Source organism: Schistocerca piceifrons, chromosome 2 (assembly GCF_021461385.2).
Source record: "Schistocerca piceifrons isolate TAMUIC-IGC-003096 chromosome 2, iqSchPice1.1, whole genome shotgun sequence".
Lineage (NCBI taxonomy): Eukaryota > Metazoa > Arthropoda > Insecta > Orthoptera > Acrididae > Schistocerca > Schistocerca piceifrons.
Genome location: NC_060139.1, coordinates 502,136,345 through 502,208,433, shown reverse-complemented (window position 1 = coordinate 502,208,433; position 72,089 = coordinate 502,136,345).

Sequence of the window (72,089 nt, the reverse complement as noted above, 5' to 3'; positions counted from 1 at the left end):
TTGTCGACCGATTTTCGTTTAAAAAGAATATCATTGCGAACTAAATAATATTGTCTAATCGCTACGCTTTCCTTTCTCCTCCACTTCTCCTTAATGTCCTTCCAGATTGGATCCTTATTTTGCTCCTTAGCGATGTCCTGGAGCGAAGACGAAATTAAATTCTCAAACGCAACACCTTGAATATACATCAAACAATAATTGTTTTCTTTGCAGTCCTCTTCAGCATTTTGTTTCAAACCCATATGTGCACGTGATAAAGCATCAGCGATAATATTTGAAGAACCCTGTATGTAAACAATACTAAAATCAAATTCCTGTAGATACAGCGCCCATCGTGACAATCTTCCATGTGTTAATTTTGTTGACATAAGAAATTCCAGAGCTCGGTGATCGGTGTAAACCTTAGTAAGTCTGCCATACAAAAATATGCGAAATTTTGTGAAAGCCCATACAACAGCCAAAGCTTCAAGTTCCGTAATCGAATAATTCTTTTCTGATTTAGGGAGAACACGACTTCCAAATGCAATAGTTTTCTGTACTACAACGCCATCTTCTTCTATCTCTTGAAATAAGTGTGCACCTAGGCCTTTGTATGATGAGTCCGTCGCCAAACAAAAATCTTTATACAAATCCGGGTGTGAAAGAAGTGGAGCAGCAACTAAAGCATCACGAAGTTGTTCAAATTCTGATTGAGCTTCCTCATCCCAACACCAATTAGAATTCTTTCCAGATAGTTCACATAAACGAGGTGTGGTCAAATCGTCCAATTTAACAAAGCGTCTAAGAAAATTACAGACACCAAGGAAACTATGTACGTCACGTTTTGTGGTAGGGACAGCATAATTACGAACAGCATCTAGTTTCTTTGGATCAGGAAGAATACCTTCTGTAGAAATAATATGACCAAGAAATTTCACCTGAAAACGACCAAATTCAGATTTTTTCAAGTTCACTGTAATCCCAACTCTTGCAAAAATACGTAATAATGAATCTAAAATTTGATTGTGCTCACTCCAAGAACGTTTAGCAATAAGAATGTCGTCAACATATGAAGTAATATTGTCACGAAGATGAACAGGTAAAATTTCGTTTAAATTACGAATGAATGATGCTGAAGATACAGTAAGTCCAAACGGTAATTTCCGAAATCACTTTTGGGTAAAATGGTCATATCCGGTTATTCTTTACCGACTCTCTAGATAGATTGACAGTCGAAGAGTTGTTTTGATAGATACAAAGAATAGTAAAAGAGTAGGCAGCAGTGCAGAAAACTAAAAGGGAAATAGCACTACTACAGCTCGGGACCCTGTGCACGCTACGGCACATATTCACTTAGTGTAGTGAATCCCCTGAGAACTTAAATAGCTGCACATAAATTCCAGTTTGTGACTTAGTGGCCAGTTTGGTGGAAGTGCGTACATAAATTGATCTAACCATGAACAAGGATGTATGTCATTCTTAAAATTGCAAAAGATCTTAATTTTCCGAACAGTTAAGAAGTGTTTATAGTCAAAATTTTGTCCTAGTGGCGACAAAGACCTACCGCGTCTGTCCCAGTCCCAATGTCGATTATTGTCAAGTTCGCGCGCCTGGCGCTGTCTTGTTGCATCTCGTAAATGAAACAAATTATTTTCTTCAATCCCCTCTGTTATCTGTGATTCTAAATTTCTTCTACTGTCTTTTTCTGAGATTTCACCTTCAATTTGTTTGACTTGCTTTCGTAATGCCTCAAGTTCCCTTTTAACGCGTTCATTAAATTTTCCCTGATTTTCAACATGCTTATCTATGTTCTGGTACTCTTCTGTTTCTGCAAATGGCAATGGAGCTGTATCATCTGAATCTCTGTCCCCATCTAAACTAAGACTTGTCAATTTATCTGCAATCTCCTCAACTCTTTCCGATAAGTCACCTATTTGTTCTTTCTTTTATTTACGTCTTCCGTAAGAGTCGCGACTCGGGTTTCAGTAGTTAACTGTTCATACTGTTATGTTAGGTTATTTATTCTGTCATTTGGTACGGGTTCCTCGATTCTTTCAAATATTTCTTCCTTATCGTGTGCACATTGTAAATTTAACTCTGAAAATTTTTGTACTATCACGCGACCTCTTTCTTCCTGTTCTCTATACTGTTCCTTTTGTCTGATTTCTATTGAAATTAATCTATTATTGTGAGCATTCAAGATCGGTTGCACTTCTTCTCTAATTTCTTTCTTTAATTCATCTTTCATGTTTTTGAAACATGTCCCTATTTGTGAGTCTAACTGTGTTTCCATTGTTCCCATATCAGTTTCTAACCGTGTTGCCAAAGTTCCCATCTGTGATCCCAGTGAGCCTAACCGTGTTTCCATTGTTCCCATATCTGTTTTAATTGTTCCTATTTGTGAGTCTAACCGAGATCCCAAATTTAATATTGCACTCATCAACTGCTCCATGTTAACTTGTTCGAAATTCTTTTCCCCCCTAACATTTCCCATAAAACTAACTTCCTTCGACATAGCCATAAAGCTATCTGTGTTCGATACTATTCCAGAATCTTCTGTCCTTAATCTCGAATTCTGAAAATTTTTTGATTGTGAAAAATTTTGAACTGGTATCGGACTATTTTCCCGACTCACTAAATTGCTTTCTACTTCATTATTCATCATACTATTCTCCTGTGTTGGCGAGTTCGCCATGTTAACAATTTCGTCATTCTGACTATCCATCATTTTTGCCTTTTTCATCGATCGCGTAATCATTTACAAAACATACAAAACTCGTCACTATACGAAAATTACACACAATATGGCACTTTATCACCAACAATACCATTCACACGAAATGCTTCCCTCAAACACGGTTAGCGAACGATTGAAATCTTCATAATTGCACAAAATTGTCAAACGCGTATACAAGACATCAAAAATTAAATTTTGCAAAAATACCATTAGAAGAATGATAAGACAACTACAAATGTTCAATTACCAAACCTACATATGCAATATAGACTACAATTACTAAACTACAAATTACTTCAACAATACTACTGTCTGCTATTTTTACTATCAGAAGATTCCAAGGGACGATCCGAAGCAGCGGTCGCCATATGCATGGGGGCTTAATTAAATTGAATGCAAATAATTTTTAATTTTAGTCGCTGTCTGTCCGGTTACGCAGTCTCGTAACCGATTGGTCCTGACTAGTATTAGTACGCAATCTGACTGCATAAAATAACAACAAAGAATGAAAGGAAATTTCCGTTAACACAATTAGTTAATTAAGTCCCCAGCAACTATAAAGCCTACGAAACAACAAAACACAAGTGTAACTGTTCTGTGTGTGGAAGTGTGATTCAACGTACACATCTAGCACGGTTCTTCCTCAAAAAGACAAGATATTTTAAATACCATTTACACTGAATTAATTAAATAAAACTGAAATACTATAATTGCACATAGAAACCAGAATTACACTCTAATACATGAACACAAGCCAGATGCTTTGTTGACTGAACCTGTGACCAAGAGGCATTATTGTTTAAGACATTTGAAATAAAAATAAAAAAAATTATTACCTTCATATGTATATTGACAAAACATACACTCTGATCATTACAACATCCGCAATCGAACAGCATCGGCTGTCTCGCCCATCAGAACAACTGCATACAACATGCTCACAACTAGTCACGGCTACATTGGAACTCCTACTGCCCACTTCTCAATATGCACTCTCCACGACGGCTTCTCGACAAGCACTCTCCACTACGACTTCTCAACAAGCACTGCCAGTGGAGGCGGCTGAATAATACTCTTTGGCGCAATCTCTGGCGCTGTGACTCAGTGTAGCCACCCTTCATACTCCATACATAGTACAGAAATGTTTAGTAACTAGGAAATGAGTGCCAACAATTACTCAAATCGGTTGATAGACTAGTGTAATTCTCGATGATGACTAGCATAAGACTTAATGTCCTTCACCTTCTGACCTAATTACCAGAAATTACTGCAATATCCGTTTGTCCTGTCCATCCTCATGATCATGGAGCACTATATTTGATTTTTGCATTAAATCTACGTTGGTGAAAGAATATGGATTCTACGAGAATGTGGTGTTGACACATCATGCTGTCCACCACCTTGAACGATGGGAATGTTATTACGGTCCTACTGTTTGGTGTACCTAATGTACTACCAAAATGATGAGATTGAGTATTAATACGACATTTCAGTGTCTTGGCTAAACTGATTAATACTTCAGGGAAGACAACTTCAGATTGTCTCACTTGGTGTTGTGCTTCTGTAGAAAGATATGGACTTTCAGTGCAGCTATGCGCAACCTATTGTGCTACAACCACGATGCAATCCTTCCCTTTCCTTTCCAAGTTCTTGTAAAATGGTAAAAATATATACAGTGCATGTGCACTTTATGTCATTTGTTAATATGTTTTGTACTCATTGCGTATACATTTTATCATTTCTTGATATTTTCTGTACTCAGTGCATGTGCACTCCATTTCATGTTCTGCTCTTATATATATGTATATACTCTGTGACTGTAGACTTAGTTAATTAAGTAGATTATAGAAAAATTTGTTGCTCATGGCAAGTCCAATTGACTCACCATCGCTACCAAATTTTTGCACCCCCCAGTGGAGGGTTATGTAAGAGGTCCGAGCAGATGTAATTTCGATGTATTGCTCATGCGCTTCCTGCGATATGCAAGGTATAAAAGAATCTCTGACCAGAGAGCAGTGTTGACAGCAGTAGGAACTGTGTAGCTGTAGCAGTAAGTTGTTGCCAGTCTGCAGTCTGCTCTGGTCTGGTATGGTGTATCGTGTTGGGCGGCCGGTCGCGGTGCAGCGATGGCAAAGCCTGAGTATTATTGTATAAGGTAAAAAGCAGCCTCGCGCATATGTAGTAATGTCATCTCAAGTCCCATGTAAATGTTTTAAAAATCTCTTAATAATAATCTTTCTCATAAAAAGTAACTTTTAACAACCATTCATTTCAATTTAAAAATATTTACTAATTTCTCCCATCCATGATCATCCCGATTGTTGCAAAAGAAAAATCAGTTGCTTCCTTTCATAAATGACAAATCTATCGGCCAGCATTGCACAGGGCTGTGCCAGAAAGCATTATTTTAAGAGCAGATATATATTCATTATCCGGCGACTTCACTGAGGTAACAATATTTCTCTTTTTTATTCAGAATGATCTTTCAGGGCCATGACGCAGCACTGCTGACGTCCAAAATTTACCAGGTTAAATTCACAGTTAATTATTGAAAAGTTATGAGTGAGCGACAATTTAATTGAGAGGTTAGTTAAATTGTATTATTACCAGGTTACTGAATTTATTTTTTTTTGTTGGGACGTTACACTGAATGTGAACGACATAATTATAATTTTTACTGTTGAGAGATTTAGGAATTTTTCTGTTTTGAGGTTACACTTTAATGAGAAAAGAATTTTGTGGGTAGATTAAATGTGAACCAATTTTGTGTGAATTACAAATTTTGTTGGTAGGTTACGGTAAATAATTTGTGGGGAGGTTACAACACGTCGCATCATGGATTACCACACTCTTTCGCACGTTCCGGCCTCTCTTAGAACAGAGTCTCAGGCATCCTAAATATCCAGGATGTGTAAGACCGATTGTATAGTATGTCATGTTACGGGACCTCTGTGTCCCATCTAACGTCCCGGAAAGATGTTGTTCAGGTGTCGGTGAACTGCAATGCGGAAATGGGGTCGTGCTCCGTCATGCAGAAACCAAATAACCTGTCGTACTGCCAAAAGCACATATTCAAGCAGTCCAGGCAGGCGCGAAATCCATATACGATCCTCCGTCGAGGCGTTGTAGAACAGTAACCTGTCCAAGCACGTGGTCGCCAAGAATCGCTGCATACACACTGAGGCTGAACCGATGCTGATGAGACGCCTCAGCCATTCTCCGAAGATTTTCTGTAGCCCACAGATGACAACTGTGCAGATTGATGATGCCAGGTCTGGTAAAGGTTGCTGCGCAGGTGACGAGAACTGATGACCGACTTCCAGTAATTGTGATGGTCTGGTGCAAACACCATCGAACAAATACTTCCCGTAGAGGGAAATCCGCTTTTGTAGCGACGGTACGAACTATACTGAGGTCCGCCAGGTTCTGCAGCTGCCAACCCACGGCCATCACGTGTGTGGACAGCGATTGGCCGATGCCTCGTTAAACATCGGACAGTTCTCTTCAGTGCACCGAGTCGTGTACTGTCTCCAGTTACCGCTGAGTCTACAAGCTGCAGTACTCGTCCGTCGTCTCCGAGACTTAGGCTCCCTAGATATCGTAGGAAAGCTCTGGAATCTACGAAGGCATCACTGAGAGGCACACGGTCAGGATTTTAATATTTTAGAGGATTTGTAATAATCGTGCTGGATATTTCACAAGAAGAAGTCATATCTAAGTTGAGTACTTCTTCACATTTTGTACCATTTTATTACTAGCTTTCGAGAGTCTTTATGACTGAAGATAACATACGCCGTCCTCCTGCATTTCCTACAGGTAATCTTTGCACTCATTACAGATGATAGGGGTCGCGGTTGTCATCTAGGATACACGTAATTGCATTTTGGCCTACACGATGTTGGCAGCCCACTTGTCTGAAACTTCTATTAGGGTGCGTCTCAATATCCTGCAGATTCCGGTCCTCCAGATCTGGTACACGCTCAGTCCGCCGCCTCCCTGCACTTCGTCTCTCTGAAAGGACTCATGATCACACAAACTCCCAAATAGTGCTTGAACTGTTGTTTTACATGGTTGGTGTCTGTGAGGGTCTTCTTTTGGCTTAGCCATGCTGCCTCTCGACCGTTTCCGTTTCCTTGCAGTACACAAACACCATCTCGGTTTGTGCCCGACGTGAAGATCGGACCATTCTGGTGCTTACAACACGCTGCGTCAATTACACAGGCTGCAACACACAGTCAACTCATGGCACGTGGTCAGGGGAACTTTCATTCGTCAGTGCCATCTGCTGTGCCAAAAATGCATTTCCGGACACATACTCATAGAAATTTTTATCCTCTATTTCCAATCAGGTATCCGTCCCTGCAGTTTCGCGATTTTATTAGCGTTCAGCCTCTATATATACACATTAAAAATGTTTTGCATCATCCCGGTTCCCAGAACTCCTGAAGATAGACGTTGACTGTGAATACTGAGTCACAGGCACAGTCCTTTTGACTGTTTAGAGATGTCACTAAACCCACCCAAAGATGTAAATAACCATGCATGAGCCGCCCCTATTAGACGGAGGGGGTCCCACAGCCGATCATTTCCAGTCATTCCACCAGTAAGGAGTTACATCGCTCGTGTTGTCTGTAGTTCAACCAAGTCTAGAGGGTCAATACCGCGGTTCAATCGCGTCCGCATTTTTACTTTGTGCCAGGAAGGGCTCTCAAAACTGTAAGTGTCCGGGAGTTTCGGATTGAACCAAAGCGATGTTTTTTGGACATGGGGGAGATACAAGGAGACAGGAACCGTCGATAAACATGCCTCGCACAGGCCGCCCAAGGGTACTGCTGCAGTTGATGACTGCTATCTACAGACTATGGTTCGGAGGAACACTGACAGCCAACCACGACACCAAGCAGCGCGGTAAAGATGGGCCCAACAACATGCCGAATGGACCGCTCAGAATTGACATCTTCACCGATGAGGGTTGCGTATGCCTTCAACCAGAAAATCGTCGGAGACGTGTTTGGAGGCAACCTGGTCAGGCTAACGCCTTAGACACACTGACCAACGAGCGCAGCAAGGTGGAGGTTCCCTGCTATTTTGAGGTGGCCTTATGTAGGGCCCACATACGCTGCTGGTGGTCTTGGAAGGCGCCGTAAAGGCTGTACGAAACGTGAATGCCATCCTCCGACTAATAGTGCAACAATATCGGCAGCATATTTGCGAGGCATTTGTCTTCATGGACGACAATTCGAGCCCCCATTGTGCACATCTTGCGAATGACTTCCTTCAGGATAAAGACATAGCTCGACTACAGAGGCCAGCGTGTTCTCCAGACATGAACCCTATCGAACATGCCTGGGATAGATTTAAAAGGGCTGTTTATGGACGACGTCACCCACCAACCATTCTGGAGGATCTACGCCCAATCGCCGTTGAGGAGTCGGACAATATAGACCAACAGCGCATTGATGAACTCGTGGATAGTACGCCACGACGAATATTGGCATGCATGAATGCAAGAGGACGTGCCGTGGGTAATAGAAATATCGGTGTGTACAGCAATCTAGACCACCACCTCTGAAGGTCTCGCTGTATTGTGGTGCAACATGCAATCTGTGGTTTTCATTAGTAATAAAAAGGGCAAGGGCTGAAATGATGTTTACGTTGATCTCTCTATTCCAATTTTTTGTAGAGGTTCCAGAACTCTCGGAACCGAGGTGATGAAAAACTGTTTTTATGTGTGTATCATAGTCTTAACTAAATTAATATAGGAGGATGAACTTGTTAAGTGGAAATTGTGTGTAACAAAACCTATCACTAGCAATATGAAGCAAATAATTATAAATTCCGATTGAAGTGTGTGATCTAGAGTCGCCTTCGCTACCCTACTTTTAATCGTGAATAAAATTGTGCAAATTACATTTAGTTTGTGTTATAAATTATTCGGAACTGCATCTGACCGTCTGTAAATGAAACTGAAAATAAAGAATAGGTATTAAAATTAGTCAGAGTAATTTTCTCAATAAACAATCACACACAAAAGCTGGCTCTTGCATCACAAAAACAGTGACCTGTTATAAAACGTATCCACTGAATTTATATGAAATTTTGTTTAATGAATACTGTTCCTGTTATTCTCTCAAAAGGTTCAATTAGACCCTGCAGTAGCTTCTTACCTTCTCACGGATAACTGGGCTTTTGCTCTGGCTGCACTGCAAAGATGATGAGCTGAAACAAATCACTGACCTGCCGTATGTCTTGGTAATACCTCTACCAGCCCCCCTAGACAAATTAATCTCCTTGTTCTCATTTCAAAAGTGATATACACTATAAACGCAACGGTGCAAGGCATGACAGTGCAGTTTCTTACCGAAAACATTTTTCATTTAAACTGTGAAGATAAGTTTCTGTGAAATGTTCCGTAAATGAGTAACAGTGTTTTTTGCAAGTATATTAAAACCATTTAAAGCACAGAAGAATCTCGAAATAACACGAACTTCTACCATTTCTCAACACTATTTTTGTCAGCATAGTCATACACTATAGTGAATGCTCTTAACAGATACTTCTTTAAATCGTTTAAAAATTTACTCTTTTAGTCCCCTAATGAAATGTTTTTAAGGTAATCTTGATGGGAGAACTAATTAGTATTCAGAAGACATGACTGATAGTTCTCTCTTTTTACCAACTCGTAGATATCTTTAAACGCAATGAAATCCTTGTACTACTATAATTACTTAACTAGGGCTCACAGCAAAATAGTTACAGCAAATTACTGTCTTTTAAAAGAGACACCTCTCTATAAAGTCGTGTCAAATCATGCTCTTTCCTCAGTTACGCGTCATGGGACGTCTCAAATAAAAATCTTAATGCGGCACATCCGCCACCCAAGCTCCTCGCTCTACCGCGGCACAACATGCTCTCTCCCTCTCTGGCCAACAACTGCATCTGACTCCTAGTTCACCCGAGCTTCATCAATAATGCTGCTCTGGTAACAAAAGAATACTGAACACTCATATGTTCGGCATGAAAATATACTCCGAATAATCAAATATACCAACAAAATGGCACTTCTCATTATAGTTTACTTAAATCAACTGTGGGTTCTTGGTGAAACATTGTGTATTAAATAAGAAACACTTCTTTTGCGTTGACATGAATGGCTGCCAGTGGGATCACCAACTATGCGCTCCTACCCAATATATTTGTGAACAACCTAGAGAACAGGATCTACACACACTCATAATAAGACCAAAGAAATACAAAGTCATATACTGCAACCGTTACGTTAATGACATAATATACCCGATTGATGAACCACACACACGCATATAAAAAAGTTACATAAGTAAATCTATAACTTTTACCCAAAAATTTACTTCACGTTAGAAACAGAAACAGGCAACACACTGTTTCCTAGACCTTGTGACGCCGCGCTTGTGGGCACACGTTACTCATTAAGGCCTGTACTATGGTAAGTTGACGGGCTTCACCTTATGAGAAAGGATTTTTGTATAGAAATTGATCGCGTGTACCTGAATGGAGGCAAATCAGACTTACACCCACTCAGTAATAACAATGATACGTCAAGCAAGTCCGAAATGCAACTACACGTCAGGACGGACAAGAAACAACACAGAAGATGTTACCAGTTTGTTAATTATACGGTCGCCAGGCTAATTAGGCATTACCTGAGTTTCTTCCCTGTGCAAGTTGATGTACATTCATGCAAAACCACCCGTAATAACACTGCATAATATGGTAAATTTTAGTACCAGAAAGTCTACTGAACTGATAATTTCACTTTCTGTACTAATATGGATAAACCATAAATACATAACATTACACTATAATGTTTACTACAAAACTTCGTACTGTCTATTGATCTGATTAAAATCGGGCATAGGTTACCATAGAAATAGCACTTTCGAAACACACGCACAATGTCAATTTTGATAAAGGTAAAACACTGGTAAATTTTGGTTTATATTTTGACTTTAACTTTGTTGGTCAAACCAGTTCAGTACACTTCAGAATTGAAATGAATAAGAAAGAGGGTGGGGAGACCTTGAAACTGTTATGATTACTGTATTAAAACAACTAATTATTGAAATCATTATGCACTCAAGGTTTCCAATATATGAGTTACTACTCTTTTTTTTCTTATTTCCTGCTCATTTAAATACCATTATAACTGCCTCAAAATAATTAAACTTCATTTCTAAATCGATATCAAAATTATCTTCCAACTTTGTCAGACCTTTGTTATTCGTCTATTAGTTCATTAACAAAAAAAGTTCTTTAAACATCATATTAACATAGCTAGGTCCCCAGGTAATTATTATTAACGTTAAGTTTAATTCTTCATTTCGTGACACTCGGATTGCACAACATTTGGAAAGGACCCTGTCTAGGTTAGTGGTGAGGATAATTAAATGATAGGATAGTTCTGGTAAAATTTAAGTTGTTATTGAACAGAATGGAACAAAAGTAACACTGGTCCACACGAATACAGTACTAAAAGTTCAACCTGTTTGTATCGATGTGGTGGTTGGCAGGCGGCGAGATGGCGTGGCACAGAGCACAACTACAATCACAGCAATGGCTCTTGATGTATCGGCACTTTACTTCTTCTTAGCGTCGCAATACTTTTCCATTTAGTGCCTATGGAATTTTGCCATGCTGTATGGGCGTTGGAACGGCATATCCGAGGCTGAATGAAACCACGTCATCCAGGAGAGCCTCCTCGATCCAGAATGTGTTGCTCCTACCAATGCCCAACTCCGACTACTACTGCTGAGCCCGTTATGCCGTGCAGTGCCCGTGTGCATTTCCCCGCGCTCGCCCGCCATCCATCTTTTCCCGCTCCCCTACAGACAGGGTATTCAGCCGAGGTTTTGCATTCTACATATCATAATACATTGCCTACGTATGGACCAGACGCACAATTACATTTTTAAACATGTTACAACAGTTTCGACATTTGTTACACTTCGATTCTATTAAAATATTGCTTGAAATTTGACATAAACATTAATATTCACATCGAAAATTGTTTACAATTTCTTTAACATAATGGCATGAAACAAAAAAGAAATGAAATCAGAACATCGATTACACTAATTTGCCGAAAATCAGAAGAAAAAATTATTTATATGTTCAATAGTATAAGGTCGTTGTTGTTACAACCTCACCGTACGAAAAACGAACAAAAACCATGATTTCACAACATTCAGGAAACCGACAATCACAAGCACTACCATTCACAATCTGTTGAACCACCCGCTGGCACACAATCAAGCAAGCTTCAGATTCGTGCACCACAGATTGAACAGAACACCCGTAAGCAAGCTGAATTACACGCAGGAGTTAAATACAAAGAAACAGATAGCAGACGAAAATGGTTACAAGCCCCACGTGATAAAGAAATTAAACCAACCAATTTGGAAAGAGAAAAGGAACGAAAGCAGAACACACACACATACACAATACCTTACACAACACAACATACGAACAATGACCACATGCAAGAAACAACAGTACAACAATACACACATAAAACAAAATGGCACATACCCACGTACAATAACAAAAAACAGGGACTTCAAATATGATTCAAGACCGACAACACAACCCCGAAAAAACTCAGAGCACACGAGACACCCCGAGATAAACTCAACAGATCAGGAATATATGAACCCATATACAACACTTATCCGTCAGTATACACGGGACATACTTGCAGGAACTTTAAAACAAGATGCGCAAAACACCTCAGAGCCCTAAAAAGTAACAGCACCCATAGCACATTTGCTGACCTCCTAATATCCTGTATAACCACCACTCAGCTACTATACCAACAGATTTAAAAATACTAAAATGCAGCCGCAGCCTATACCAGAAACCGACAACAGAACTGTCACATACAGAAGACAATAGCAGAAGGCAAACAAGTTTTACATGAAAACACGCTACACCCTGTTTTTATAGTAAAGAAGCGACTTGTTGAATAGCGCTTCATCAGCCTTATATGACTGTATTAACTATACTGTGTCAGCGTCACACCACCTAAATTTGGCGGCAATATTTATATTTTAAAACAGTACGTTGAACATCAAGCAGCTGGAGCAGTGCCAGCGATCCAGACGGCTACATTTTTCATTGATCAAATATAGGGCGAGGAGCTAGATTTGATAAAATAAAGTTTGACGAAACGCAGTTGTGACAAATGTTACCCATACATTTGACGGAACGCAGCTTTGACATATGTACTCTATTACACTTCCAAACCTTTAACAACGACACTTCGCGAAGAAAAACAAATCGAATAATTTACATTAGTGTGCCGCTCGTACTATTCACACTTCATTATTTGCAAATTAATTTGTTGTAACAGATAACAGTAATTAATTGTACCGACCATGACACAACCAGTGTTTTCACACTCCATTATAAACAATATGGTTATAGCTCCTGCCTGCGAGAAAGTATTGACCTGATAATAAAATAGGGTGCCCTGAACGTTTCGTTATTTGAAGTATTCATTGTTTTTAGGATTTTATAAGCGTTTAATCAGTAGTATGTTACTATGCTCTCTTCACACGATACAAAACACCTTTGTTCAACGTACCTGGTCCTGCAAATTGTGATCACTGCCTATGTTCGACGTCAACGTACAATAACCACTCACAGACGGCAGGTGGCAAAACCAGGAGTGGAAGGACGCTGAAAACAGCGCAGTCGGAGCCTAACGCCAAATTAGAGCGATTTGTCTGACCTCCAGAAGGGCGTAATAACTGGCTGACTAGCGAAGGAAGTTCCTCTGAGACACGTAAGTTCACAAACTGTTGCACGCCTTCGTGGTTAAGGTATACCGCGCATTACAAAATGAAGCTTTCAAAAACCAACACAGAGGCAACTGTTGTGGACAACGGGCCATAGATGACAGCGGTGAACGACGTCTGTGGAGATGTGTACGGGGGAATACGCGTGCAGCTGTTGAACAACTGACCCCTCAGAAGAACCAAGGGGCTACCAATAGGAACGACCGTTGCGAAGTTGCGAATTTTGCTGCGTTTCTCCTTTTCAGTAGGCGCTTTGTTCGTGCACCTATGCTGACTGCTGTTCGTCAGCCACGGAGCCTGAAATTTGCAAGCTATTACCCCTACTGGACTTGCATTGAGTGACAACAGGTGGCCTGTTAGATGACATGTAGTCGTAGGCGTGTATGTTGTGAAACGTCTGAAAGCACACCGCACACCCTGCATCAATCTTCGGAGGGGTCCAGGCCGGAAGAAGGGGCATTATGATCTGGGGCATATCTTCGTGGCGTTACCTTGGTGATCTCATCATTCTGAAAGGCACAATGGATCATCTCAAATACATATCTATTCCTGGTACCAAGTCCACCCTCCACATGCAGTCTGATTCTCCTCAGCATGTCGCCATCTTCCAGCAGGACAACGCAGCGTGTCGCAGCTCGCACTGTACGTACCTGGCTCGAAGATCATCAGGATGTATTTACCGTACTTCCCTGGTCACCTAATCCCCACATTAAAATCCAATCGGGAATCTGTGGGGCTACCTCGATAGGGCTGTTCGCTCTATGAATCTCAGCCGAGAAACTTAGTACAGCTGACCACGTCTCTGGAGTCAGCGTTGCTGTCGGTTCCAACCAGAACGTCATTCACTCACTTCCTGCACGTCTGGCAGCGGTGCGTGTTGTAAAAGTTGGTTGTTCACGCATTTGACAAGGGGTCACGTTAATGTGACTGGGTCATTTACTAGTCTCACCCAGTGTCATCGTCGAAGACTTGTATGCTGTTTGGTATCAATGTACTGCAGACGTTGGATGAACGCTGTAGAAAGACAAGATGTTGGTAGCTATCTTGCCAATGAAAAATCAATTTAAAAAAATGCAAAATAGCCTTTCTAGTGACTGAAATGTCAGTTGACGCCCCAGCACAAAGAAACAACCAAACGGACGTGGAAAAGTTGCAGGCCATTTATCAGAAGTCATTTGTTACTTCACAAGAGTCCAACAATTTGTTATACCAAAAACACTAATAAAATACAAATGTTAACAGCTGCTTGCAATGAACGTAATTAAGAAGGCGCAACTGATGAGTGACAGCAATAAACGCCAGCACCAGATTTAAAATGTTGACAGCAGCTCATTTAAACCAATTGACGAATAATTAAATAATTTAAATTAAAAAGTGCACCAATTTGGGAAGGACGAACTTGCAAGTAGTACAATCAAATATAACTCAAACACGCGCTTAGCGCAGGGCAAACACTGACAGCAATCATACTGAAGATTATAATTTCAACATTTGGCTGATCCAAGGGGATGTTAGACATTACCGTATATAACATACCAGAAGTGTAATAACACGAAATTTCACAAGTCTGGAGTCTGAAGAGCTGAAGCCCGTTAAGTACTAATATTTATGCAACGAGCACAGGAACAGTTCTCAACGCAAATATCAAATATTTGATCAATCAGAGAACCCCTTGGGCATGGTCAAGATACTGAAGCGGAAAAATAATGATACTATTTAACAAATTGAGCATTGCACCAATATTGAAACTGTTACCTTAAAACCAAACTTCAAACAGAAAACATGGAAGGGGCAGGTACGGCCGGGCAGGTATGAGTGAGATGGCTTAGAATGACGGGCGCTTGGGGTTAAATTAACGCCAGATTTCTGTGAGACAGAAACGCCTGTAAGTTGAGGGATGCCGTAGCAAGCGAGGAAGCCGCAACGTCTCAGACGCTACGTGAAATGGGAAGCGGAGCGCCGCCCGCGCGTGCGTACGCGGCCTACGCAGGCAGGCTACGCCCGATGAACCGGTAGGTAACAGATAACGCCCTGCGTAGCGGCTCTAAACACTACGAACAGATCAGAAAGCCGAGAGCAAACAAGCAGACGTATAATACATGCATAATAATCATAGAACATATGAAAAGCTCAAACCAAGACAAGGAACTGAATGTCATCGTGGCCCCAAGCCCCAATTAAACGTATTACAACAAGAATATTACAACGAGAATTACTAAGATGATTAACCGGTTAATCCTTCAATCAAATATAGCAATAAGTTAATCCAGTAACCAAGAAAGCACAGGGCTACCTGAACACCTTAACTTAAATGCCCAAATGAGTCAAGATTCACGGGGCCGCTAGCGTTTGCTTACCATGCCTGTAGGCAATTGTATAGTTGTTACCTCAGTCAGGAGAGCAACAAGTTGCAATGCAATGAAGATTCAGTTTCAACCTCAGTGGTCACTAATACAAGTGGTGACCTAGAAAATGTGATACAATTGATTTCAGGCCCGAATAACAAGATAATCAGACACTGACAAAATTGCAATTGAAAGAAATTATAAAAGACATCAAATATGGCACTTAGATAATTTAAAAGAGAAGCACAAGAAAATAAATTTAATCCTTGAGACAGAGTGACGGAGAACCACAGGCATTCCAGCGTAGGGCGGCAACTTCAACACCAGAGCACATATGTTAATCACGTAACGAGTGCACTACCCCAAGGGGCAGAACAGACAGCACCAGAATACGAGCAGCACTCCAACACCCACATCGCCCAAGTATCTACGACCAACACAGCTTACTCCAACGACCACCGGCCGCTTAGACAATTGTGCGTCCGTAAGCTCAGTAAACAGCTCCACGTACGGGACATGTGCCTCTTGTCTCTCTCTCACTGACAGCGACCGACTGACTGCCCAAGTGTTCAACAACCCACACCAAGAAACTACAACAAAGAGCCGACTACAGCCGACCGAAGCGCCACACGGTGGTTAGATAGAGACGGATCGCACCCATTTGCAAAGATGTAAGAACATAACATTTTCGCCAGTATCTACCGCGGGCGACGCTGCAATTCTTCCATTCGCGGTGGCCTGGACCTGGGGTATAAAGGAGCCGCCGTTTTTGATAGTCGGGTAATGGAATATGCATGCCCTGTTTGGGGACACGCGGCGAAGCATCACCTGGACAAACTCCAGAGGCTGCAGAACCGCTTCTTGAGGAAGGCACTGCATCTTCCCCTCGGCTTCCCTACCGATGATCTGCACGCCGCAGCTGAAACCCCACTCCTGAAAGACTGTTTGCAAGTCCTGGCAAGGGCTCTCTATGAAGACTCTTCCAGATCAGGAGACGTCCTCATCCACTCCCTAGGTCGGTATGGCATGTCCCGTGACAAGCACAAACACACAATGACGATCTTCTACGACTAAGTCGAAGAGAAAATCCCTATATCCAATTTCTAATCCTCCTCCCTACTCCATACTATCAATCATTTCGCCAACCTCACGCAAGTACCAGACACATACAGAACAATCATCACATCTCGCAGACACCCAAAAATTACAGAAATAACCACACACACATTAGTACACAGTGGAGTAAAAGCCGTAAGTCTACAAACTCCCCCACACACTTCCCCAAAGAGGGGAAAGTGTTAGATGAGAGTGAGTGAGTGTGATGTTCACCCAGTTCCGGCGTGGCTGTGAACTCAGCGATTACACGTGATGATGGCGGTCAGTTGGACATCCGAAATATTGTGTAGTAAAGACGATCATATCCGCCACCATACCCGTGAAGAGCATAAACATGCAAGACGCCGGGAAAGTCTACGGAATCACAAAGATGTAAGAACGTAGAACGAGCCGACACGGTTCACTGATGTTCCGCGCGTCATGTCGTAGAACGAGACTGAAACTGTTTGAAGAGCAGTCCACTGTGGTGGCTCGTTTCGAGTCGATCCATCGCTACTTGCGCATCTTTGGTTCGCTGCCGCGCCGTGCTTCTAGGAGCCTCTGCGGGGTCGGGAGGTATAAGCTAAGGGAAGGAAAGCTGGCTAAGTGTGCCGACCTCAAAGACCATTCACGAGGAAGTCTGCGCTATTGGGTGTGCTGCATGCCCGTCGTAGTTTCGTAAGCTATAGAGGCTGGCAACAATTTTTTGAGCTCGCTATACAGAACTGATTAGGCACCTTCCGTTTGTACATTAAAGTCATATTTTCGGACAACGAAGCCTATTCCCTGGAAGCGTAGGCTTCACTGTTCCGAACTCTGTATCCAAGCATTGTGATTGCTTCCTTCTGCATTTTTATTGCCGGCGTGGCTAAGAGCTGGCTGGCTACAAATTGTATTTCAAATGACTGCCTCCACGGCTTTGGTTCCAGCTATGTGTAATGTTTAAGTTTGTATGTGTGCGATTGGTTTTAAATTCATGCATTTATTTGTATTGAAAATTGACAGAAATCTTGATGTGTTCTAGCATTGCCCACGTGACCTGTTAAGTTTGAAATACATCACTATTCGGTTGTTCCGCTGAGGGTATGTGATGTGGGTGGAGACGCCAAATGTAGTGGAATGAGGTAGAAGGCACCGTATTAAGACTCGACCCTGTTGCTACAGTGACTTGTTATATACTTGTGGACTCACTGCTGGAACTATGGTAACTATGACATATTTAAGCCTGATTTTCCTTGCTTCATGTTGTGGAATTTTACGCGTAGCACGCTGCGCAGCAGTGCAGGTCTTGGTGACGTAAATATGTGACCTAGCTAATATTTTATTGCAAATTACTTATTCAAGATTTCTGTAAATTTCTTATGCTGTCTAGTCAACAGATTAGTTTTATTTTATACTGTTTGTAAGCTTGTTCATATTATTGAGGTTTCAGAGTTCTAAGTCCCAGTTAGTTTGGACGAGTGCTTAAATTTGTGTCACTCCCAAGTGTAGTGGCCTGGTGCACGGCTTTGTTGAAGAAAAGTTAATATTCGTATCGTAGTTAAAATTTGGCCTATCCCTCTATGCAGTTAACGCCAGCGTTCTCTCTTGTATCTCGACCAAGAAGTTTTTCTATCCTACATCTGCCTTCCATCCTAGTTGTTAATGTACTTTCTTGGTTAGGAGCTACTTCGCTTGCGTTAATGGTCCACGCTTGGGACGCTGAGATGACCGAGCTTGCCAATCTGCACATCTGCGACCCGGAAGGGATACTTAGCCGTCAGGCGACACATGTGTTGTGTGTAGTCATTCCAGAGGGACTTTGTTTGTATATTGTGCCTTTTGCAACTAGTCCACACAGCTAATTGGCAAAGTTAAGTTGTTACCCTGGACTTTTAATATTTCGTGTAATAACTGACAGCGTTTTGTTTTTCGTGTCCCTGCTATACAGATTAATGTTCGTGGATCTAGTGTGTAATTGTGTTGATTAATAGTTATATGGGACTAGTCTTCCCTTAATTATGTATTGTGCTCTTATTCAGTTATATGTGCCTAACCTTCCCTTTATTATACTTTGTGCTGACTCTTATTTCTCTAAGGTATTATTATTAATAAAATGTTAATTACAGTTGTAATTTTTATCCAGTTGTTTTTCTTAAATGGCGAATTTGTTTATTTAACTAGTTATGCTTAAGACATTGGTTCCCTGTGGTAAAGGAATTTGATTTATTTTGGGAAAAGAAGAAAAAAGTTTAACATACAGTTTTATTTTGAGCGTTAGCCAGCGTTTGAACGTTGATTTTGATATTATTAGTTAGTCACAATAAATAGTCTTGAGATTGGTGAAGTAAATTGTGGATTAATTGATGACTAAGTAACCCTCTTTTAATTAATTAATTGTTTAACTGAAATGTTGCTTTCTGAATGGTTATAATAAATAAATTTTCTATTTGAAATTAAACGGTGAATGCTGTTAAACGATTAGGGATCAAGTCCTTTAATGTAAGTGTTCTCCTAGAAATTCTTGGGGCAGTCACTTAAATTAAGTTCTCCTGTTGTTTGGGGACTTAGCGCAGTCAACCCAGTCATGAAAACAACGTTACCATACAAGTAGTTTATTTGCCAGACATGTCAATTCCTAGACATATTATTTATACTGTACAATCAAATTTGAAGCACTGAAGTAACGTTTGAACCGAAGTACCACCCGCAGAACACTAAGGTTTACATTTACATCGTAAATAAAATGTGGAATCAAATACACTTGATGTTTGCCACTTATAGCGCCATCTACCGGGAAAAGGAAACGGTTGGAGTAAACCGTACGTATTTTTCTGTACAATATGAACATGCAATAAAATTGCATTAGAAGATACAAAATTCACCCCTCCCACGCTAGAGGGCTGCTTAGCAAGTGGCCACTTGTAGCACAGACATATGTTCCTTTTACTATCATTAACTTTTCACCTGGAACATGCACCATTTTCCAGAATTGTAGTTATCTCAAGACAAAACAAACGTCCTGTATATTTACTAATGTTAACAATAAAAATATTTATGTCCTTCAACCGGTAATGGCTATGTGAACAAAGCTACTAACAACCATACTCTCTCAGAATGAATCTTCCACTCGTGTAAGGAGTGAGCGCTGTTACGAAACGTCCAGGCAGATTGAACTGTGTCTCAGATCGGGAACCTATCGCGTAAAAAGGGAGAGGCAGATTAAAATTATGTACCCAACCGGGACACGAATCCGGAGCCACGGGAAGTTACTCTACCGACTCAGTTATCCTGGCAGGACTCAAGGCATATCCTCACAACTTTTCTTCCGCCACTCTCCCTCCCGTTTTAGGTAACAGGTTCCCGGTCCGGCACACAGTTTAATCAGCCAGGACATTTCCCGACAACGTCTACTCCGTGGTAGAGTGAGAGATTCATTCTGGAAGAGTAAGGTAGTTGACAGGTTTGTTTATTTAACCATGTACTGCAGCAGGCATACAAACATTCTTTTATAAAATAAACCCCTTTTATTAGCTGTAGTCATCAACTTCCAGACGCTCTTCGCCTTTTTTATATTAAATGCGTCTACAGCGTATTTTTGTAGACTGAATATCATTCCAGAAAAATCAACTGAAAATGCCTTTTATACAAATGTCGAAGGGTGTCTACAACAGGAAAAATTCATTTAGTTTATGAAACGAATATTGTGATAATTACTTGGAGCGATGCATCTATTATTCAGTTTTACAAGCGTGTCTAATTTCCTGCCTGAAAACACAAATTGTTTGATTGACCAACTCGATACAATGCATAGTGACAAATTAATATACATTGCTATCACATACCACAGAATTACAGTAGGAAAAAGAAACTGAAATAGCTTGTGTGTTGTATGAATTCGCGAAAAGTGGATTTTATTTCAGTTTCTCATATATTGTTTGTCACCCTTCCTAAACCTTTATAGGAAGCTGCGAAATGTCGTTTGCTGAGATCCTATGTCAGCACATCTCAGTACGTTCTCGGCAAGTAATACCGAATCACACGACACACTCTAGAGAACGTAGCTAGCAATATAATGTCAGGACCATAGAAGCTGCACCCTAATACTTGGAAGTCTTTTAGTATAATAAAGGTTCTGTCCTTTAACTACTTTAAAGCCAAACATGAATCTTGTTACACAATAACCAATCTGTGTAACAAACTATCATTTCTCACATTAATACCTTTCCAGGGGCAGAATAATCTCCATATATTCACCTGAGAATGGACCACAGGTAGATTTACAGCTACATAAAGTTACTGAATCCCCTCCATTTCTTAACTCGGGAGGCTTGTAATAGAAAATATGTAGACTAGTATAGCATAATTTGGATTTCTATTTCTTTATTGATGTCGTTTGATTAAAGTAGTATTTTACAACAAGACAGAAAAAACCCTCGACTGTCAGCGACAGTTACGATATCAGCATAAAAATTGATACTAACGCAGGAAGCATCTGGTGTCGGTATGTGAATGCAGGAAGTTCACAACTAAGTAAAGAGAATAAAAACAATCTAAATTAGGATTTAAAAAATTTCCCAGTGAATAAGATAAGAATACTTTATGGTAAAATAGTACCCGTTACTTAAAATGTGTCTCATTAATCGTCGAGAATATTTCGCATGTTATTTAAAAATAAAAGCGCAAATAGGGAACATTTCAACAGTCCCTCTTTGCAGACAATGTTGGTCTGTGATTAAACATGCAGCTCACTGTAAGGATACACAAAGGTGTGGAGGATCTGAAGTTTGACCATAATTAAGGATGCGACTAACGAATTATAGGGCAATAAATTATGAGAGGGAAAAGTAGTCTTTCTAAGGATTAGTGTGCACTACTTTTTACAAATACTGAGTTACGTCAGTGAGTACTGCCCATCTTCAACGTAGGAGTAATGTTAGTGTTGCAGAGCGTATGATCAAAGCAGTTAAGGCGTTCTATAAACTCCAAATGTGAATGGTTTGGAAACTCGTGTAAAACAGTCCAGACGACTAATAAACACTTCTCCTCATTAATTATGACTCAGCTGTGCGTGGGAATGACCCTCTAACGCCAGTCCTTCTTTAGTGGTGAGGTGAGACTAACGGGCACACATGGTGGTGCAAGTAACGGTAAAATATTTTTTTCACTATCACAGTGGGTGCACTGACAGGACAATCTGTTGTCTCCTAAAGAGCTAATGTACCCCAGCTTAGCGTACCATTTAATTTACGGGAGAGTAGGGGGCAACAGGGTATCACCCCCAAGAAACATTATCCAATATGGCGGTGATGACGTCACCCAACACCAAGGAGAGCGTCAGCTCAAAGTAGGTCTCCCGAAGTACTGTTATGCAAGATGGCGGCCGTGACGTCACAGACACACCGCCAAGATGACGTCTCCCCATATTAGGTCACTCCTGACCTGGACGTCGCCTCAAAGTAGGCCACCCCAGGTAACGTCAGTGATGTCAGTGATGACGCAAGTCCCACACCCCCTGCCACACCCCCCTGGCAGGAAGTTTGAATTTTGGTGGGAAAGTGCCAGCCCCCTCCCCCCCCCAGTCAGTTAAGTGATGGAACTATAGTGGCTATATACAATATTATTATCCTTCCAAGTGTATTTTTCTATATATATCTACTACTTGTCTGTACCTGGTGCAGTTAGTATCATGGCAGGCTGGGTGAAGCACCCTCGCCACAAGGACTTTGTTGTCTGACTGGTCCTGGGAAGATGCAAAAGAAATGGAAGAAGAAGAAGAACAGAATTCTCCTCCCTGATAACATATGAGCAATTATTGTAGGTCCATCCAATTGTGGGAAGACTAATGTCCTCATGACTCTGCTAAACACATGTAGATTGGGTCTGATTTGAACATGTTTGTGTATTCTCAAAAACAGTTTCAACCCAAGTATCAGGTATTATAGGCGATATTGCGTAGTGTAGATGGTGTTAAATACACAACATTCAGTGGAAGCAGTGATATCCCTCCATCTGAAAAAGAAAAGCCAAACACAGTCTTCATATTTGATGATGTTGCTATGGGAAACAAACACCAAATTCGAAGATATTTCTGTTTCGGTCGTCATATGGGTGCTGAAGTATTTTAATCTAAGTCAAACATATTCCAGAATGCCCAAACAGTTGGTTAGGGATAACGCAAACCTCATTATAGCCTTCAGACAAGACAACCTGAATTTAAAACACATTTACCAGGCACATGTCGGAATGGTCATGTCGTTCGATGATTTTGTAAAGACATGTGCAGATCGCTGGAGTCATTGATTATTGATAAAACAAGAAAACCGAATGATGGTAGGTACAGGCGAAACTTTCAAGAGTTTTTGCGTATATAGCACGGTAAGAGAGGTTAGAAGATCAGTCTATGCTACACCATGGATAAATTCACGCGTGTGTCTACGCGTGTGTACACAGACAGAACATTCGAATGTACATGAATGCGAAAATTCAGGCTATTTTGCATAAAGTTGCAGGCATGCTCAGGAAACTAGAGATCAATGGCAACACCCTCGTTATCATGTCATGTGGTTTTGTTTTTGCTGAGAGCTGTTGGAGAGATTCAGTAACTGGCTTGAAGGTCCCTGCCACACCCAGCAGGGGGGGGGGGGGGAGGGGGAGGTGGCAGGGGTTGGCCACTTACATCATCAGTAACGTGATGGACATCATCTAGGGTGACCAACTTTGGGGTGACATCCTTGTCTGGGGCCACCTACTTTGGGGTGATGTCCTGGTCTGGGGTGACCAACTTTGGGGCGACTTTATCTTGGGGGTGTGTCTGTGCTGTCACGGCCACCATCTTGGATAACGGTACTTAGGGCGACCTACTTTGGAGTGACACTACCCTTGGTGCTGGGTGATGTCATCGCCGCCATCTTGGATAAAGATACTTGGTGTGATGCCCCTGTTGCCCCCTACTTGATAGGCAGCGGCTACTAAACGGCGTTGAATCTTACAGAGAATAGCGACAGAAATAATTATGAAAGAGTTCCTTTCCCAGTTTTTAATTAAGTGGTAAGCTGCAGTGCTCTTCGAGGGCAAGAGGTAACACATTGACAATTACGCACAATGTAGGCTAAAGAGGTGTTTATTCAGCGATGAGGTCAGCCCTGGGGTGTATTAAGTGTGTAATTGTAGGTGTATGTGTGTGTGTGTGTGTGTGTGTGTGTGTGTGTGAGTGTGTTTGAGAGAGAGAGAGAGAGACAAATAAAAGAGAGAGAGATGCACGCAGGCAGTGGAGGAGGTGGAATGGTTATTTTGGCACTCGTCCACTTGGCGTTTGTGGCAAAAAGAGACGTAACTAGAGTCATTCATAGTCTCAAGTGACTCCCTTCCCAGAAACTGAATACAGATGTGTCCATATCACCCACATTGTAGCACACTGGCCCACACCGTTCTAGTTTAGGTTTCTGTGCTATGTCTTAAGTGTGACCTGAAACTAATGTGCACTAGTAACGATTTGAGCTCCGAAATGAAAAAGTGCTATCGATAGGCATTCGTCACCACAATAAATAACTATGCATGTTCTACATCTCATTAATAATTTCATCACTGCACACAGTGGAAACACCATAACACTCAAACAACTCTTTAACACTCAATATGAGCCAAAACATTATGACAACCTGCTTGATAGTTTGTTTGTACGCCTTTGGAACTAAATGCATCACTGATTCTACGTTCAGATATCCCACAGTTAATTAGTAGGTTCTTGGAGGTATGTGCCATTAGATGTCTACACTCAGGTCACGTAATTCGCCTAAACAACGGACAGCTGATTTGTGTACATGGTGATGACTCCCGATAGCGATCCAGATGCGTCCCATAGGATTTACATGAGGCGAATTCGGTCGCCGAGACATCAACGTGAGTTTACTATAATGCTCCTCAAACGACTGTAGCTCAGTTCTGGCTCTGAGACAAGAACAATTGTACTGATGATAGATGGCATCACCATCGGAGAAGACGTCAAGCATGACGGGATGCAGATGGTTCACAGCTGTCAGGGCGTCTTATATTACTACCACAGGTACCATGAAAGCGCAGGTGAATGTCTCGCATAGACATACTACTTCTATCAGGCTGCACATTTCGTGGCGCGCTAGACGTTTCGAACCGCTGTTCACCTCGATGAAGTTTGTGCTGACAACCATATGAATAATGTAGAAAAATGTGATTCACTTGAAGAACCGACAGGTTTCTGTTGATCTATGGTTGAAATCCGATGGTCCCGTGCCCACTACAATTGTAACTGGCAATGTGGTTATGTCAACATGTCAACAAGTAGGAATTATCTGCTGTGGGCCTCCATGTTCAACAACGTAAGATGAACAGTGGGCTGCGAAACACGTGTGCTTGCATTGTGCTCTTTCTGCAGAGGTGGCACAGATCACGATCCATCCTACTTTACAGACCAGACAAGCCTCCGAAGCCCACGTTCTGTGAAGAGTAGTGGACATCCAACCATCTAGCGCCTGGCTGTAGAATGTGCATATGCTACTCTCGTGAACATTTGACCACCTTCCCCGTTTTCGAAATGCTTAGCCACAGTCTCCGCGTAATAAGAACCTTCGCTTTGTCAGAGCCGCTTATCTCAACGCATTTCCTCGTTTACAGCCCAAGATACTTTTGTTACAGTGTCACGTGCCCGCAACGCCACCAAGCGGCATCCAAAATCACAGTGGACACTGGTCATAATGTTTTGGCTTTTCAGTGTATTTCTGATTATATTTATTACCTAAAGTTCATCTAATCAAGGTACAAGCTATAGGAATTGGGTACATAAACGTCAGTCGATTTCACAAATTACTAAATTTGTATTCTGATTTAAAACACACACCGCTTCTTTCTCTTCGGAAACAAAAACACAGAAACGTAACATGTAGAAATGACGCAAATACTATGGGAGGTGGGTTGACGTAGTTACGATGACTGGAAAAAGACAAATCAGAATTCGTCATATGCGAAACTCTAATTTGCAAACAAACAAGAGACATTATTCTGTATCCATATGCACAAACAACCAGATAAACGTGAACTGCTTAGAGTACGGACTCTTGGGTATGAAACTAAAGCCTCACGCTACTATCAAAAAGCGACACTTTTATCTTCAAACAGCACACTAAGAATGGGACAACAAATAGAAACCGAATCATAGTCGGCACGGGACGATTCCCAGGAAACAAATGATACTAATACTGAGATCTCTGTTCTGAGCCCAAATTCTATTGGATGGATGACGGAAATGTTTCTAGCCATTATGATGAAACTACATTTCCTTGAAACTTGGGGAACTCTGCAAATACACATAAACAAGTTACTAGGTAGGAACCGAGTTTGACCGGTTTTCCACTGTTGGAGAGCGTATCTTACGCAGTGTCTAGAAGGGGAGGCAACGTACAGAATTGGCCGAACAGAAATACTGTTAACACAGAGCTAAATTTCTCACGTCTTGTGGGAACGGAAAGCCAGTTCTCTCGCTTGACGTCCACGCCCAAAAGATAATTGCTATATCCCCCCAAGTGGGCACTAGGGAGTTAAGGTACCGTCGTGATGGCGCGTCAGCCGCTAACTTCAAGATAGCAAAACTTCATAACATACCGAATAGGCCCTGGGAACAATTACAGATTGCCACCCACCTCTTAACCGAACCCTTCTAGGTGGTACTCCACAGAAGACACGGGATGCCCCAGAGTCCACAACTCTGAATGAGATCATTTCAGCTACCATCCAACAGTCATTACCCAATTTTTAAATGAAATAAAATGTAATTGAACTAATACACATCGAGAACCAATCTGCACCATTCATGTTACAAACTATTTGGAGTTTTCTATCGTGAGTCCACGTGAAGAGTGATGTCATTATTATGTTGTTATAGGCAACAGTCCAGAAATAAGGTGAATTCGGTTGCCGTATAGTAGTTTCTCTCTCTCTTTTAAACTACTGAGGTCGCCGACGTTAATGGCATCATCCGACGGTTGGGTCTCCTTCAATGATTCACTGTATAAAGGTTTAGTGCTTAATCCAGGACAGTTGCACCCAGTCTAATTGTCAGGGACTTCCTCTGAGCAGCTTTACTTAACTTGATGATCGAACACATAGGCTATGCCTATATCGAAGGCACTCACAGAAATATCCGTTGGTCATATTTATTACAGAGCTCTGTATACAGTCAATGATGTCTTGGGGATAGTAAAAGTAATGAAGAAATATTTTATTAGTATAACAGACGTACATTAAAATAAATTTTTTACTTCTTAATAAACTTCGTTGACAGAACTAACATCTCTCTATTTTAAAGACCAACAGCGGTCCCTGATGCCATATCTGTACAAATCTCTCAGGCCTACCATTATACTTGATAATCTGTATATGGAAATTTGTGGTAAGGACTATGGGACCAAACTGCTGAGGTCCTCGGTCCCTAGGCTTACACACTAAGTAAACTAACTTACGCTAAGGACAACACACACACCCATGCCCGAGGGAGGACTCGAGCCTCCGACAGGGGAGCCGCACGAACCGTGACAAGCTGCTCGAGACCGCACGACTATCCCGCGCGGCGTAAGCTGTATGTGTTTTGTAAGTTTGAATGGTCTGTGTTATCAGATGACGTGTGCCAGATGTCGGCCCCAATCATACAACTGGTATTCCAGAGCAAACACTTGGTCACCAAAGAGCATTTGTAATATCTAAAGATATTGAAACCTAATCAGAATCTAGCCAAGGCAACCACTTACCTGTGGATACTTTGTGTGTAGCACCTACACACGTAACAAGCGAGAAAATCCCACTAGCACTGTTTTATATTCACGCCCTCTTCCCCCCCCCCCCTCTCTCTCTCTCTCTCTCTCTCTCTCTCTCTCTCTCTCTCTCTCTATATATATATATATATATATATATATATATATATATATATATGTGTGTGTGTGTGTGTGTGTGTGTGTGTGTGTGTGTCCTCTGTCCTCCTCCTCTCTCACTGTCCTTCTCCTCTTCCCTCCCCCCCCCCCCTTCCACAACATTTTCCATCCATCACCTCCTGACCCCACCCTCTGTCCAGCTGTCCACTTTCTCCATCTCCTCCTCTCTATCCACTTACTCTTTGTCTCTGACTCTGAGCCTTCTTCGTTGTTATTGCAAGGCAACACATAAATAGGAAATAATAGACGGCTTAATTCCTAAATCGGTTGGGATCATTATCATAAGGGATACACTAGAGACCGCTCCGGCTGCTGCATCTGTGAGGATAGTAGCTTTAATGACAGTGTTTCTCATAATTTTAATCTTTGAACGGATATGACTGCAAGACTTCGTAAGTCTGTAAACCACAAACACAACAGTTCTCTTCCTCTTAAAACCGACTGCAACGATGAAAGCAAAACAAGGCAGCACACAATTGTGTATAGAGCTTTTGTTTGGAGAAAGAATATTTGTGGAAGGAAGGGTTTGTCTAACGGTTTAAATTTCCTGATATCTAAGTTAAAACGGACTGTGAGAAAGAAAACGAAACAGAACACAGCACGGCACTTTTGTCCTCTCATTCGGTTTTAACAGAAAATCTGCACATTGAGGTTTTAAAAACTATGTGGCCTATGTCCATCGGAATGTTAGTAGAGTATCGCGTAGCGATTTGAAGTAAAACGCCCAAGAATTTTTCCAGACTTTTGCCAACGACGTTTTCCCTTTATATATTAAATTTATATTTATATATTTTATATACTTCAAAAAATGAGCAGCCAGCGTCCGGCTGAATGTTTATTAGATCACTGCGTGAAAATTTCAGATAAATTGCTAAAGAGCTTTCTGAAATATTCGCTAATAGCGCTCCCACTTTGCGTATTACATGTTCACTATTTTACCATATATATTTAAAAATAGGTATCCCATGTCCCACCTAAAGTTTATTAGGGCATCGTGAAAAAATAGGAAATGAACCGATGAATACCTTTCCGAGAAATCTACAAACATAGTATTCCCCTTTTATTCATTTGTATTTATGTACCACATATATTAAAAAACATTTATTAGGGTATCGTCTAAAAATTTGCAGTAAAAAAGTCAAGAACTTTTTGTGCTTTTTGGTAACAACATTGCCCCTTTATGTACTGTATACACATTTGTATACCATATACATTAAAGAAATATGTAACATATGTCTATCTGAAGGTGTATTAGATTGTCAGGTAAACACTTGAATTAAGTAAGTCAAGAACTTTTCGAGATTTTTGCTAACAACATTACTCCTTTATGTATTATGTATACATTTATTTAACTGTATATTAATAAAATATGTAACCTATGACTGTCCGAACGTTTATAAGTGTCATGGATGAGTTTGAAGTAGATCGGTCAAGAACGGTCCTAGATTTTTTCTGGAAATCTTCCCCCTTTTGTATAGTATAAATATATTTAAAAAGTTTTTAACCTATGTCTGTGCGAAAGTTTATTACAGTATCATGTGAAAATTTGAAGCAAATAGGTGCAGAACTTTTCGAAGCTTTTGTTAACTACAACTTGTTTTTATACAGCAGTATAGATTATTTCACATCAGTAAACAACACAACGTTCATGTTTCAAATTTTCTGTTTGACCGCTTACACATGTCTTTTTATGTGCAGAAACCACGTTGTAAAATTGCTGTGAGCTTCGCTCTCTTGAAATAGAATGGTTGGAGTATGTAATTAGTATGTGAGTTCTAATGTGCACTGCAGCTACTGATGTCCGACATTTTTGGAAAGGCTTTGTATTCATTCACTAGGTGACATGTCACCACTTAAACAAGTGAGCTGATGCAATGCCTGAAAGAAGAACAGTGTCCATTCAGGTTTCATTTAATTCCACATGTTAATACACATGTGAAGACTGCTATAAAACACAAGGTAGCATATGTTATCCATCTACAACACACAAATGTGTAGCATCCTCTGCCAAAAATTTGTCATTTTACAATCCGCCCATTTTTCTCACTTTAAAAAACTCTCTCTCTCTCTCTCTCTCTCTCTCTCTCACACACACACAGACACACACACACACACACACACACACAGAATGAGATATGTTCCAAGTTGTTTGAGAGAATATTCAAATGCCTCTAGGTCTAAAATTCACAGTTGATACTGTCTTCCTGTAGAATTTATACAGGAAATCGTTCACTGTCCCCAGCGAACCTTCAGGCCATTTAACAAACTGATAAAGGGAGCAACGCGGATGTATCTGAAGAGCCTTACGTTCATACACACAAACGAAAAATATGCAACATTTATGGAACAAAAATTGAATTATGAAGCGGGAAGTGCCTCCAGAGCGTTTTCAACTTTGTTGGAAAAATGAGATTCAGTTACGCCTTCCGGTACAGATGACAGATTTACTGTTAATTTAACGTCAGAGTATCAGTTTCTTGCATAATGTATGTATATAACTAAAATTTCGATTAGTTATCTAAATTATATATTTTCGAGCAATTAACAATACAGAATCCTTGCCAGGTAATGATGACTGCGTGCTTTAACAAATACGAACACAGATAGTTTTACTGTTTTAAATTATTATGTTGTTAATGGAAGAAAATCTTGTTGGTTGGTTGATTTGGGGGAGGGGGGGGGGGGGGGAGGAGACCAAACTGCAAGGTCATCGGTCTCATCGGATTAGGGAAGGATGGGGAAGGAAGTCGGCCGTGCCCTTTCAAAGGAACCATCCCAGCATTTGCCTGAAGTGATTTAGGGAAATCACGGAAAACCTAAATCAGGATGGCCGGACGCGGGATTGAACCGTCATCTTGCCGAATGCGAGTCCAGTATGCTAACCACTGCGCCACCTCGCTCGGTAAGGAAATCTTGTAATGACGTTTGGCCTTGAATATTACAATATCTTCAGGTTATTTTCAAATAGGCCAAGCCATTCGCCTCATCTAGACATCAAATTAGATATTTCTCAATTAGAATTTTCATTACTCAAGCTAACACATGAATCGTATGATAAAGGGTAACTTAATGTGATTTCAGTCTGCTACTTCTGTCACTAAAATTTACAGTCAACGTTTAAATGAAATATGCTTTACAATCGCTGTACAACAGTTTTAAGCCTACACTCGTCGACGAGAAATTTCAATTACGTATACTGAAACCCGGCCTTACCTTATTAGTTTGTACTGGCTTGAATTCTGATACAGTTGAAGTCATTGTACTACGGACATTTGCGGAAGAATGAATCAGGACGAGCTTAAAGCGGCCCTTTCGGACGCCGAGGTAAGTGTGGCACAAAGTCGTTCAAGTGGAAACTTGAGTGCATCACAGTTAGAAGTGAAAAGTGACAAAGATGGAAGTACACGATAACAGGGACAAATCGCTCCAGTCGACAGAGGTCCGCAAATGCGAATGAGTGGTTACTACCTGCAGTTGAATTAAGTATCAAATATTATCCTAGTTAATATGAACATACTTTAAATGTAAACTTTTCAGTTAAGTCGTATTTAATTAGAATCAAATTTCCCTCAAGGGCGACTTCAGCACATTAGGTCTTATCACTTACTTCTACCTGATGTCCCTCTTATCGTCCTCCACTTTGGATGCACATATGCACCAATCTCTGTGTGGAACCACCAATTTTCTCAAACACCTCCGGGTTGTCTCGTAGACGTAGCCAAGACTGTGCAATAAGCTACTCCAGTTCTGCAACCGTTTTAACGACAGTGCTGGACATTTTACTCTTAGGATGTCCGCAGACAGACACATCCAGAGCTCATCTTAGAGTCCAATCTACTGGTGGTGCTCGGCCAATCTATTTTGGGCCATGATGGTGCGTTAAACGCCGTTTTATATCAGCAGCAAAATATGCGATTACCCCGGCATGCATGTACTAGATTCCCCAACACTACGAGGTATAAGGTAGGCCACCCATGAAATTTGGTCCTAATTACGTAGGGATCACCAACGGCCTTGCTGTAGCAGTAACACCGATACCTAGTAGTAACACCGGTTCTTGTCAGGTCACCGAAGGAAAGAGCCGTCGGGCTTGGACCGTCCGGGTCTGCCAAGCGCTTTTCACCCCGGTGCGCGCTCAGCTCTTGCAAAGTCAACTGAGAAGTTGCTTGACTGAGAAGTAGCGGCTTCAGTCATGGAAACTGACAATGGATGGAAGAATGATGTGTTGACCACATGATCTTCCATCTCGTATCCATTGATGCCTATCGGCTGACCATGACATGGCGGTCAGTCAGTAGCATTGGGCTTTCCGAGACCTGTCGAGACCGTGTCGAATTTGAGTTTGACGTTAAATGAAAACCACACACATCAATACATTTGCAATATTAAATGAAACTCTATAGGTTCAGAGGCCTTTTCAGGTCTCAAAAATCTATTACGTACATATACCGACTTAAGCGAGGAATGAAAATTTATACCAATGCTGGAATTCGAACCTGGGTCTCCTGCTCACTAGGCAAATGTGTGAACCCCTACGCTATCCTAGCACAGTGTCTTTGCGCACCTACACAGACTACTCTAACATGCCTCCGCCATCCCCCCATTCTATCCAACTTCCAGTGGGTTGAGGTGTGGATGAGAATTTGGATAGGGAAGGGAAGCATGCTAAGGTAGTCTTTGCAACTGTACAAAGCCTGTGTGTTGTAGTGGTTAGCACATCTGTTTAGAGAGAAGGGGACGAGGGTTCAAATCCCAGCCTTGGTATAAATTTTGAAAAAAGTAAGGAAGATTGGGATTAACGTCCCATCGATATCGGGGTTATTAGATCACAAGCTCGGATGGTGTCAGGAAGAAACTGAGGTTCTGGAACGTACCGACATAGATGTGGAGCCCTGTCGACTTCAGTGCCGTGGTCAGCGTAAAGTTTTTCGGTTGAGGATCCATTGCACGAATACCCCGGTCAAAATGGTCCCATATATTCTCAACTGTGTTCATTTTGGGAGAGTTAGGTGGTCAGGGGATTACGGAAAAGTCATTCTGGTGCTCTTCGAACCACGCATGTCCACTGCGAGGTGAATGAACCGTTAAATTGTTTTGTTGTTATGCGCGTTCGTGTCGAGGAGAAACAACCTGCAGAGATGGGTGCAAAAGGCCCCTAAGTGTAGATGAATACTTGTATTGATCCTTCATTCCCTCCAGAATGACAAGATCACCAAGGGAATGCTACAAAAACATTCCTAAGGCCATAACGCTCCCTACTGGTTGCAGGGTGCTCGCTTACAGACGTTTGAAGTCGCACACACCAACGGCAATCTTTCCGATAGAGCATAAAACCTGAATCATCTGAAAAGGCCACGTGCCGGCAGCTGTGGTATTCGCGTGAAAATTCTAGCCTCCATTTCCGTCGCCGGTGAATAGCGTTAGCATACGTGTATGAACGAGGCACCTGGTTCGGGTCCCGTACCCAGCAACGTTCCTTGATCATTCATTGAGAAGATGCTGTTGGTAGTTCCTTGGTTTTCTGGATGATAAGTTGTTGAACATTTGCACGTTTATTCGTCGGTACACATCTCCGCAGCCGTCGTTCGCTCCTGTCATCTATGGCCTGTTTTATATATATATATATATATATATATATATATATATATATATATATATATATATATATATATGCAGGACTTATTTCAATAACTGTACAAGTCCGCTTCTCAAAAAAATGGAGTTATCCTCATGTAAGTACTCACACAAGTCATTTTTAATTTATTTGCATAGTGGGACAGCTACAGCTTCGTCCTGCTACCAACAGAATCCACCTCAGTGCTGGCGCATTAGAGAAAGCAAGCAGGAATTTATTTCATTGGTGGTACAAGTCCGTGTGCTTTTGTGCATTCAGCGTGTTGCTATTTCTTGTGAAGCTGATGGATTCAGGAGCATTATCAAGTGACTGTGATACAACCGGTGATCCAGATTTTCAAACGATTGCAGGTAAAAAGAATTTACTTACTTTTCTCTCAGTATTATAGGGATTTTGTTCCAAAAAAGGGATATGCCCTAATGAAGGTTATGTTGAAAATAACAATGGAAAATGAGGGTGTCCATCTTAATGTATTTCACATATACCTGACAATAGGTTTTCAATCATCTGGTGCTGCACAAATCATAACTTGTGTTACTTCCTATCTAGTACATATCCAGTACCGATGACGATGAAACTTCCAATGAAAGTGCAAAAGATGACGAAAAATGAGACACTGTTACTGATGCCTATGCGAACGGTGCAGCCGCAAATACGCAGACAAAAAGGAAGCGAACTCGAAGCACGAAGGGTGCAAGGAAAACGGACACGTATGACAAGCATATTCGAAATAAAAAATGGAAGACTGGGGAGTTACACGTCACAGCAACTGGTCAAATAATTCTTCCAAAAACATTTCGCAATATGGACTGAGGTGCGCACGTAAATGTTTCAATAAAATGTCAGATGATGAGAGGAAGATCTTACTTGACAATTTCTGGGCTATGGGTGATATTAATGGCCAAAAGAGTTATCTGAATGGTTTATGCAGGTATCATTCAGTTAGCCGCCTACGACCAAGAGATGGCTCTGGTTCACAGAAAAGCTGTATTTATGAATATCGATTACATGTGAACGGAAACTGTGCAATAGTACGCAAGAAATTTTTCTTGAGTACTTTTGGCATTTCTAATTGGCGACTCTCCAGACTTTTGACAAAAAGTAAGGGAGAAGGTACACCTCAACTTGATGGAAGGGGCAAACAACAGAACAAATTCTCTGTACCGGAAGGTCTCATCAGTGATATAAAGGAACGCATCAAAAGCTTTCCAGTTTCCGAGAGCAATTATGCAAGGAAGGATAATCCCCACTAAAGGTTTTTAAATCTTGAGCTGTATGTCACCAAAATGTACTATTTGTACAAAGATAAATGCATATCTCAGGATAGAGAAATTGTAGGGGAGCACATCTATCGGAAAATGTTTAGCAAAGGTTTCAGTCTGTCATTTCGAGCACCACGTAAAGACACTTGCTCTTTTTGTGACAAATTAAGCTTTGAAATGGACGCTGCTACCAATGCAGAAGAAAAATGAAAGCTTGAAACTGCAAAGGAGCTTCACCTAAGGAGGGCTGAAGCTGCCAGAACAGCGTTGGCTACAGACACAGCATGTAGTAAAAGGCAGATTCCCAGATGTTCGTGTTTACCTTTGACCTGAAAAAAGCACTTGCTTTTTCTAAACTGATAACATAGATATCGTACTACAAAAGAAACATTTCCGTGTATAATTTTGTAACGCAATTTAACTGATGGTGAAATCCACATGCAGTTTTGGGATGAAACATCTGGATCAAGAAGTTCACAAGAAATTGGTACCTGATTATTGAAACATATTGAAAAGCGTGCCACTTCCAAAAATAGGTAGTTGTGTACAGTGACACGTGTAATGGGCAAAACAGGAACATAAAAATAGCCTTAACACTAATGAAAGTGACACCATCTCCTCAGTTTCTTGTCAATATTATAGATTTAAAATTCCTGCTCCTAAGTCACTCATACCTGCCAAATGACACGGATTTTGCCGAGATAGAAAAACAGTTAAATAAGAAAGAGTTTCTGTTTTTCTCAAAGGATATTTCTGAAGCAATTAGGAAAACTGTCAGAAAAAATAAATTAATATGTACAGAAATGAAGCATTTTGACTTTTTAGCACTGAAACAGTTACAAAATACAGTGGTAAGAAGAAAGCAAAATGAGGAGTATGTTCAATGTAATTGACTGTATGTGGGTTGAGAGACAGAAACCGTAAAACATGCTCGGCAAGAGAACACTGAATGATGACACCGATTTACAAGTCAAAAACTTCGCTCCTAAACGTGGTAGAGGGAGACCACACGCATGTGGAACTATTGCAGTTTCACAGCTTTACCCACATGAGAGAAAAGTCCTGAAAAAGAAAAAGCAGGATATGATTGATTTGCTCCCTTATGTTCCAGCTATCAAACATAGTTATTTCCTTGCTTCACAAACAAAAGACAGTGGTCTGGAACATGAAGAAGAAGAAGAAGGAGAAGACTGCAATACTTAGTTTTGCCAATTGACCTGAAACATACCTAACTATGTAGTTCAATTACACATGTGAATTTAATAAGAAGGTGTACATTGAAATAAAAATTATTTGCAATAGAAGAATTAACTGGTTTATATACAATGTTCAATTTATTTTACTTCAATAGTGGTACAGCTCCATTACTTCCACTTTTCTGCCTATAATGCTGCTGAAATTAATGATCCAAACAAATAGAAAGAAAGGTTCATCTGTTGCAACAAGCCATATACTTGAATATTTCTAGTATCTCAACTGAAGATTTTTCAGCGCTCATTTAACTCTGTATCTCGAAATGAACAAAATAGACTTGCAGCACTATTGAAATAAGACCTTCATATATATAATTAACTGTAATGCACCCATATTATATGTAAGGGTTCGACGATTGGTAATACATAGCAAATTTATGAAATACACCCTTGGAAAAGAAATCTCAACACTAAGAAGGAATTGTATGGCATAAACGAAAGTCGGTAGGAGTATTTCTACATATGAAAAATAATGTCTGTTTTAAATTTAGCTTCAGTTGCGTAAGATTGGTGCTAGTAGCGCCAGTATGAGGATGCAAAGAAAGTTTGCTTTAATTACACGTTGTAACGCGTCGTGAGCATTTCTTGCCTACGAGACTGGACGAGGTTAGTTGATGTTGGTAAATAATGCCTTTAAGGCAATAAAGACGTCATTATGAGTACCTCAGTGAGTTTGGTCGAAACAGATAGTGCAATACGGCTACGAGAAGCTGGATGTTCCTTCTGCGGTGCTGCAGAAAGACTTGGAAGGAAATTAGCTACTGCACATGATTGCCTTCTTAGAACCCGTGTATGTACTAGACTCGCTGGACCTGCACCTGGAGTAGTGGTCTGCGGTGCGGTTTGGTATGAGAGAAGGGGCACACTAGTGGTTACCTCATACACGTGGTTACCCCTTGCAGCCTGACTACAAATTTGTACGTCAGTTTGATGATTGCACTGTTATGCTGCCATTCATGAACAGCATTCCTGGGAGTGTTTTCCAGCAGCATTGTGCTCGCATAGATACCGCTGTTGTAACCCAACGTCATCTACATAGTGTCGACATGTTACCGTCGAGTGCTTAACCACCAGATCTGTCTCCAATTGATCATATATGTCACACCATCGGACGACGCAGTGCAAACATTCAAATTCATTTGCGTCAGTTGGTAGGCAAATCAGTTAATGCACACACTAAAATATATTTATATTATTGTACTGCACTCTATGTCGATACATAACCGCACTGGCATATACAACAAATGAACGTAGTAACACAACAGACTATTATAATGTACATGGAACTGGAATGCAGCTGATGATTGCATCATGCTAAATAAAGGCGTCGTGTTGATTAAGTATTAGTAAAAAGTTAATTAAGGCTGTATAAATTACAATGATGGAAAACGAATAGCAGCACCAAAAACTAGTTAATGTAGAGAAATAATGTTACGGGAATACAACTGTGTGGGTAACATATTTAAGTGATTAACACTGCAAGATCACTGGTCAAGGTAAGCGCAAGAAAAGCCATTGGAGAAGAGAACTGCTGGCATAGTTAGAGCTATTTTTTGACGATGCTTAAGTTGTCGTCCGATGTGACTACACTATGTGATCAAAAGTATCCGGACACCAGGCAGAACATGACTTAAGGGTTCGTGGCGCCCTCCATCGGTAATGCAGGAATTCAGTACTGTGTTGGCCCACCCTTAACCTTGATGACAGCGTCCACTCTCGCAGGCATACGTTCAAATAGGTGCTGGAAGTTTTCCTGGGGAATTGCAGCCCATTCTTCACGGAATGCTGCACTGAGGAGAGGTATGCATGTCGGTCGGTGAGGCATGGCATAAAGTCGGCGTTCCAGAATATCCCAAAGGTGTTCTATAGGATTCAGGTTATGACTCCGTGCAGATCAGTCCATTGCAGGGATGTTATTGTCGTGTAACCACTCCGCCACAGGCCGTGCATTATAAACAGGTGCTCGATCGTATTGGAAGATGCAATCGGCATCCCCCAACTGCTCTTCAACAGTGGGAAGCAAGAAGGTGCTTAAAACACATCTAGTCCTGTGCTGTGATAGTGAAACGCAAAACAAGAAGGTGTGCAAGCCCCCTCCATGACAAACACGACTACACCATAACACCACCGCCTCCGAATTTTACTGTTGGCTCTACACACGTCTTTCTTCTTATCAGTGTTTTCTGCCAAGGATCTCCTCATTCTTTACCTTACCAGTACCTAATTTTTAACATTCGTCTATAGCACCACATCTGGAATGCTTCGAGTCTGTGCTGTACCGGTTTTCTCATAGTCCATGTTTCACTATCATTCAATGCTGTGCTCCAAATGTACATTTTCAGAAATTTTCTCCCCAAATTAAGGTCTATGATATTAGTAGACTTCTCTTGGTCAGACATTTCCATTCTATCAGTGATAGTTTGCTATTTATGTGCTACTTGGTGTGTCCGTAATTGGTTATTTTGCTGCCTAGGTCGTAGAATTCCTTAACTTCATCTATTTTGTGACCATCAATCCTGATGTTAAGTTTCCCGCTGTTCTCATTTCTGCTACTTCTCATTACTTTCGTCTTTCTTCGACTCACTCTCAGTCCATATTCTGTACTCATTAGCCTGTTCGTTCCATTTATGAGATTCTGTAACTCTTCTTCACTTTTACTGAGGATGGTAATGTTATCAGCGAAACTTATCAATGACATCCTCTCACTATCAATTTTAATTCCACTCCTGAACCTTGCTTTTATTTCCATCATTGATTCTTTGATGTACAGATTGAGCAGTAGATACCAAGGACTACGTCCCTATCTTACACACTTTTTAATCAGAGTTCATCGCTCTTGGTCTTTCACTCTTATTATTCTCTCTTCTCTCTTGTCCATATTGTATATTACCCAGCCTTGCCTATAGTTTATAACTATTTCGAACATCTTGCACCATTTTACATTGTCGAACGCTTTTTCCCTGTAGATAAATACCATGTGCCTGTGTGTGATGATTTTTCTTTAGTCTTGCTTCGATTGTCAACCGGAATGTCATAACTATCTATCTGGTGCCATTACATTTCGTAAAGGGAAATTGATCGTCATCTAACACATCCTCAGTTCTCTTTTCAATTCTTCTGTATATTATTCTTGTTAGCAACCAGGATGCACGAGCTGTTAAGCCGACTGTGCGATAATTCTCGCTCTTGTCGGCTCTTACAATCTTCGGAATTGTGTGGATGATGTTTTTCCGAAAGTCAGATGGTATATCGCCAGATTCATGCGTTCTGTACACAAACTTGAATGGCCATTTTGTTGGCACTTCCCAAAATGGATTTAGAAACTCTCATGAATGTCATCTACCCTTTCTACTTCGTTTGATTTTAAGTCTTCCAGATCTCTTTTAAATTCTGATTCTAATATTAGATTTCCTATCTTGTCTGTATCGACTCCTGTTTCTTCTTCTATCATGTCATCATACCAGTCCTCCCTCCCATAGAGGCCTCCTGTGTATTCTTTCTGCCGGCCGCTGTGGTCGAGCGGTTCTAGGTGCTTCAATACGTAACCGCGCTGCTGCTGCGGTCGCAGGTTCGAATTCTGCCACGGGGATGGATGTGTGTGATGTCCTTGGGTTAGTTAGGTTTAAGTAGTTCTCAGTCTTGGGGACTGATGATCTCAGATGTTGAGTCCCATAGTGCTCAGATCCACTTTTTGTATTTTTAACATCAATCCACTTTTTCGTCTTACTTTAACAGTGGAATTCCCATTGCACTTTTTGTCTTACAGCCGTCGTTCTTAGCTTCACGCAAGGGGTTTTTATTTTTTATTTTTATATATGCTGAGACAGTCCTTCAGACCATATTTCAGTTTCCATTTCTTCACATCTATCATGCACCCATATCTCTTAGCTTCCCTGGACTTACTGTTTTTTTTATTTCTAAGCGACTATGGGTCAGTGAAGTGAAATGGAAAGAAGTCAAGGATATCCGGTCGGATGAGTGAATGATAATGTCAACAGCCACAGAAAATGGTATAACGGGAGTACGATTCATTATGAATAGGTAGGTAGGGCAAAGAGTGTGTTACTGTGAACAGTTCAGTGATAGGTTTGTTCTTATCAGAATCGACAGAAAACCAACACCGACGACGGAAGTTCAGGTATACATACCGACATCTAAAGCTGAATGTGAAGAGATAAAGGAAGTATATGAGGAGATTGAGAGGGTAATACGGTATGTAAAGGGAGATGAAAATCTAATAGTCATGGGAACTGGAATGCAGTTGTAGGGGAACGAGTAGAAGAAAAGGTTACACTAGAATATGGCCTTGGGACAGGGAATGAGAGAGGAGAGAGACTAATTGAGTTCTGTAATAAATTTCAGTTAGCAGTAGCGAATATTCTGTTCAAGAATCACAAGAGGAGGACGTACACTTGGAAAAGGCCTGGTGATACGGGAAGATTTCAGTTAGGCTACATGTCTGTTAGGTTAGATGTCTGTCTCCCCCATCAGTAATTATACATGGGCAGACACATAACAGTAAATATGTAGGATCCGATATTTAACATTTAAAAGACGAATGCTGAGTGAATTCTGAAACGAGGTAACTATAAATAAATTAAACAAATATAACTATGTAGCCTTAATACAAAATCCATGTAGCATAAAATAGCCATATAAGCATGCAGTTTGCTCAATGCCTACGTAAGAAGAAGAAGAAGAAGAAAGCAGATAGAGAAAGATAAACAACCTTATTAAGAAAATCTTGTTGTTGTTGTTGTGATCTTCAGTCCTGAGACTGGTTTGATGCAGCTCTCCATGCTACTCTATCCTGTGCAAGCTACTTCATCTCCCAGTACCTACTGCAGCCTACATTCTTCTGAATCTGCTTAGTGTATTCATCTCTTGGTCTCCCTCTACGATTTTTACCCTCCACGCTGCCCTCCAATACTAAATTGGTGATCCCTCGATGTCTCAGAACATGTCCTACCAACCGATCCCTTCTTCTAGTCAAGTTGTGCCACAAGCTCCTCTTCTCCCCAATTCTATTCAATACCTCCTCATTAGTTATGTGATCTACCCATATAATCTTCAGCATTCTTCCGTAGCACCACATTTCGAAAGCTTCTATTCTCTTCTTGTCTAAACTATTTATCGTGCACATTTCACTTCCATACACGGCTACACTCCATACAAATACTTTCAGAAACGACTTCCTGAATTTAAATCTATGCTCGATATTAACAAAATTTTCTTCTTCAGAAACGCTCTCCTTCCCATTGCCAGTCTACATTTTATATCATTTCTACTTCGACCATCAGACATAGATTCCGAAATTAGATACTGGATTGTAAAGCGTACCTTGAAGTAGATATAGATTGAGATCACAATATAGTAGTGGCGAAGGGTAGGCTGAAGTTTAAGATACGGGATACGAAAGTACTAAGGAATGACGAGATACGCTTGAAGTTCTCTCAGGCTATAGATACAGCAATAAGGAAGTTAAGTAGACAGTGCAATTGAAGAGGAATTGACATCTGTAAAAGGGAGACTCACAGAAGATGGAAAGAAAATCATTGGTACAAAGAAGATAACTGCGAAGAAACCGTGGGTAACACAGGAAATACTTCAGTGAACCGATGATACAAGGACATACAAAAATGAGCAGAGATATTCAGGAATAAATACAAATAGCTGAGGAATGAAATAAATAGAAAGTGTGAGGAAGCCAGACGAAATGGTTGGATGAAAAATGCGAAGAAACCGAAAAAGAAATGATTGTCAGAAGGACTGACTCAGTATACAGGAATGTCAAATCAATTACAAAGTATCTAACACCTCGAATACCTATCAAAGCCTGAATGTATGGTCTACCCGTGATATATATAGAATGGGTTCCTTTTGGCCTATCGTCAGTGGTATTAACTCGCCAACTCATGTTTTAGAACGTCATTTATCTAGTATACTGATACATCTAACTGGAAAAACAAATACTTTTCTCAAAGTTTCGAAACATCTTTTAGAAACTATACGCACACTGAAGATATCTGCAGGTGACATTCTTGTTAGCTTCTGTGTGTCATCGTTATTAACTAAGTCCGTGTATCAGATACAATGGAGATCATAAGGGAGAACGTTGCTCCAGATGTTTGTGACTTAACTGAATTATGTCTTCATTCGAGCTATTTTAAACACAATGGTGAATTCTATGAACAGGCTGACGGCCTTGCTATGGGCTCACCCATTTCGCCAATGGCAGCTGATATTTTGTGGAACATTTTAAGCAACATGCATTAAGTAGTGAGCCTTTGAAGCCTTCTTGTTGGCTCTGCAATGTGGACGATACATATGTTATATGGCCACAAAGCGAAGAAGAACTTCATGCGTTCCACAATTTCTTAAACAGAATTCACCCCAAAATCAAATTCACCTTGGAGATTAGAGTGAGGTCGGTCTCTCGTTCCTAGATGTGTTGGTATACGGGAGATCTGATAGCTTTCTGGGTCACAGAGTGTTCAGAAAGCCGACTAACAGAAACAGGTATTTAGCTGCCACTTCGCACCACCATCCAACCCAGAAGCAAGCAGTGCTCAACACTCTGACTTCATGTGCCTACCGTTTCAGCGATGACGACAACTTGGAATCGGAGTTGAATTTTTTAAAGAGGACATGGAAGGCAAATGCCTGTTATAGTTGTTCAATCGACAGAACTTTTAGGCAGAATATTAATCACGCTAGTAGGAATGACGAGGAACCGCCTTCTCACTCTGTTAGGTTACCGTTAGTTTCTGGGGTCACTCACAGCATTGGCAGAATTCTAAAGAAAAATGGTATCAAGATATCTTTCTGTAGTCAAAACAAAATAAAAAAAATTTCCTACGAAAAATGGATGCATCTGATTTCCTCCACAATGCAGGCATCTACCAAGCGACGTGTAGTTGCGGCAAAGTGTATATAGGCGAAATGGGAAGATCTGTTAAAGAACGCCTTAAGGAACGCGAACGGCACGCGCAGCTAAAATAAAATGTAAAATAAGCAGTAGCGGAACATCATGAAAACTGTGACTCTGAGATCGATTTTAATAACGTGCGTGTGCTGGCTAAGGAAACAAACATTTATAGGAGAAAGGTCAGATAAGCGGTTGAAATTTCGAAGAATGAATGTAATTTCTTAGTGAGGACGGCTATATCCTTCCGGCGTCGTGGCTCCCCGCCATCAAGGAAGTGAATGTGCGGCCGCGGTGTGCTGGCAACATAAACAACGCGCTGCAAGTCACCTCGGCGGACAGTAAGCCGGCCGGTGTGGCTGTGTGGTTCTAGGCGCTTCAGTCTGGAACACGGTCGCAGGTTCGAATCCTGCCTCGGGCATGGATGTGTGTGATGTCCTTAGGTTAGTTAGGTTTAAGTAGTTCTAAGTTCTAGGGGACTGATGACCATAGATGTTAAGTCCCATAGTGCTCAGAGCCATTTGAACTCGGCGGACAATAATATCCCCCCTCTCTTGCTCTGTTCGTTTCGCATGTAGCCAATGAACACGGCCAACCAATAGCAAAAGGAGGACTTTCCAGCAATAACCCTTCTCCAGCGTAAGCCTTTCTATCTAATGACGATGGTCCACAAGTAGTATCCACAAGAGTGTAGCTAATAACGCCCCTTCTTCTGCACTAGCGCAGGAAAATTAGCCCATGACGATGGCGCACCAGTGGTAGCCACAAGAATTTTAACCAATATTCCCACTTGTCCACCAAAAACACGAGAAAACCTCTCTGTTTAAGAGAACGCGACACTATCCTCTCACGGTGTTCTAGTAGTAGTGGACACCGGAAGATCCTGAAGAAGATCCCAGCAGAGGAGTCGAAACGTCGATTATTTTAGAGGAAATATGACGTGGCTTAACACCCCAGAAGATTTCAACTTTAGTGACAACGGTAACGAAAGCCTGAAGACTTAACAGCTCATGCACCGTAGTTGCTTACAACGATAATATATAGAAGAAGCGAAAAAAGCTTGAGATTATCTTAGATGATGATCAGTTTGTCTTTAGGAAAGGTAATGGCACCAGACAAGCAATTCTTACGTTGCGGTTGATTATGGAAGCAAGTCTAAAGAAAAATCAAGACACGTTCATATGATTTTTCCACCTGGAAGAAGCGTTCGACAGTATAAAATGGTGAAGGACGTTCGAAATTCTGAGAAAATTAGGGGTAAGCTGTAGGAGGAGGCGGGTAATATAGAATATGTACAAGACCCGAGAGGGAATAACAAGATTGGGCGACCAAGAACGAAGTGCTCGGATTAAAATGGGTGTGAGACAGGGATGTAGTCTTTCGCCCTCACTGTTCAGTCTGTACATCGAAGAAGAAATGACGGAAATAAAAGAATTAAAGGTAAAAGGATATCACTGATAAGAGTCACCTATGACATTACTGTCCTGAGTGAAAGTGAAGAAGAATTATAGGGTATGTGAATGGATTAAACAGTCTGTTGAGTATAGGATATGGACTGGGAGTAAATCAAAGAAAGACGAAATTAATGAGCAGTAGCGAAGATGAGAACAGCGAGATACTTAAAATCAGGATTGATTGTCACTAATTAGATGAAGTTAAGGAATTCTGCTACCTAGGCAACAAAATACCCAATGATGGATGGAACAAGGTGGACATCAAAAGCAGTCTAGCACTGACAAAACGGGCGTTCCTGGCCAAGAGAAGTCTACTAGAATCAAGCATAGCCCTTAATTTGAGGACGAAATTTCTGAGAATGTAAGTTTGGAGTACAGCATCGTATAATAGCTCAAATGGCTCCAAGCACTATGGGACTTAACATCTGAGGTCATCAGTCCCCTAAGCTTAGAACTACTTAAACCTAACTAACCTAAGGACATCACACACATCCAAGCCTGAGGCAGGATTCGAACGTGGTTCAGGAGTGAAGTGCCTAGCACCGCTCGGCTACAGCGGCTAGCTGTATGGTAGTGAAACGTGGACTGTGGGAAAACCAGATCAGAACGGAATCAAAACATTTGAGATGGGGGGGTTACAGACGAATTTTAAAAAATAGGTGGTTTGATAAGGTAACGAATGAGGAGGTTCTGCGCAGAATCTATGAGGAAAAGAAGATTTGGAAACCACTGACAAGAAGAAGGGAAGGGATAGTAGGACATCAGTGAAGACATTAGGGAATAGCTTCCATCGTACTAGAGGCAATTCTTGAGCGTGAAAATTGTAGAGGAAGACAGAGATTGGAATAAAACCAGCAAATAATAGGGGACGTAGGTTTCAAGTGCTGCTGTACATCTACATCTACATTTATACTCCGCAAGCCACCCAACGGTGGGTGGCAGAGGGCACTTTACGTACAACTGTCATTAGCTTCCTTTCCTGTTCCAGTCGTGTATGGTTCGCGGGAAGAACGACTGCCGGAAAGCCTCAGTGCGCGCTCGTATCTCTCTAATTTTACATTCGTGATCTCCTCGGAGGTGTAAGTAGGGGGAAGCAATGTATTCGATACCTCATCCTGAAATATTCCGGAGTAAAATAGTCCCCCATTCGGATCACCGGGCGGGGACTACTCAGGAGGACGTTGTTATCAGGAGAAGACAACTGGCGTTCTGCGGATCGGAACGTGGAATGTCAGATCCCTTAATCGGGCAAGTAGGTTAGAAAATTAAAAAAGGGAAATAGATAGGTGAAAGTTAGAAATAGTGAGAATTAATGAAGTTCGGTGGCAGGAGGAACAAGACTTCTGGTCAGGTGAATACAGGGTTATAAATACAAAATCAAATAGGGGCAATGCAGCAGTAGGTTTAATAATGAATAAAAAATATGAGTGAGGGTAAGCTACTATAAACAGCACAGTGAAAGCATTACTGTGGCCAAGATATATACGAAACCCACACCTACCACAGTAGTACAAGTTTATATGCCAACCAGCTCCGCAGATGGCGCAGAGATTGATGAAATGTATGATAAGAAAAAAGAAATTATTCAGATAGTGAAAGGAGACGAAAATTTAATTGTCATAGGTGACTGGAACTCGATAGTAGGAAAAGAAAGGGACTGAAACGTAGTAAGTGGATATGGAATGGGATTAAGGAATGAAAGAGGAAGCGGCCTGGTAGAATTTTGCACAGAGCATAACTTAATCATAGTTAACACTTGGACCAAGAATCATAAAAGAAGGTTATATACATGGAAGAAGCCTGGAGATACTGACAGGTTTAACATAGATTATATAATGGTCAGACAGCGATTTAGGAACCAGGTTTTAAATTGTAAGACATTTCCAGGGCAGATGTGGACTCCGACCACAATCTATTAGTTATGAACTGCAGATCAAAACTAAAGAAACTGCAAAAAGGTGGGAAATTAAGGAGATGAGACCTGGATAAACAGACAGAACCAGAGGTTGTAGAGAGTTTCAGGGAGAGCATTAGGGAACGATTGACAATAATGGGGGAAAGAAATACAGTAGAAGAAGAATGGGTAGCTTTGAGAGATGAAATAGTAAGGCAGCAGAGGATCAAGTAGGTAAAAAGACGAGGGATAATAAAAATCCTTGGGTAACAGAAGAGACACTGAATTTAATTGATGAAAGGAGGAAACATAAAAATGCAGTAAATGAAGCAGGCAAAAAGGAATACAAACGTCTCAAAAATGAGATCGACAGGAAGTGCAAAATGGCAAAGCAGGGATGGCTAGAGGACAAATGTAAGGATATAGAGGCGTATATCACTAGGGGTAAGATAACTACTGCCTACAGGATAATTAAAGAGACCTTTGGATGAAAGAGAACCACTTGAATGAATATCAAGAGCTCGGATGGAAACCCAGTTATAAGCAAAGAAGGGAAAGCAGGAAGGTGGAAGGAGTATATAGAGGGTCTATACAAGGGCGATGTTCTTGACGACAATATTATGGAAATGGAAGAGGATGCAGATGAAATGGCAGATATGATACTACGTGAAGAGTTTGAGAGAGCACTGAAAGACGCAAGTCGAAACAAGGCCCCGGGAGGAGACAGCATTCCATTAGAACTACTAATAGCCTTGGGAGAGCCATCCTTGACAAAACTCTACCATCTGGCGAGCAAGATGTATGAGACAGGCGAAGTGCCCCCACACTTCAAAAAGAATGTAATAATTCCAATCCCAAAGAAAGCAGGCGTTGACAGATGTGAAAATTACCGATCTGTCAGTTTAATAAGCCACGGCTGCAAAATACTAACACGAATTCTTTACAGAAGAAGGGAAAACCTGGTAGAAGCCGATCTCGGGGAAGGTCAGTTTGGATTCCATAGAAATGTTGGAACACGTGAAGCAATACTGACCCTTAGACTTATCTTATAAAATAGATTAAAGAAAGGCAAACCTACGTTTCTAGCATTGTAGACTTAGAGAAAGCTTTTGACAATTTTGAGTGAAATACTCTGTTTCAAATTCTAAAGGTGGCAGGGGTAAAATACAGGGAGCGAAAGACTATTTACAATTTTTACAGAAACCAGATGGCAGTTATAAGAGTCGAAGGGCATGAAAGGGAAGCAGTGATTGGGAAGGGAGTAAGACAGTGTTGTAACCTATCCCCGATGTTATTTAATCTGTATATTGAGCAAGCAGTAAAGGAAACAAAAGAAAAATTCGGAGTAGGAATTAAAATCCACGGAGAAGAAATTAAAACTTTGATGTTCCCCGATGACATTGTAATTCTGTCAGAGACAGCAAAGGACCTGGAAGAGCAGGTGGACGGAATGGACAGTGTCTTGAAAGGAGGATATAAGATGAAAATCAACAAAAGCAAAACGAGGATAATACAATGTAGTCGAATGAAGTCGGGTGATGCTGATGGAATTAGATTAGGAAATGAGACACTTAAGGTAGTATAGGAGTTTTCCTATTTTGGGAGCAAAATAACTGATGATAATCGAAGCAGAGAGGATACAAAAAGTAGACTGGCAATGGCAAGGAAAGCGTTTCTCAAGAAGAGAAATTTGTTAACATCGAGTATAGATTTAAGTGTTAGGAAGTTGTTTCTGAAGGTATTTATATGGAGTGTAGCCATGTATGGCAGTGAAACGTGGACGATAAATAGTTTGAACAAGAAGAGAATAGAAGCTTTCGAAATGTGGTGTTACAGAAGAATGCTGAACGTTAGATGGGTAGATCACATAACTAATGAGGAGGTATTGAATCGAATTGGGGAGAAGAGGAGTTTGTGGCACAAATTGACTAGAAAAAGGATCGCTTGGTAGGACATATTCTGAGGCATCAAGGGATCACCAATTTAGTGTTGGAGGGCAGCGTGGAGGGTAAAAGTAGTAGAGGGAGACTAAGAGATGAATACACTAATAGATTCAGAAGGATGTTGCAGTAGGTACTGGGAGATGAAGAAGCTTGCACAGGATAGAGTAGCATGGAGAGCTGTATCAAACGAGTCTCAGGACTGAAGACCACAACAACAACGTCCATAAACGTACCCTTTCGAAACCTGGACAGCAAGCTAAACCGCGATGCAGAGCGCCTCTCTTGCAGAGTTTGCCACTTGAGCTTGTTAAACATCTCTCTAACGCTATCACTCTTACCAAATAACCCTGTGACGAAACGCGCCGCTCTTCTCTGGATCTTCTCTATCTCCTAGGTCAACCCGACCTGGTACGGATCCCACACTGATGAGCAATACTCAAGTATAGGTCGAACGAATGATTTGTAAGCCACCTCCTTTGTTGATGGACTCTCCCAGTGAATCTCAACCTGGCACCCGCCTTACCAACAATTAATTTTACATGATCATTCCACTTCAAATCGTTCCGTACGCATACTGCAAGATATTTTACAGAAGTAACTGCTACCAGTGTTTGTTCCGGTATCAGATGATCATACAATAAAGGATCCTTCTTTCTGTGTATTCGCAATACATTACATTTGGCTATGTTAAGCGTCAGTTGCCACTCCCTGCAGCAAGTGCCTATCCGCTGCAGATCTTCCTGCATTTCGCTACAATTTTCTAATGCTGCAATTTCTTTGTATACTACAGCATCATCCGCGAATAGCCGCATGGAACTTCCGACACTATCTACTAGGTCATAAAAGCAATGGTCTCCTAACAGTCCCCTTTTGCATGGCAGAGGTTACTTTAACGTCTGTAGTCGTCTCTCTCTTTTTTTTTTTTTTGGTCATCAGTCCACTGACTGGTTTGAAGCGGCCCGCCACGAATTCCTTTCCTGTGCTAACCTCTTCATCTCTCTATTGAGTACAACATGCTGTGTTGTGTTTGCTGAAAACTCCTAAATCCAGCCACACATCTGGTCTGATATTCCGTAGGCTCTTACTTTGTTTATCAGGCGACAGTGCGGAACTGTATCGAATGCCTTCCGGAAGTCAAGGAAAATGGCATCTACCTTGGAGCCTGTATCTAATGTTTTCTGGGTCTCATGAACAAATAAAGCGAGTTGGGTGTCACACGATCACTGTTTCTGGAATCCATGTTGATTCCTACAGAGTAGATTCTGCGTTTCCAGAAATGACATGATCCGTGACCAAAAACATGTTCTAAAATTCTACAACAGATCGATGTCAGACATAAAGGCCTATAGCTTTGCGCATCTGCTCGACGACTCTTCTTGAAAACTGGAACTACCTGTGGTCTTTTCCAATCATTTGGAACCTTTCTTTCCTCTAGAGACTTGCGGTTCACGGCTGATAGAAGGGGGCAAGTTCTTTCGCGTACTCTGTGTAGAATCGAATTGGTATCCCGCCAGGTCCAGTGGACTTTCCTCTGTTGAGTGATTTTCTATTCCTTGGACACTTATTTCGATTTTACCCATTTTTTCGTTCGTGCGAGGATTTAGAGAAGGAACTGCAGTGCAGCTTTCCTCTGTGAAACAGCTTTGGAAGAAAGTGTTTAGTATTTCAGCTTTACGCGTGTCATCCTCTGTTTCAATGCCATAATCATCCCAGAGAGTCTGGTTATGCTGTTACGATCCACGTACTGATTTAACGTAAGACCAGGACTTCCTAGGATTTTCTGTCAAATTGGTACATAGAATTTTACTTTAGAATTCACTGAACAATTCACGTACAGCCCTCCTTACGCTAATTTTGACATTGTATAGCTTCTGTTTGTCTGAGAGGTTTTGGCTGCGTTTAAATTTGCAGTGAAGCTCTCTTTGCTTTCGCAGTAGTTTCCTAACTTTGTTGTTGAACAACGGTAGGTTTTTACTGTCCCTCACAGTTTTACTCTGCATGTACCTGTCTAAAACGCATTTTACGTTTGCCTTGCACTTTTTCCATAAACATTCAACACTGTCAGTTTCGGAACAGAAATTTTCGTTTTGGTCTGTTAGGTAGTCTGAAATCTGCCTCCTATTACTCTTGCTAAACATATAAACCTTCCTCCCTTTTTTTTATATTCCTGGTTACTTCCATATTCAGCGATGCTGCAACGGCGTTATGATCACTGATTCCCTGTTCTGCGCTTATAGAGTCGAAAAGTTCGGGTCTGTTTGTTATCAGTAGGTCCAAGATGTTATCTCCACGAGTGGGTTCTCTGTTCCATTGCTCGAGGTAATTTTCGGATAGTGCACTCAGTCCTACCACCCGTCCTAAACATCTGAGTGTCCCAGTCTATATCTGGTAAATAGAAATCTCCACCTAAGACTATAACATGCTGAGGAAATTTATGTGAAATGTATTCCAGATTTCCTCTCAGTTGTTCTGCCACTAATGCTGCTGAGTCTGGAGGTCGGTAAAAGGAGCCAGATGAAGAGGTTGGCACAGAAGAGAAATTCGTGGCAGGCCACATCAAACTGTTCAGAAGACTGATGCCCCAAAAACAGTTACTTGTTTTTCTATATTACTGACTTCCCGTTGAACATTATTGTGCTTCCTTTTTTCGTCGATCAACTGAAGTATTTCTTCCTACAAGCATAGTTTCTTTGCAGCTTCCTTCCTTGTCCCGACGGTTTTCTTTCCAACATCTGTGACTTCTCTATTTAAATATGCCCATTCCTCTTCAACTGAGCTGCTTGCTCAGCTGTTCCTTATCACAGTATCTACAGCCTCAGAGAACGTCATTGCTTAGTAATTCCATATCCCACTTCTCTGTGCATTAATATTTCCTGACTATCTTAAATTTCAGTTTTCTCGTCATTATTACTAAATTGTGATATGAATCTTTATTTGCTCTTGGGTGAGCCTTAGGATCCAATATCTTATTTCGAAATCTCTGCCTCACCATGATGTAATCTAACTAAAATCTTCTGGTATCTCGTGACCTTTTCCAAGTATATCTCCTGCTCTAGTGAGTCTTGAACAGTGTATCCACTGTTAGCAGTTGAAACTTATAGCAAAACTCAATTGATCTTTCTCCTCTCTCATTCCTACTACCAAGCCCATATTCTCCATAACCCGTTCTTCTACTCCTTCCCTTACAACTACATTCTTTATGTACTGAATTATCCGTTTAATATCCTCATTTCTTTCTTTGTCTCTTCGGCTTACGATATCGACATGTATACCAGAACTATGGTTTGTCAGTGTTAATTTGGTGTCGATACTGATGAGAACAAACCTAGCACTGAATTGTTCACAGTAATTCACTCTCTGCCCCAACTTCCTATTGATGACGAATCCTACTTCAATTACACCATTTTATGGCGTTGTCGATATTGCCCTGAACTTATATGTCTAGAAATCCTTGCCTTCTTTCCATTTAACTTCACAGAGCCCCATTATATCAAGATTAAGAGGTAGCATTTCGCTTCCCAGATTTTCTAGCTTCCCTACCATGTTCAAACTTCTGACATTATACTCCCCGACTCGCGGAACATTAGCCTTTCGTTAGTTATTAAATCTTTTTCTCATGGTCATCTTCCCCTTGGTAGTCCCCTCCCGGATATCCAAATGGGGGGCTTGTCCGGATTGACTTGTCAGGAATCTTTTGCCAATGGAGGGATCATCATGACACTTTTTCAGGTACAGTTCACATGTATTACAGCAAAATATTATGTGTCTTTAATGTGGTGCATCCTCATGCCATTGATCATTACTGATTCTTGCGCCTTTAGGGGCAGTTTCCCACCCCAAGGACGAGAGAATGCACTGAACATCCTTCACCACCTTCACCGTCTTTGACAAGACCGCTGGCCGGATGAGGGGTGACTTGTTATACCAGAAGCCTTCGGCTATCGCTATTGATAAAATTTACTCAAAATTTAAGTGTTGCCTAGGTTCGAACCTGGGACCGAGGATGCCTAGATTAGTAATGAAAGTCGCTACCGCTAGACGACGGGTTCATGTTATGTCGGCAAATGTATTTATTTATTGTAAAGCAAAGTCTGTTTGTTTCTCGGTTGTTCTCTGGAAAATGAAGAGCAGTTTTCTCCTTTACTGCTTCATAATGATTATACTGCACAGTGGAGTATTTTATAAACGAATTGAACACTCTCAAAAAATTTGGCCAAATGTGTATAGGAATCACGCACCTTGGGATACAGGCACACTAAGATATATACATATGAGAGGTGACACACCGATCTCTCCCATTAACAACACGTTGGTTGGACCGACATTCATATTTTAGGTCATGATCTCCATGTTCCCCAATATTACATTTAGTACGTGTGGCTTATGACTTTTTTACACGAGGAAATTGTTCACAGATTGTCCATATAACTGAACGTGCACCATGTGGAAAACTTGTATGATAAGGACCATAGTGGAGGCGACAGAGAACAGGGTGAAAGGTGGATTGCAGACCATAAATGTTCTGCCAAGTGGCCTGGCTGTGCGAGTGGTTAAGGGATGCAGCATTCTGTGAATTCCATCTGCAGAGCCGCTTCAGGCCGTGGCCCTAACCTCTTCCCGGAGCAGGATGGTGTCGGTTCACAAAATTTTGTACTTGGGCCAGGGGACAGAATATCATTAAGGCAGATAGTTGACAGAAGGTGAATGGAGGAAGCCATTTCAGAGGGACTGCTGTAATCTGAGGTTTCGTGGAAATGTTGGGATGGTACACTACTGGCCGTTAAAATTGCTATACCAAGAAAAAATGCAGATGATAAACGGGTATTCGTTGGACAAATATACTAGAACTGGCATGTGATTACATTTTCACGCAATTTGGGTGCATAGATCCTGAGAAATCAGTACCCAGAACAACCACCGCTGGCCATAATAAAGGCCTTGATACGCCTGGGCATTGAGTCAAACAGAGCTTGGATGGTGTGTACAGGTACAGCTGCCCATGCAGGTTCAACACGATACCACAGTTCATCAAGAGTAGTGACTGGCGTATTGTGACGAGCCAGTTGCTCGGTCACCATTGACTAGACGTTTGCAGTTGGTGAGAGATTTGGAGAATGTACTGGCCAGGGCAGCAGTCGAACATTTTCTATATCCAGAAAGGCCCGTACAGGTCCTACAACATGCGGTCGTGCATTATCCTGCGGAAACGTAGGGTATCGCAGGGATCGAATGAAGGATAGAGCCACAGGTCGTAACATATATGAAATGTAACGTCCACTGTTCAAAGTGCCGTCAATGCAAACAAGAGGTGACCAAGACGTGTAACCAATGGCACCCCATACCATCACGCCGGGTGATACGCCAGTATGGGGATCACGAATACACGCTTCCAATGTGCGTTCACCCCGATGTCGCAAAACATGGATGCGACCATCATGATGCTGTAAACAGAAACTGGATTCATCCGAAAAAATGACGTTTTGCCATTCGTGCACACAGGTTTGTCGTTGAGTACACCATCGCAGGCGCTCGTGTGTGATGCAGTGTCAAGGGGAACCGCAGCCATGGTCTCCGAGGTGATAGTCCATGCTGCTGCAAACTTCGTCGAACTGTTCGTGCAGATGGTTGTTGTCTTGCAAACGTCCCCATCTGTTGACTCGGGGATTGAGACGTGGCTGCACGATCCGTTGCAGCCATGCGGATAAGATGGCTGTCATCTCGACAGCTAGTGATACGAGGCCGTTGGGATCCAGCACGGCGTTCCGTATTACCCTCCTGAACCCACCGATTCAATATTCTACTAACAGTTATTGGATCTCGACGAACGTGATCAGCAATGTCGCGATACGATAAACCGCAATCACGATACGCTACAATCCGACCTTTATCAAAGTCGGAAACGTGATGGTACGCATTTCTCCTCCTTACACGAGGCATCACAACAACGTTTCACCAGGCAACGCCGGTCAACTGCTGTTTGTGTATGAGAAATCGGTTGGAAACTTTCCTGGTGTCAACATGTTGTAGATGCCGCCACCGGCGCCAACCTTGTGTGAATGCTCTGAATCATTTGCATATCACAGAATCTTCTTCCTGTCGGTTAAATTTCGCGTTTGTAGCACGTCATCTTCTTGGTGTAGCAATTTTAATCGCCAGTCGTGTAATAAAACTACAAGCATTCTCATGTTAGAATCTGGGATGATGTGAACAGAGTGGCTGGTGCATGTTTTAATTGTTGACAAGACTGTAACTCCCCTGACACCAGAAAGTCGCCAGTTTCTTTTTGCGAGGGGCTGAAACATGTATTTCATAGGCACGACTGTCTGGAAAGCTTAACAAGTTTCATTCAGAAATTGGAAATGGTCCGCCTGGAAAGATTAGATCTGTCCATAAGGGACTGCAGCCTTGTCTAGGTAGATGTTTCTGCCGAAACATGACCATGCTTACTGTGAGAATGACACCTCCCTAGTTTAAAATATCTTTTAGACAAGTGAGGTTTTGAGTCGCTAGTTAGCTCCGCTCAGGGTACGCAAAGCAGAGGCTTGCTCCCCCATCGTGGGAACCCAGGTGCTGAATCTTGATTGACTAACAGGCCAGAAGAACAGTGAAGAGGGTAGATTCAATGAGCAGAGGATAGTTCAGATGGTTTGTAAAACGTGGAGGCGGTTTTTTCTGCTAATTATGCTCCCACAACAGGGCTTGGTGGAAAGTAATTGTGGTCGTCTAATTCTCCTCTGGTGGAGAACTTCGGGTCTTTCCGTAGTGGGTGACACTTGTCGTCTGCGACTTGTGGTGGACTAAGAGCCAGTGGCAGTTTCCAACTGCACCGATGGTGGAACTGCGTATCATCTCGGACATATCACGTGTCACAAGGGTGAACTTATTCGTCCTGCTTGTGAGTCAAATTGGTTGACCAGATCACCTAATGGGTGCACCTCACACTGAAATCTGCTGGGATTTCAGAGCTCTGATAAGAAAATTTCCAATGTTCTAATAGTCAGATTGCCAATCGGTGTAGTTTGCAAGTTTCAGTGGACGCATCAGAACATTACAGCTGCCGCAGCACGCCACGCATCGCCCACAGCATGCTGTTTTCTGTTGTCTCCTGAACCAAGGACAGAGGGTAACGTATCGCTGCACCGGCGCAGTGTTGTTAAATGATATTCACTTCTTCCTAGTTTGTGAAGCACTTGGTTTTAGTAGATTCCATTAGAATAGAACTGATTCTCACAGTGGATTCATGTGAAAAAAATGTCAGATTCCGTTGTAAGAGGGATTGAGGGGAGAAATTGTATAATCTCCACCCCAATAAATGCTTTGCCAATGAAATACATCCCTTTTCGGATTTATGTTAGTCATCTTTCTTGTAAAATTTATCAGCTCGATTATAGTTATAAAAGAATGAATAAAAACTTGTCATTATGTTTGTAAGCTTAAATACAGCACTGTTCTCATTCATACTCCTCCAACCATTCTCTGTCTTTATTTTATTGTTGTGATACATGGATACATCAGCAATTTAAAATTCAATTCATTTGGGGTCTGAAAGAGACCGCAGACAGGCAATAAAAGGGCTATGAGTAAATTCACGAATTTCGCATATAAAAATTGAGGGTGCAGCTCATGATTTGAAGACTGTTGAGAAGATAATACTTTTCTGTATGTAAAGATAATAATATTTAGTATGAGTTGGACATATATTTATGATTTAAGCAAGCGACTGCATGCACATATATATAGTTCATCCATCTAGGCAATCGAAAATCTCAAATGTTTTTGCGTGTTTTCGCAACGTTCGGCCCTGGAATTGCAAGACAGTATCAGAATCACTAAAGTAGATCCTCAGACTAGCTTGGACATAAAAAAGGTACTGCAGTTTATATTTGTAGATATAGAAGATTTAATTATCTTGATTTACTTGCTAAAATATTAATACAACATATATTTGATGTTTGTACACAATAATGTTCGTCTGTTATACTTTTGACGGATGATGACTGGACTCTGTGTTCCAATGGCAAAAAGATGTTTTTTATTTGATATAATTACAGCTTAACAGATTTCAGAATTTTTTATTGTAGTTGTACTCTGAAACCTGGCATCTTGCCAAATTTCTTGATTCAATGCCAATGGGGAGTAACCTGTAAGTTTCGACGGATGAGTTGCCTATTATAAAAATATGTGACACAAATGGTTGAATATTTTGACCGAATTGAGTTAGCACCTTATATTTTTTACAGCACCAAGATACAATAGTCCTTAGTAAGTGACGGACCGACAAACAGACAGACGGATAAAAAATTAACAGTTGCCGGATTTTTCTTTTATCAGTAGCGTGAAACTTTGCATCTTTCCTAACTTCATGATTGCAGTTCGACAAGAATTAACCTATAACTTTTGATGATTGGGTTTGCGATGAAAATACATGAGATAAATGACCGTATCTTTTGATTGAACTGACCTAGGATCTTAACATTTTTACACTGCTAAGGGGCATAGACCTCAATATGTGGCATGAAATTGAAATTGGTACATCTACCCGTCCCTGAGAAAAGTGGTTATCAACAGTCAGACAACGGACACACGGACAACAAAGTGATCCTATAAGTGTTCCGTTTAAGCAGATGAAGACATGGAACCCTAAAGGAAAACGCAGGTAACTCGAATTAAGTGATGTTGGAGTTGTACAGATTTCACATTACGTTTGTTGCACGAACGAAACCTATCTGGAAGCAAAGAACCAGAGGACTGTAAATACTGCCGATTCTGGGCGAGTCGAATACGAATTAGAAGCGCGAAAGAAAACTTAGCGATGGGCTGTATAATCGAAAATCAGTATCAGTAACTACTTGCTTCATTGACCTTAAGAAAGTGGAGGAAAAGTATCGAATTGACACGAAGCTTGCTGGATACAGTTGTAACGTAACATTCCATTACTCTGAGTCAGCTGAGGATAACGAATAGGGGGAACACAGAAACTCCGTCCGAGTCAGACATAAACTGCATGCAGGGAACAAAACATGCGAGTAACTAAACGTTTCAAGCAGTTGTGATAAGGAACCTCAAGCCTCGGGGAATATTAGTTAGCAAAGAATGGATACGATATGCAACACTCCTATCAGCATCTCGAAAATTATCAACGACAGAAGTAGTAGAGTACTGGCACACTGCTTTGGATATATATGAGCGTATGCTATACGTTCACTGTCACACTAATCCTACCTAAAACTGAAGTGCGCAGGTGGGATTCTCGTCCTGTAATGGGGTGAACAACCGCCACCTGTCGTCTTCTTTTGTCGGCCGCAAGAGGGCTGCCTCCTTTTCCGCTGCCTTCGCTGATACTTGGAGGACGCTCGGGCGGTCTGTCGTCGCGTCCAGCTTCTCGTTAGAGGATCCGTTACAGCGGCGATCATTAGCGGCGCACGACTGTGGGCTGGTTCCAGCTAAGGACGGGGCCAGAAATCCCCGGGGAGATGCGGCGGCATCTCTGCGACCGCTCTGACGAATCATTCTCAAGATGCACCGAAACGCACGATTGCTGAGAAGAAGTTCGTAGCCTTCAGATGCAGGCAGATGCTGAGTGCAGCATGTGATATTGGTAGGGTTGGTAATTGCTAGGGTCATTACCGAATTTTCGTAGATCCCGGTTTCACAAACTGGAATGATGCAGCGATTGGGATACTGCACACGCTACAGTCCAATGTCTCCTCTTTTAAAAAGCTGTTCATTCGTAACAATTTTTATTGTTTCAACGGGGAACTTTATTCCATATTTTCTGTTGTTTGACTTGAGCTTCTTAGTTGATTGTGTATGTTTACAATTTTAATGTCATATGATTTAAGTTACTTACCTTCTGAAGAAATGCCTTGGTTGTTCTGAAACGTTTTCAAGGTTTTTATAATTAACTTACACAACCGATTGGCTGTGTGTACTTTACTCATTGAAAATTTATTGCTGTAGTCAGCCATGTTTAAAACTGTGATAATGTTATTATTTTGATATAATGCCGTACGACTCCTTACGAAAACGTGAAAACAAGAATTATATTTTACAATCTCTGTTCCTTCGGATATGCAAACATGTGTAGATGAACAGTCAGTGGTGACGATCTACAGCTTTATTAACAATACGAAAGGTATTCACAGTTACGAATTCTTTTGACGTCAGCTGTATTAGGTATGGAAATATTACCCAAGGGTGATAGATGAAAATTTGTACCGGACTGGGACTCGAACTCACAATTACTACTTATCGTGAGTGGTCGAATTAACCAATTTCGATATCAGTGCACACTTCCAGGAACGATCCAGCGGTTTGGATCAATCCGGGATAGGTGCACCGACATTCGAGATGGTTAAGGCGATCGCTCGCGATAAGCAACAGTTGCTGGTTCGACTCCTACTCCGACAGAAATTTTCCTGTATGATAAAAATCCAATGCGTAGTCTGAACATCATTCCTACGAAGTTGGTTACACGTACACTCAGTGGTTTTCGGCGTACATTAGCTCATGTAGCGAAAGATTAATAACAACCACCATGTAGTTTTGGACCGGTAACGATTTAATAAAGCGACGTAACACTAAGGGTCACCATTTGCCGCCTGTTGAAATCCCCAAGGGAATTAATATGAGTGATTTGGTCCTAGTTTAGTTTTTATTCTAGCATATTTTGAAATTTTATTACGCACTTTTAACGTTAATATCGAGGCAGTAAGCAAAGTCTGGTACAGTTTTTAGGATATACGGACTTACTTGCGATTGACCTTTTTTCTGTGCAAAAATTATTGTTCGAAACAAAAATATCGACTACATCGAAACTGACAGGCCTCATTTATTTAATTATTTAATTATTTAATTATTATCATTAGGAACAATAGATTTCTTTGAAACATCTAGAACGAGGTGAATTTTGTTCACACAACTGCTGTTGTGCCGCCAATAGAAAACGGATGGGTAGCTACATTTTACTAACTAGTGCCCAATATCCAAGAAAATTCCCCGAGTTCTAGGGCTGTGAGTGGCATTTTAAGGCGACAGTAAGATGTAGGCATATACGTGCATGAACATACGCAAACTGCTATTAAAGGCCGCAGTAGTTCACCCATTAATCGCTTTTACAACTTCTCCGCACCTTTCTGTAAGCCGTACATTGCGCAATACAATGAAATGGTCACCTTCGGAAACCCCCTATTTGTATCCCACTGTCATTCAAAAGTTTCAGATTAGGTTCAAAGGCCCCCCCTACCTCCCTCAGTAATTTTCCAAAAGTATGGCATCCTGCAACGTCACTTATGGGCTCAGCACGGTTCAAAAAGTAATACGTCGGCAGATTTGAGCAAACGGCCAGGGCTCATAAGTACATATGAGGTGTAAGGTGGGGTACTGATGCCACATTAGCACCAAATGTTGCCACAATTATGCTCAACGCCATCTAGACGTGTCACATGACAGGGAGGTCTTCACAGCCTTTCTTACGCGCATTTGACCCCTTACTTTGGTGTCCCTGCGGTGCAGGGCATAATGATGGTACCCAGCGTTGAAATCATGCTGGTTTCGTATGGGTGGCTGAGGAAAACATTTTAGACACGCCAGTGCCCAGAATCGACATGAAAAGGCGTAAAGGGTAGCATAAATGCTGTCAAGTAAAAACCCTCTTTGCTTGGGGTTCTGCTTCCTATTCATTTTGCGGTCAAATGCTACATCTCGTAGTGTGACTTGTAAAAGTACGACGTTCTTGACAACTTTTGACAATACTGACAACCCACAGACGATTCAGCCCTTCTGTATCATGGGCCTGCAATCCCATTGAAGGTGACTGTATCTCTTAGGAGTGTTGTATTTTCACCCCTCGTGCTACTCACCGGCCTGTGACGTGACTCCGGGAGAGGGTGGGGGCGACATTGAAATTACTGTGGTCAGGCTGGCTCGGTTGCCGGAGTGTGTGTTATTGGTTTTCTGGCTTGCTGGGGACTGCGCGCGCGCCTGTTCCGTTTTGTGATGTGGCAGCAGTCTGATATTTTTATGTGTGCTTGTTAAGTTGCTAGTAATTGCTTTTAGCCTTGTGCTTACTTATTTTTATTTAAATTGCTAGGCATTGTCATTTGCCTGTTCTCTTACCTTTATTTATTGGTAGCGTCAGTTAAGCCTAAGACGATGTCCACGATGCTAGCAATTGATTTTAGCCTCGTGTGTACTTAATCCTATTTAAATTCTTGGGCGTTGGCAATTGCTTGTTCTTTTACTCTTATTTATTTGTTGTGCCAGTTACCCCTAAGATGATTGTCAGACCTTGGTATCTGTCAGCCTTATTTTGGCTACTAGCGCTCAGGTGCAATATTGCCGGGTCTGTCCCGGATTTTGTCATTAATTGAGATCCTTTGATACTGTATTTTTTGTAGGAGGTTTGGCAATTGCACTTTCGTATGGTATTTATTATGTCCCCCCCCCCTTCTTCCTCCTTCGCGTAAACTGATTTTGGTAAGATTGATAGGTGGCCTGTGTTCTTTTATTACCTATGTAAGTTTGCCCGCTGTCGCAGTCGTAACATGTTTTGACCAGCAAGCTGCCCATGTTGGCTAGAGTTTGAATGTGCTCTGCGCTGTTGAAATCATCAAACTTTCTGTAAGGAAGCAAACCTTGGGCTTGTTGTACATATATGTATTATTTGAGCTAGTCATGTACGTGTTGTTGTGTTTTTTTGATTGAGATACCTTTTGGAAATTTTATCACTCTTTTAAAGAAGGTATAGGAAGGAGTAACTTCGACTGAAAATTTAGTTGTAAATTATACATTTGTGCTTCACATTATAAAATTTAATTGTATTAGGTTAAAGTATGTAGTTTAATGCGCAATGATTATTTGTTAATGTATCAAATTGTAAAATGTTTTGTTTGGCAGTGATTCAAACGACACAAATAAATTTCTCTGTTCACCTGTGGCATATAACATATTTATTACCTCACATTGTAAGCAGCTTGATTTGTTTGTGTCACTGTAATTTGTAAGCCACAGTGTAATTTATTACAATTAATTAATTGTTTTGGGGAAATAAACCTTGGATTGTGTGTCCCCTTTTCATTAACCGAATCCCATCCAAATCATCCGCTCAGTGAGCTGTGGCCTTTTTTTTTCGCAAGTACCAACCTTAGTGTTCAAACACTGCCGAGCCCGAGCATAACGTCGCAGGGCGCAACACAGAGAAAGGCTGTAGGCCCCTTTGAACCAAATCTGAAACTTCTGAGTAGTAGTGGTAGACGATTGCGTGGTTTCGAAAAGGTGGCCCTTTAATTGTATTACATTACGTAAATAGGCAGTAGCATTTCTTATAAGGTACCACTTGAAAGTTTCCAGTTCATTTACTTACTTACTTTTGTTGTCTCACAACTATACCCAGCTATTTTGGTAACTAAAATAGGTAATAAGGCCATTTGGTACGTTGATAAGTTTGTATGACTTTGTTCACAGCATTTTATTGTGACAAAGAGATGAAGAGTCGGGCTTGTAAAGCAATATTGAGAGAAATGTGAGATAAATGCGAATGCAAGTATGAGGGAGGGAGAAATGGGGTTGGAGAGAGGATAGCATTGTAAGAAGGAAAGGTTGTGACTGTAGGTTAGTGGAGGCAAACTATGACAGTGTGAGATAGACGAGACGATGGCCAGGAGGAAGAGGTGAGAATGAGTAGGTTCAAAGGGAAGACATGTTCAGGTGGCAAGAGGCGAGAGATTTGTTGGGGGATGGGGGCATGTTGAGAGAGAGAGAGAGAGAGAGAGAGAGAGAACTCACAGGGGTAGAACTGGAGTTTGTGGAAGGTATTTAGGGAAATGAAGAGTGGGAGAGGTACTGGAACTAGGTGAAAGGAGGAAGGATGGAAGACAAAAATGAGGCGTGTGTGAAAGACGTCCACATTTTCTGTCACTGCGATTGCTCATGCTGAAAGGGCACAACCTCTCCCCTTTCACTTTTGTTCACTTGGAACAGACGTACACTCTGGGAGTTTTGCTTATAACAATCATGTTTTTTTCGGAGTATTTGTACCATTGAGGTATAGAGGAGAGATGGACACCTAGTGTTATGTAGTTCTTCATCGTGCATCCCGTCCTTTTCTCAAGTGTCCTCATTGCATCAGGGACAATATTTATGTGATTCAATTTTGTCTTATTCTGGTGGCTGGTTTGACAGTTGAATGGCACGAAGTGAATCGTCTGTTGGAAGTTTTCAAAGATACTGTTTGTGCAGTCTCAAGCTGTTGCCAACTAGAGTTTCCTTTCATAGGTAGCAAAATAAATCTTTCAATGATAGTGTTTGTGCAGCCCTAAGCCGTTGTCAACTTGGGTTTCCTTTCATGGCTAGCAAAGTAATGCACTGGGGGCAAAGATGAGTGGTTATTTGCAGGTTTAGAGGGCCTTAGTTAGTAGATAGTCATCTCCCACGCCACTTGCCGGAAGTTGACTTTTTGTGTGCTCCGTGAATTATGTCCTCGATAAGGGGTATTTCATGTGGAATATTTAGCTTGAAGTACCCACTTATTCTTTACTTTTCAGGTGATGATCGTAATTAGTCTCAAAACGTGCGGCCTGTAATTGAGAAAGTGCCATGATCCTCTTTCCATTGGTAAAAGATTCCAGAATAGTCCCGTTTGTGGATCTCTGGGAGGGCCTACCAAGGGGGAGGTGACCATGAGTAAAAGATTGAATAACCAACTAAAGGATAATGTACTACGAGTCGGAACTTGGAATGTCAGAACCTTGAACGTTGGAAGGAAGCTAGAACATTGGAAAGGGAAATTCAAAGGCTGAATCTACACTGAAGGGCCAAAGAAACTGGTACATCTGCCTAATATCATCTAGGGCCCCCGCAAACACGCAGAAATGCTGCAGCACGACGTGACAAGGACTCAACCAATGTCTGAAGCCGTGCTGGGGGGAACTGATACCATCAATCCTGTAGGGCTGTCCATATATCCGTAAGAGTACGAGTGGGTGGTGATTACTGAACAGCACGTTGCAAGGCGTCCCAGATATGCTCAATGATATTCATATCTGAGGAGTTCGGTGACGAGCGTAAGTGTTTAGACTCTGAAGAGTGTTCCTAGAGCCACTCTGTAGCAATTCTGGACCAGTGGGGTTTCACATTGTCCTGTTGGAATTGCCCACGTCCGTCGGAATGCTCAATGGACATGAGTGAATGTAGATGATCAGACAGGACGCTTACGTACGTGTCACCTGTCGGAGTCGTATATAGACGTATAAAGGGGTCCCAAATCACCCCAACTGCAAACGCCCCACGCCGTCACAGAGACTCCACCAGCTTAAACAGTCCTCTTCTGACATGCAGGGCCCACGGATTGATGAGGTGGTTTCCAAACCCGTACAGCTCAAATTATTAAGATTGTTAGTGTTTTAGGACGCAGAACAACGAGGTTATCAGCGCCAGTACAGCTCAAGCACGATACAATTTGAAACGAGACTCGTCCGACCAGACAACATGTTTCCAGTCATCTACAGTCCAATGTCTACATCTACTACATCTACATCCATACTCCACAAGCCACCTGACGGTGTGTGGCGGAGAGTACCTTGAGTACCTCTATCGGTTCTCCCATCCATTCCAGTCTCGTATTGTTCGTGGAAAGAAGGATTGTCGGTACGCTTCTGTGTGGGCTCTAATCTGTATGATTTTATCCTCATGGTCTCTTCGCGAGATATACGTAGGAGGGAGAAATATACTGCTTGACTCTTCGGTGAAGGTATGTTCTCGAAACTTTAACAAAAGCCCGTACCGAGCTACTGAGCGTCTCTCCTGCAGAGTCTCCCACTTTCGCGATTACAAAATGATCCTGTAACGAAGCGCGCTGCTCTCCGTTGGATCTTCTCTATCTCTTCTGTCAACCCTATCTGGTACGGGTCCCACACTGCTGAGCAGTATTCAAGCAGTGGCCGAACAAGCGAACTGTAACCTACTTCCTTTCTTTTCGGATTGCATTTCTTTAGGATTCTTCCAATGAATCCCAGTCTGGCATCTGCTTTACCAACGATCAACTTTATATGATCATTCCATTTTAAATCACTCCTAATGCGTACTCCCAGATAATTTATGGAATTAACTGCTTCCAGTTGCTGACCTGCTATTTTGTAGCTAAATGATAAGGGATCTACCTTTCTATGTATTCGCAGTACATTACACTTGTCTACATTGAGATTCAATTGCCATTCCCTGCACCAAGCGTCAATTCGCTGCATATCCTCCTGCATTATAGTACAATTTTCCATTGTTACAACCTCTCGATAAACCACAGAATCATCTGCAAAACGCCTCAGTGAACTTCCGATGTCATCCACAAGGTCATTTATGTATATTGTGAATAGCAACGGTCCTATGACACTCCCCTGTGGCACACCTGAAATCACTCTTACTTCGGAGGACTTCTCTCCATTGAGAATGACATGCTGCGTTCTGTATCTAGGAACTCTTCAATCCAATCACACAGTTGGTCTGATAGTCCATATGCTCTTACTTTGTTCATTAAACGACTGTGGGGAACTGTATCGAGCGCCTTGCAGAAGTCAAGAAACACGGCATCTACCTGGGAACCCGTGTCTATGGCCCTCTGAGTCTGGTGGACGAATAGCGCGAGCTGGGTTTCACACGACCGTCTTTTCCGAAACCCATGCTGATTCCTACAGAGTAGATTACTAGTCTCCAGAAAAGTCATTATACTCGAACATAACACGTGTTCCAAAATTCTACAACTGATCGACGTAAGAGATATAGGTCTTTAGTTCTGCACATCTGTCCGACGTCCCTTCTTGAAAACGGGGATGATCTGTGCTCTTTTCCAATCCTTTGGAACGCAAAGGTCCAGAGACCTACGGTACACCGCTGCAAGAAGGGGGGCAAGTTCCTTCGCGTACTCTGTGTAAAATCGAACTGGTATCCTATCAGGTCCAGCGGCCTTTCCTCTTTTGAGCGATTTTGATTGTTTCTCTATCCCTCTGTCGTCTATTTCGATATCTACCATTTTGTCATCTGTGCGACAATATAGAGAAGGAACTACAGTGCAGTCTTCCTCTGTGAGACAGCTTTGGAAAAAGACATTTAGTAACTCGGCCTTTAGTCTGTCATCCTCTGTTTCAGTACCATTTTGGTCAGAGAAGGTCTGGACATTTTGTTTTGATCCACCTCCCGGTTTGACATAAGACCAAAATTTCTTAGGATTTTCTGCCAAGTCAGTACATAGAAATTAATTTCGAATTCATTGAACGCATAATGCATAGCGCTCCTTACACTACATTTCGCTTCGCGTAATTTTTGTTGACCGTGGTCTAGGGGCAGCGTCATTGATTCATAATCAAAAACGTCTTCGGTCCCGGGTTCGATCCCCGTCACTGTCTAAATTTTGATAAATAATCAGCATTGGCGGCCGAAGACTTCCGGCATAAGAAGTCAGCGTCATTCTGCCAACGGCCTTGTCAATGAGGGCGGAGGAGCGGATAGAGGTTCAGGGCACTCTCTTGTCCTAGGGGTGGGAAATTGCTCCTAAAGGCGGAAGAATCAGCAATGATCAACGACATGAGGATGCAGACGGCAATGGTAACCACTGCATTAAAGACACGTAACGTGTATCCACGAGTCGGGGCGTGGAATTTCAGAAGCTTGAACGTGGTAGGGAAACTAGAAAATCTCAAAAGGCAAATGCAAAGGCTCAAACTAGATATCGTAGGGGTCAGTGAAGTGAAGTGGATGGAAGACAAGGATTTCTGGTCAGATGAGTATCGGGTAATATCAACAGCAGCAGAAAATGGTATAACAGGTGTAGGATTCGTTATGAATAGGAAGGTAGGGCAGAGGGTCTGTTACTGTGAACAGTTCAGTGACTGGGTTGTTCTAATCAGAATCGACAGCAGACCAACACCGACAACGATAGTTCAGGTATACAAGCCGACGTCGCAAGCTGAAGATGAACAGATAGAGAAAGCGTATGAGGATATTGAAAGGGTAATGCAGTATGTAAAGGGGGACGAAAATCTAATAGTCATGGGCGACTGGAATGCAGTTGTAGGGGAAGGAGTAGAAGAAAAGGTTACAGGAGAATGTGGGCTTGGGAGAAGGAATGAAAGAGGAGAAAGACTAATTGAGTTCTGTAACAAGTTTCAGCTAGTAATAGCAAATTCCCTGTTCAAGAATCACAAGAGGAGGAGGTATACTTGGAAAAGGCCGAGAGATACGGGAAGATTTCAATTAGATTACATCATGGTAAGACAGAGATTCCGAAATCAGATATTGGATTGTAAGGCGCACCCTGGAGCAGATATAGGCTCAGATCACAATATAGTAGTGATGAAGAGTAGGCTGAAGTTCAAGACATTAGTCAGGAAGACTCAATACGCAAAGAAGTGGGATACGGAAGTACTAAGGAATGACGAGATACGTTTGAAGTTCTCTAATGCTATAGATACAGCAATAAGGAATAGCGCAGTAGGCAGTACAGTTGAAGAGGAATGGATATCTCTAAAAAGGGCCATCACAGAAGTTGGGAAGGAAAACATAGGTACAAAGAAGGTAGCTGCAAAGAAACCGTGGGTAACTGAAGAAATACTTCAGTTGATTGATGAAAGGAGGAAGTACAAACATGTTCCGGGAAAATCAGGAATACAGAAATACAAGTCGCTGAGGAATGTAATAAATAGGACGTGTCGGGAAGCTAAGACGAAACGGCTGCAGGCAAAATGTGAAGACATCGAAAAAGATATGATTGTCGGAAGGACAGACTCAGCATACAGGAAAGTCAAAACAACCTTTGGTGACATTAAAAGCAACGATGGTAACATTAAGATTGCAACGAAAATTCCACTGTTAAATGCAGAGGAGAGAGCAGGTAGGTGGAAAGAATACATTGAATTCCTCTATGAGGGTGAAGATTTGTCTGACGTGATAGAAGAAAAAACAGGAGTCGATGTAGAAGAGATAGGGGATCCAGTATTAGAATCAGAATTTAAAAGAGCTTTGGTGGACTTACGGTCAAATAAGGCAGAATGGATAGATAACATCCCATCAGAAAATCATTGGGGGAAGTGGCAACAAAACGACTATTCACGTTGGTGTGTAGAATATATGAGTCTGGCGACTTACCATCTGACTTTCGGAAAAGCATCATCGACACAATTCCGAAGACGGCAAGAGCTGACAAGTGCGAGAATTATTGCACAATCAGCTTAACAGCTCATGCATCGAAGCTGCTTACAAGAATAATATACAGGAGAATGGAAAGGAAAATTGAGAATGCGCTAGGTGACGATCAGTTTGGCTGTAGGAAAAGTAAGGGGACGAGAGAGGCAATTCTGACGTTACGGTTAATAATGGAAGCAAGGCTAAAGAAAAATCAAGACACTTTCATAGGATTTGTCGACCTGGAAAAAGCGTTCGACAATATAAAATGGTGCAAGCTGTTCGAGATTCTGATAAAAGTAGGGGTAAGCTATAGGGAGAGACGGGTCATGTACAATATGTACAACAACCAAGAGGGAATAATAAGAGTGGACGATCAAGAACGAAGTGCTCGTATTAAGAAGGGTGTAAGACAAGGCTGTAGCCTTTCCCCCCTACTCTTCAATCTGTACATCGAGGAAGCAATGATGGAAATAAAAAAAAGTTTCAGGAGTGGAATTAAAGTACAAGGTGAAAGGATATCAATGATACGATTCGCTGATGACATTGCTATCCTGAGTGCAAGTGTAGATGAATTAAATGATCTCCTGAACGGAATGAACAGTCTACTGAGTACACAGTATGGTTTGAGAGTAAATCGGAGAAAGACGAAGGTAATGAGAAGCAGTAGAAATGAGAACAGCGAGAAACTTAACATCAGGATTGATGGTCACGAAGTCAATGAAGTTAAGGAATTCTGCTTCCTAGGCAGTAAAATAACCAATGACGGACGGAGCAAGGAGGACATCAAAAGCAGACTCGCTATGGCAAAAAAGGCATTTCTGGCCAAGAGAAGTCTACTAATATCAAATACCGGCCTTAATTTGAGGAAGAAATTTCTGAGAATGTACGTCTGGAGTACAGCATTGTATGGTAGTGAAACATGGACTGTGGGAAAACCGGAACAGAAGAGAATCGAAGCATTTGAGATGTGGTGCTATAGACGAATTTTGAAAATTAGGTGGACTGATAAGGTAAGGATTGCGGAGGTTCTACTCAGAATCGGAGAGGAAAGGAATATGTGGAAAACACTGATATGGATAAGGGACAGGAAGATAGGACATCTGCTAAGGGAATGACTTCCATGGTACTAGAGGGAGCTGTAGAGGGCAAAAACTGTAGAGGAAGACAGAGATTGGAATACGTCAAGCAAATAATTGAGGACGTAGGCTGCAAGTGCTACTCTGAGATGAAGAGGTTAGGGCAGGAAAGGACGTTCGTGGCGGGCCGCATCAAACCAGTCAGTAGACTGATGACCAAAAAAAAAAAAAAAAATTTTGTTTGTCTGCAAGGCTTTGGCTATGTTTATGTTTGTTGTGAAGTTCCCTTTGCTTCAGCAGCAATTTTCTAACTCGGTTGTTGTACCACGGTGGCTCTTTCCCATCTCTTACAATCTTGCTTGGCACACACTCATCTAACGCATATTGTACGATGGTTTTGAGCTTTGTCCACTGATCCTCAACACTAACTGTACTTCAGACAAAACTTTTGTGTTTAGCCGTCAGGTACTCTGTAATCTGCTTATTTGTCACTTTTGCTAAACAGAAAAATCTTCCTACCTTTTTTAATATTTCTATTTACGGCTAAAATCATCGATGCAGTAACCGCTTTATGATGGCTGATACCCTGTTCTGCGTTAACTGTTTCAAATAGTTCGGATCTGTATGTCACCAGAAGATCTAATATGTTATCGCCACGAGTCGGTTCTCTGTTTAACTGCTCAAGGTAGTTTTCAGATCAAGCACTTAAAAGCCAGGTGTTGACGGGCCCAGGCGAAGCATAGAGATTTGTGCTGTTCAGTTATGAATGGTACAATAGTGAGCCTTCGTTTCCGAGAGCCCATATCGATGACGTTTCGTTGAATGGTTGCTTGCTGATACTTGCTGGTGAAACAGCACTGAAATCTGCTGCAGTTTGCAGATGGGTTGCACTTCTGTCACGTTTAACGATGGTCTACAGCCGTTGTTGGTCCCGTTCTTGTAGGAAATTTATTCCGAGCGCAGCGATGTCGGAGATTTGATGTTTTACCGGATTCAAATTCGTGAAACGGTCGTACGGGAAAATCCCCACTTCATCGCTACCTCGGAGATGCTGTGTCCCATCGCTCGTGCACCGACTATACCACCAGGTTCAAACTAACTTAAATATTGATAACCTGCCATTGTAGGAGCAGTAACCGATCTAATAACCACGCCCGACCCTTGTTGTTTTATACAGGTGTTACCGACCGCAGCGACGTATTCTGCCTGTTTACATAATTCTGTATTTAAAATGGTTCAAATGGCTCTGAGCACTATGGGACTTAACATCTGTGGTCATCAGTCCCCTAGAACTTAGAACTACTTAAACCTAACTGACCTAAGGACATCACACACATCCATGCCCGACGCAGGATTCGAACCTGCGACCGTAGCGGTCACGCGGTTCCAGACTGAAGCGCCTAGAACCGCACGGCCACACCGGCCAGCTTCTGTATTTAAATACGCCACACTATACCAGTTTATTTGGCGCTTCATTGTAGGTATAGTAGGGGTCAGTGAAGTGAAATGGAAAGAAGACAAGGATTTGTGGTCAGATGAGCGTAAGGTAATATCAGCAGCAGCAGAAAATGATATAACCGGTGCACGAGTCCTTATGAATAAGAGGTAGGGCAGAGAGTGTGTTACAGTGAACGGATCAGTGACAGGATTGTTCTTATCTGAATCTACAGGAAACCAATACCGTCAACCGTCAAGGATATTTCAGGTATACATGCCGACATCGCATGCTGAGGATGAAGAGATAGAGAAAGTATATGAGAATAATGAAAGAGTGATACAGTACGTAAAAAGGAGACGAATATCTAATAGTCAGGGGTACTTGAATGCTGTTGTAGGGGAAGGAGTAGAAGAAAAGGTTACAGGAGGATATGGGCGATGAGGAATAAGAGAGGAGGAAAACTAATTCAGGTTGCTAATAAATTTCAGCTAGTAATAGCGAATGCTCTGTTCAAGAATGACAAGAGGAGGTACACATGGAAAAGGCTGGGTGATACGGGAAAATTTCAATTAGATTACACCATGTTCAGGAAGAGATGCAATGTAATAGTAATGAAGAGTAGGCTGAAGTTTAAGAGCTTAGTCGGAAAGAAACAGTACGCAGAGAAGTTGATACGGAAGTACTTATAAATGACGAGATAGTCCTGAAGTTCTCTAAAGCTATACAAGCAGCAATAAGGAATAGCTCAGTAGGCAGTGCAGTTGAAGAGTAGTGGACGTCTCTGAAAAGGGCAATCATAGAAGTGGGAAAGCAAACAAGGGTACAATGAAGGTAGCTGCAAAGAAATCATGGCTAACAGCTGATCGAGGAAAGAATGAAGTAAAAATATATTCAGAAAATTTAGGAATACAGCAATACAGTTTGCTGAGGAGTGAAATAAATGTGAAATGCAGGGAAGATAAAAGGAAATGGGTGCATGGAAAATATGGAGAAATCGGAAAAGAAATGAATGTCAGAAGGAAAGACTCAGCATATAAGAAACTCAAAACAATCTTCGGTGAAATTAAAAGCAAGGGTGATAACATAAAGAGTGCGACGGGAATTCCACTGAAAAATGAAGAGGAGAGAACGGATAGATGGAAACAGTTCATTGAAGGCCTTCATCAGGGAGAAGATTTGTGTCATGTGATAGAAGAAAAAATAGGATTCGATTTAGGGCAGACATGGGATCTAGTATTACAATCAGAGTTTATGAGATCTTTGGAGGACTTACGATCAAATAAGGCTGAAGAGATAAATAATATTCAATCAGAATTTCCAAAATTATTGGCGAATGTGGCAACAAAACGACTGCTCACGTTGTGTGTATAATGTATGAGTCTGGCGACATACCATATGACTTTCGGAAAAATAACATCCACACAATTCCAAAGACAGCGAGAGCTTACAACTGCGAGAATTATCGCACAACCAGCTTAACAGCTCATGCATCAAAGTTGTTGACAAGAATAGCACAGAAGAATGGAAAAGAAAATAGAGGATGTGTTAGATGACGAATGGAAAAATGTTCGATAATGTAAGATAGTGCAAGATTTTGAGAAAAATAGGGGTGTGCTACAGGGAGAGACGGACGACATACAACGGGTACAAGAACCAAGAGAGAATAGTAAGAGTGGACGACGAAGAACGAAGTGCTCGTATTAAAAAGGGTGTAAGACAGGGATGTAGTCTTTCGTCCTTACTGTTCAATCTGTACATCGAAGAAGCAATGACGGAAATAAAAGAAAGGTTCAGGAGTGGAATTACAATTCAAGGTGATAGAATTCGCTGATGACACTGCTATGCTGAGTGGAAGTGAAGAAGTGTTACAGGGTCTGTGAATGGTTCAACATGGTTCAAATGGCTCTGAGCACTATGGGACTTAACTTCTGAGCTCATCAGTCCCCTAGAACCTAGAACTACTTAAACCGAACTAACCTAAGGACACCACACACATCCATGCCCGAGGCAGGATTCGAACTTGCGACCGTAGCGCTCGCGCGGTTCCAAACTATAGCGCCTAGAATCGCTCGGCCACTCCGTCCGGCTCTGTAAATGGAATAAACAGTCTG